Source organism: Mytilus trossulus, chromosome 8, assembly GCF_036588685.1.
Source record: "Mytilus trossulus isolate FHL-02 chromosome 8, PNRI_Mtr1.1.1.hap1, whole genome shotgun sequence".
Lineage (NCBI taxonomy): Eukaryota > Metazoa > Mollusca > Bivalvia > Mytilida > Mytilidae > Mytilus > Mytilus trossulus.
The window spans coordinates 32,955,818-33,027,906 of record NC_086380.1 but is presented as its reverse complement, the minus strand read 5'-3'; the positions used below and the strand labels follow the sequence as shown (position 1 = coordinate 33,027,906).

Here is a 72,089-nt window from a genome sequence, read left to right as displayed (position 1 = left end):
CTACCTATCATGCTTTTACCCGTCCAATCCTATATGTTGGTCTAGTGATACTTCTTTAACATGCACTTGCTTAAAAAAGAGAAGGTAGCTAACATTTTGAAATTTTTCTCAATAACTGTTTCTATTTCACAAAACATTCATGAAGAATTGCCATTTGATGGAGCTGCGTCATGTGCAGCGACAAATATATCAATCATAAAACAAAAAAATAGTACCATATATGTGTTGCAAAACGTTGTTTTATAGTCTATTTGTAGTTACAGTTAATAGATTCTACAAGGTAATGACATAGAGGTGTTATTTGATGAAGCTGATTCATTTCCAGTGACAAATATTTCAGTAACAATAAAATAAGATAGTAATAATCATGAGTTGCAAAATATTTCTCCAGTCAAATGAAAATTCGAGTTAATAGATTTTTGTTTACCAAACCAAAAATCGATGTAGGGAACGTCGAAAATACACAATGCTTCATTTATTGCTATCTTGGTGTTGAATGCCACTTTCATCACTATTGGCGTTTTCATTGCGGACAGTTTTTATAGGTGGAAAATAAAATAAAATCCATACAAAAACTTATACAAATGGTAGCATCTGCCAAGTGAAAAGTTCGTTCGTGTTTTGGATGTTTTGGTCGCTGGGATGTTGTATCATTGAGGAAAACGTGTATATCCTTTTCAAGTTTAAGCGTGAACATGTCTTTTGGTTATTTTGATTTCTAGGTTGCTGTCCCTTTGACGTTTACCCCGCATTCTGAATTGTTTAGCTGCACACTAAAAAATTTCAAACATGCAGTAAATGTGTTATTCTATGTTTTATAAAGTGAGAAAAAGAGAAGAGAAGAGCAAAGGAATAAGTAGAAAAATTAAGAGATGTATATTTTTTTTGCTGTTAAAAAACCGACCTGTTTTGGCCGCTCGTAAATCGGTTGTCTACAAATATAGTTCCTGTCATTTTTATGAATGTAAACTATAAGTAATGTGTCTTTTAGGGGAACATTGTTGGCTTAAAATTGTAAGTTATGCTATTTTTTTTTAGTGATTTGCATCATCATCATTTTACATTTAAACTTATGCAGATTACATTGTGGGACTAATCGTCAGAATTGTATGGATGGCAACTCTGTCTATTTTAAACAATCGTAACTTTAAAAGCGTAACTTGTAACATGTTTCTAATAACTTTATTTCTTGTCACTTAACAGATCATAATAAGTAAGCACACAAGTACATGTCAAGATGTGCTACAGATTTAATGTTTTCACTGTAAATCTTAAAATGTGTGTTTGCAGAAAAGAAATGTCTTCACTGGGGACTCTAGAGCTGAATCATGTAGTCTTCAGTTTAGCAGGGACTTAACTCTTTAGGTTCTTTTGTCATTTTTGCACATAGGATCTAAAAGACACAGCCAGTGCAGGAATGCTATGCTGCTAAAACGACATGTTTACTAAGCTACAAAATAATGCATCAAAATTAGGACTTTGCGATATATTCCTAGAAGTTTTAGCAAGTCTTGCACATAAAACACACCCTTTCTTATAAAGACAAAAAATTGTACATGTAAAAGTTTCTACCGAAAGTTTGTAAACGGACTTATTATCCATTTAAAAAGTTTAAGTAAGTTAAAAGTTAATGCAAAAGGTCACCAACCTTAAATTGTGTTGGACTAAATGACCTTAAAAGTTAGGCCCTACCATTCATGCTTTTACCCGTCCAATCCTATATGTTGGTCTAGTAATACTTCTTTAACATGCACTTGCTTAAAAAAAAGAAAGTAGCTAACATTTTGAAATTTTTCTCAATAAATGTTTCTATTTCACAAAACATTCATGAAGAATTGCCATTTGATGTAGCTGCGTCATGTGCAGTGACAAATATATCAATCATAAAACAAAAAGATAGTACCATATATGTGTTGCAAAACGTTGTTTTATAGTCTATTTGTAGTTACAGTTAATAGATTCTACAAGGTAATGACAGAGAGGTGTTATTTGATGAAGCTGATTCATTTCCAGTGACAAATATTTCAGTAACAATACAATAAGATAGTTATAATTATGAGTTGCAAAATATTTCTTCAGTCAAATGAAAATTCGAGTTAATAGATTTTTGTTTACCAAACCAAAAAAATCGATGAAGGAAACGTCGAAAATACACAATGCTTCATTTATTGCTATCTTGGTGTTGAATGCCACTTTTATCACTATTGGCGTTTTCATTGTGGAAGTTTTTATAGGTGGAATATGAAATAAAATCCATACAAAAACTTATACAAATGGTAGCATCTGCCAAGTGAAAAGTTCGTTAGTATTTTGGATGTTTTGGTCGCTGGGATGTTGTATCATTGAGGAAAACGTGCATATCCTTTTCAAATTTAAGCGTGAACATGTCTTTTGGTTATTTTGATTTCTAGGTTGCTGTCCCTTTGACGTTTACCCCACATTCTGAATTGTTTAGCTGCACACTAAAAAATTTCAACCATGCAGTAAATGTGTTATTTTATGTTTTATAAAGTGAGAAAAAGAGAAGAGAAGAGCAAAGGAATAAGTAGAAAAAAGAAGACATGTATATTTTTTTTGCTGTAAAAAACCGACCTGTTTTGGCCGCTCGTAAATCGGTTGCCTACAAATATAGTTCCTGTCATTTTTATGAATGTAAACTATAAGTAATGTGTCTTTTAGGGGAACATTGTTGGCTTAAAATTGTAAGTTATGCTATTTTTTTTTAGTGATTTGCATCATCATCATTTTACATTTAAACTTATGCAGATTACATTGTGGGACTAATCGTCAGAATTGTATGGATGGCAACTCTGTCTATTTTAAACAATCGTAACTTTAAAAGCGTAACTTGTAACATGTTTCTAATAACTTTATTTCTTGTCACTTAACAGATCATAATAAGTAAGCACACAAGTACATGTCAAGATGTGCTACAGATTTAATGTTTTCACTGTAAATCTTAAAATGTGTGTTTGCAGAAAAGAAATGTCTTCACTGGGGACTCTAGAGCTGAATCATGTAGTCTTCAGTTTAGCAGGGACTTAACTCTTTAGGTTCTTTTGTCATTTTTGCACATAGGATCTAAAAGACACAGCCAGTGCAGGAATGCTATGCTGCTAAAACGACATGTTTACTAAGCTACAAAATAATGCATCAAAATTAGGACTTTGCGATATATTCCTAGAAGTTTTAGCAAGTCTTGCACATAAAACACACCCTTTCTTATAAAGACAAAAAATTGTACATGTAAAAGTTTCTACCGAAAGTTTGTAAACGGACTTATTATCCATTTAAAAAGTTTAAGTAAGTTAAAAGTTAATGCAAAAGGTCACCAACCTTAAATTGTGTTGGACTAAATGACCTTAAAAGTTAGGCCCTACCATTCATGCTTTTACCCGTCCAATCCTATATGTTGGTCTAGTAATACTTCTTTAACATGCACTTGCTTAAAAAAAAGAAAGTAGCTAACATTTTGAAATTTTTCTCAATAAATGTTTCTATTTCACAAAACATTCATGAAGAATTGCCATTTGATGTAGCTGCGTCATGTGCAGTGACAAATATATCAATCATAAAACAAAAAGATAGTACCATATATGTGTTGCAAAACGTTGTTTTATAGTCTATTTGTAGTTACAGTTAATAGATTCTACAAGGTAATGACAGAGAGGTGTTATTTGATGAAGCTGATTCATTTCCAGTGACAAATATTTCAGTAACAATACAATAAGATAGTTATAATTATGAGTTGCAAAATATTTCTTCAGTCAAATGAAAATTCGAGTTAATAGATTTTTGTTTACCAAACCAAAAAAATCGATGAAGGAAACGTCGAAAATACACAATGCTTCATTTATTGCTATCTTGGTGTTGAATGCCACTTTTATCACTATTGGCGTTTTCATTGTGGAAGTTTTTATAGGTGGAATATGAAATAAAATCCATACAAAAACTTATACAAATGGTAGCATCTGCCAAGTGAAAAGTTCGTTAGTATTTTGGATGTTTTGGTCGCTGGGATGTTGTATCATTGAGGAAAACGTGCATATCCTTTTCAAATTTAAGCGTGAACATGTCTTTTGGTTATTTTGATTTCTAGGTTGCTGTCCCTTTGACGTTTACCCCACATTCTGAATTGTTTAGCTGCACACTAAAAAATTTCAACCATGCAGTAAATGTGTTATTTTATGTTTTATAAAGTGAGAAAAAGAGAAGAGAAGAGCAAAGGAATAAGTAGAAAAAAGAAGACATGTATATTTTTTTTGCTGTAAAAAACCGACCTGTTTTGGCCGCTCGTAAATCGGTTGCCTACAAATATAGTTCCTGTCATTTTTATGAATGTAAACTATAAGTAATGTGTCTTTTAGGGGAACATTGTTGGCTTAAAATTGTAAGTTATGCTATTTTTTTTTAGTGATTTGTATCATCATCATTTTACATTAAACTTATACAGATTACATTGTGGAACTAATTGTCAGAATTGTATGGATGGCAACTCTGTCTATTTTAAACAATCGTAACTTTAAAAGCGTAACTTGCAACATGTTTCTAATAACTTTATTTCTTGTCACTTAACAGATCATAATAAGTAAGCACACAAGTACATGTCAAGATGTGCTACAGATTTAATGTTTTCACTGTAAATCTTAAAATGTGTGTTTGCAGAAAAGAAATGTCTTCACTGGGGACTCTAGAGCTACAACATGTAGTCTTCAGTTTAGCAGGGACTTAACTCTTTAGGTCCTTTTGTCATTTTTGCACATAGGATCTAAAAGACACAGCCAGTGCAGGAATGATATGCTGCTAAAACGACATGTTTACTTACCTACAAAATAATGCATCAAAATTATGACTTTGCGATATATTCCTAGAAATTTTAGCAACTCTTGCACATAAAACACACCCTTTCTTATAAAGACAAAAAATTGTACATGTAAAAGTTTCTACCGAAAGTTTGTAAACGGACTTATTATCCATTTAAAAAGTTTAAGTAAGTTAAAAGTTAATGCAAAAGGTCACCAACCTTAAATTGTGATGGACTAAATGACCTTAAAAGTTAGGCCCTACCAATCATGCTTTTACCCGTCCAATCCTATATGTTGGTCTAGTAATACTTCTTTAACATGCACTTGCTTAAAAAAAAGAAGGTAGCTAAAATTTTGAAATTTTTCTCAATAAATGTTTCTATTTCACAAAACATTCATGAAGAATTGCCATTTGATGGAGCTGCGTCATGTGCAGCGACAAATATATCAATCATAAAACAAAAAGATAGTACCATATATGTGTTGCAAAACGTTGTTTTATAGTCTATTTGTAGTTACAGTTAATAGATTCTACAAGGTAATGACATAGAGGTGTTATTTGATGAAGCTGATTCATTTCCAGTGACAAATATTTCAGTAACAATAAAATAAGATAGTAATATAATTATGAGTTGCAAAATATTTCTTCAGTCAAATGAAAATTCGAGTTAATAGATTTTTGTTTACCAAACCAAAAATCGATGTAGGGAACGTCGAAAATACACAATGCTTCATTTATTGCTATCTTGGTGTTGAATGCCACTTTCATCACTATTGGCGTTTTCATTGCAGACAGTTTTTATAGGTGGAAAATAAAATCAAATCCATACAAAAACTTATACAAATGGTAGCATCTGCCAAGTGAAAAGTTCGTTCGTGTTTTGGATGTTTTGGTCGCTGAGATGTTGTATCATTGAGGAAAACGTGCATATCGTTTTCAAAATTAAGCGTAAACATGTCTTTTGGTTATTTTGATTTCTAGGTTGCTGTCCCTTTGACGTTTACCCCGCATTATGAATTGTTTAGCTGCACACTAAAAAATTTCAAACATGCAGTAAATGTGTTATTTTATGTTTTATAAAGTGAGAAAAAGAGAAGAGAAGAGCAAAGGAATAAGTAGAAAAATTAAGACATGTATATTTTTTTGGCTATTAAAAAAACGACCTGTTTTGGCCGCTCGTAAATCGGTTGCCTACAAATATAGTTCCTGTCATTTTTATGAATGTAAACTATAAGTAATGTGTCTTTTAGGGGAACATTGTTGGCTTAAAATTGTAAGTTATGCTATTTTTTTTTAGTGATTTGCATCATCATCATTTTACATTTAAACTTATACAGATTACATTGTGGGACTAATCGTCAGAATTGTATGGATGGCAACTCTGTCTATTTTAAACAATCGTAACTTTAAAAGCGTAACTTGTAACATGTTTCTAATAACTTTATTTCTTGTCACTTAACAGATCATAATAAGTAAGCACACAAGTACATGTCAAGATGTGCTACAGATTTAATGTTTTCACTGTAAATCTTAAAATGTGTGTTTGCAGAAAAGAAATGTCTTCACTGGGGACTCTAGAGCTGAATCATGTAGTCTTCAGTTTAGCAGGGACTTAACTCTTTAGGTTCTTTTGTCATTTTTGCACATAGGATCTAAAAGACACAGCCAGTGCAGGAATGCTATGCTGCTAAAACGACATGTTTACTAAGCTACAAAATAATGCATCAAAATTAGGACTTTGCGATATATTCCTAGAAGTTTTAGCAAGTCTTGCACATAAAACACACCCTTTCTTATAAAGACAAAAAATTGTACATGTAAAAGTTTCTACCGAAAGTTTGTAAACGGACTTATTATCCATTTAAAAAGTTTAAGTAAGTTAAAAGTTAATGCAAAAGGTCACCAACCTTAAATTGTGTTGGACTAAATGACCTTAAAAGTTAGGCCCTACCATTCATGCTTTTACCCGTCCAATCCTATATGTTGGTCTAGTAATACTTCTTTAACATGCACTTGCTTAAAAAAAAGAAAGTAGCTAACATTTTGAAATTTTTCTCAATAAATGTTTCTATTTCACAAAACATTCATGAAGAATTGCCATTTGATGTAGCTGCGTCATGTGCAGTGACAAATATATCAATCATAAAACAAAAAGATAGTACCATATATGTGTTGCAAAACGTTGTTTTATAGTCTATTTGTAGTTACAGTTAATAGATTCTACAAGGTAATGACAGAGAGGTGTTATTTGATGAAGCTGATTCATTTCCAGTGACAAATATTTCAGTAACAATACAATAAGATAGTTATAATTATGAGTTGCAAAATATTTCTTCAGTCAAATGAAAATTCGAGTTAATAGATTTTTGTTTACCAAACCAAAAAAATCGATGAAGGAAACGTCGAAAATACACAATGCTTCATTTATTGCTATCTTGGTGTTGAATGCCACTTTTATCACTATTGGCGTTTTCATTGTGGAAGTTTTTATAGGTGGAATATGAAATAAAATCCATACAAAAACTTATACAAATGGTAGCATCTGCCAAGTGAAAAGTTCGTTAGTATTTTGGATGTTTTGGTCGCTGGGATGTTGTATCATTGAGGAAAACGTGCATATCCTTTTCAAATTTAAGCGTGAACATGTCTTTTGGTTATTTTGATTTCTAGGTTGCTGTCCCTTTGACGTTTACCCCACATTCTGAATTGTTTAGCTGCACACTAAAAAATTTCAACCATGCAGTAAATGTGTTATTTTATGTTTTATAAAGTGAGAAAAAGAGAAGAGAAGAGCAAAGGAATAAGTAGAAAAAAGAAGACATGTATATTTTTTTTGCTGTAAAAAACCGACCTGTTTTGGCCGCTCGTAAATCGGTTGCCTACAAATATAGTTCCTGTCATTTTTATGAATGTAAACTATAAGTAATGTGTCTTTTAGGGGAACATTGTTGGCTTAAAATTGTAAGTTATGCTATTTTTTTTTAGTGATTTGTATCATCATCATTTTACATTAAACTTATACAGATTACATTGTGGAACTAATTGTCAGAATTGTATGGATGGCAACTCTGTCTATTTTAAACAATCGTAACTTTAAAAGCGTAACTTGCAACATGTTTCTAATAACTTTATTTCTTGTCACTTAACAGATCATAATAAGTAAGCACACAAGTACATGTCAAGATGTGCTACAGATTTAATGTTTTCACTGTAAATCTTAAAATGTGTGTTTGCAGAAAAGAAATGTCTTCACTGGGGACTCTAGAGCTACAACATGTAGTCTTCAGTTTAGCAGGGACTTAACTCTTTAGGTCCTTTTGTCATTTTTGCACATAGGATCTAAAAGACACAGCCAGTGCAGGAATGATATGCTGCTAAAACGACATGTTTACTTACCTACAAAATAATGCATCAAAATTATGACTTTGCGATATATTCCTAGAAATTTTAGCAACTCTTGCACATAAAACACACCCTTTCTTATAAAGACAAAAAATTGTACATGTAAAAGTTTCTACCGAAAGTTTGTAAACGGACTTATTATCCATTTAAAAAGTTTAAGTAAGTTAAAAGTTAATGCAAAAGGTCACCAACCTTAAATTGTGATGGACTAAATGACCTTAAAAGTTAGGCCCTACCAATCATGCTTTTACCCGTCCAATCCTATATGTTGGTCTAGTAATACTTCTTTAACATGCACTTGCTTAAAAAAAAGAAGGTAGCTAAAATTTTGAAATTTTTCTCAATAAATGTTTCTATTTCACAAAACATTCATGAAGAATTGCCATTTGATGGAGCTGCGTCATGTGCAGCGACAAATATATCAATCATAAAACAAAAAGATAGTACCATATATGTGTTGCAAAACGTTGTTTTATAGTCTATTTGTAGTTACAGTTAATAGATTCTACAAGGTAATGACATAGAGGTGTTATTTGATGAAGCTGATTCATTTCCAGTGACAAATATTTCAGTAACAATAAAATAAGATAGTAATATAATTATGAGTTGCAAAATATTTCTTCAGTCAAATGAAAATTCGAGTTAATAGATTTTTGTTTACCAAACCAAAAATCGATGTAGGGAACGTCGAAAATACACAATGCTTCATTTATTGCTATCTTGGTGTTGAATGCCACTTTCATCACTATTGGCGTTTTCATTGCAGACAGTTTTTATAGGTGGAAAATAAAATCAAATCCATACAAAAACTTATACAAATGGTAGCATCTGCCAAGTGAAAAGTTCGTTCGTGTTTTGGATGTTTTGGTCGCTGGGATGTTGTATCATTGAGGAAAACGTGCATATCGTTTTCAAAATTAAGCGTAAACATGTCTTTTGGTTATTTTGATTTCTAGGTTGCTGTCCCTTTGACGTTTACCCCGCATTATGAATTGTTTAGCTGCACACTAAAAAATTTCAAACATGCAGTAAATGTGTTATTTTATGTTTTATAAAGTGAGAAAAAGAGAAGAGAAGAGCAAAGGAATAAGTAGAAAAATTAAGACATGTATATTTTTTTGGCTATTAAAAAAACGACCTGTTTTGGCCGCTCGTAAATCGGTTGCCTACAAATATAGTTCCTGTCATTTTTATGAATGTAAACTATAAGTAATGTGTCTTTTAGGGGAACATTGTTGGCTTAAAATTGTAAGTTATGCTATTTTTCTTTAGTGATTTGCATCATCATCATTTTACATTTAAACTTATACAGATTACATTGTGGGACTAATCGTCAGAATTGTATGGATGGCAACTCTGTCTATTTTAAACAACCGTAACTTTAAAAGCGTAACTTGTAACATGATTCTAATAACTTTATTTCTTGTCACTTAACAGATCATAATAAGTAAGCACACAAGTACATGTCAAGATGTGCTACAGATTTAATGTTTTCACTGTAAATCTTAAAATGTGTGTTTGCAGAAAAAAAATGTCTTCACTGGGGACTCTAGAGCTGAATCATGTAGTCTTCAGTTTAGCAGGGACTTAACTCTTTAGGTCCTTTTGTCATTTTTGCACATAGGATCTAAAAGACACAGCCAGTGCAGGAATGCTATGCTGCTAAAACGACATGTTTACTAAGCTACAAAATAATGCATCAAAATTATGACTTTGCGATATATTCCTAGAAATTTTAGCAAGTCTTGCACATAAAACACACCCTTTCTTATATAGACAAAAAATTGTACATGTAAAAGTTTCTACCGAAAGTTTGTAAACGGACTTATTATCCATTTAAAAAGTTTAAGTAAGTTAAAAGTTAATGCAAAAGGTCACCAACCTTAAATTGTGTTGGACTAAATGACCTTAAAAGTTAGGCCCTACCATTCATGCTTTTACCCGTCCAATCCTATATGTTGGTCTAGTAATACTTCTTTAACATGCACTTGCTTAAAAAAAAGAAAGTAGCTAACATTTTGAAATTTTTCTCAATAAATGTTTCTATTTCACAAAACATTCATGAAGAATTGCCATTTGATGTAGCTGCGTCATGTGCAGTGACAAATATATCAATCATAAAACAAAAAGATAGTACCATATATGTGTTGCAAAACGTTGTTTTATAGTCTATTTGTAGTTACAGTTAATAGATTCTACAAGGTAATGACAGAGAGGTGTTATTTGATGAAGCTGATTCATTTCCAGTGACAAATATTTCAGTAACAATACAATAAGATAGTTATAATTATGAGTTGCAAAATATTTCTTCAGTCAAATGAAAATTCGAGTTAATAGATTTTTGTTTACCAAACCAAAAAAATCGATGAAGGAAACGTCGAAAATACACAATGCTTCATTTATTGCTATCTTGGTGTTGAATGCCACTTTTATCACTATTGGCGTTTTCATTGTGGAAGTTTTTATAGGTGGAATATGAAATAAAATCCATACAAAAACTTATACAAATGGTAGCATCTGCCAAGTGAAAAGTTCGTTAGTATTTTGGATGTTTTGGTCGCTGGGATGTTGTATCATTGAGGAAAACGTGCATATCCTTTTCAAATTTAAGCGTGAACATGTCTTTTGGTTATTTTGATTTCTAGGTTGCTGTCCCTTTGACGTTTACCCCACATTCTGAATTGTTTAGCTGCACACTAAAAAATTTCAACCATGCAGTAAATGTGTTATTTTATGTTTTATAAAGTGAGAAAAAGAGAAGAGAAGAGCAAAGGAATAAGTAGAAAAAAGAAGACATGTATATTTTTTTTGCTGTAAAAAACCGACCTGTTTTGGCCGCTCGTAAATCGGTTGCCTACAAATATAGTTCCTGTCATTTTTATGAATGTAAACTATAAGTAATGTGTCTTTTAGGGGAACATTGTTGGCTTAAAATTGTAAGTTATGCTATTTTTTTTTAGTGATTTGTATCATCATCATTTTACATTAAACTTATACAGATTACATTGTGGAACTAATTGTCAGAATTGTATGGATGGCAACTCTGTCTATTTTAAACAATCGTAACTTTAAAAGCGTAACTTGCAACATGTTTCTAATAACTTTATTTCTTGTCACTTAACAGATCATAATAAGTAAGCACACAAGTACATGTCAAGATGTGCTACAGATTTAATGTTTTCACTGTAAATCTTAAAATGTGTGTTTGCAGAAAAGAAATGTCTTCACTGGGGACTCTAGAGCTGAAACATGTAGTCTTCAGTTTAGCAGGGACTTAACTCTTTAGGTCCTTTTGTCATTTTTGCACATAGGATCTAAAAGACACAGCCAGTGCAGGAATGATATGCTGCTAAAACGACATGTTTACTTACCTACAAAATAATGCATCAAAATTATGACTTTGCGATATATTCCTAGAAATTTTAGCAACTCTTGCACATAAAACACACCCTTTCTTATAAAGACAAAAAATTGTACATGTAAAAGTTTCTACCGAAAGTTTGTAAACGGACTTATTATCCATTTAAAAAGTTTAAGTAAGTTAAAAGTTAATGCAAAAGGTCACCAACCTTAAATTGTGATGGACTAAATGACCTTAAAAGTTAGGCCCTACCAATCATGCTTTTACCCGTCCAATCCTATATGTTGGTCTAGTAATACTTCTTTAACATGCACTTGCTTAAAAAAAAGAAGGTAGCTAACATTTTGAAATTTTTCTCAATAAATGTTTCTATTTCACAAAACATTCATGAAGAATTGCCATTTGATGGAGCTGCGTCATGTGCAGCGACAAATATATCAATCATAAAACAAAAAGATAGTACCATATATGTGTTGCAAAACGTTGTTTTATAGTCTATTTGTAGTTACAGTTAATAGATTCTACAAGGTAATGACATAGAGGTGTTATTTGATGAAGCTGATTCATTTCCAGTGACAAATATTTCAGTAACAATAAAATAAGATAGTAATATAATTATGAGTTGCAAAATATTTCTTCAATCAAATGAAAATTCGAGTTAATAGATTTTTGTTTACCAAACCAAAAATCGATGTAGGGAACGTCGAAAATACACAATGCTTCATTTATTGCTATCTTGGTGTTGAATGCCACTTTCATCACTATTGGCGTTTTCATTGCAGACAGTTTTTATAGGTGGAAAATAAAATCAAATCCATACAAAAACTTATACAAATGGTAGCATCTGCCAAGTGAAAAGTTCGTTCGTGTTTTGGATGTTTTGGTCGCTGGGATGTTGTATCATTGAGGAAAACGTGCATATCGTTTTCAAAATTAAGCGTAAACATGTCTTTTGGTTATTTTGATTTCTAGGTTGCTGTCCCTTTGACGTTTACCCCGCATTATGAATTGTTTAGCTGCACACTTAAAAATTTCAAACATGCAGTAAATGTGTTATTTTATGTTTTATAAAGTGAGAAAAAGAGAAGAGAAGAGCAAAGGAATAAGTAGAAAAATTAAGACATGTATATTTTTTTGGCTATTAAAAAAACGACCTGTTTTGGCCGCTCGTAAATCGGTTGCCTACAAATATAGTTCCTGTCATTTTTATGAATGTAAACTATAAGTAATGTGTCTTTTAGGGGAACATTGTTGGCTTAAAATTGTAAGTTATGCTATTTTTTTTTAGTGATTTGCATCATCATCATTTTACATTTAAACTTATACAGATTACATTGTGGGACTAATCGTCAGAATTGTATGGATGGCAACTCTGTCTATTTTAAACAACCGTAACTTTAAAAGCGTAACTTGTAACATGATTCTAATAACTTTATTTCTTGTCACTTAACAGATCATAATAAGTAAGCACACAAGTACATGTCAAGATGTGCTACAGATTTAATGTTTTCACTGTAAATCTTAAAATGTGTGTTTGCAGAAAAAAAATGTCTTCACTGGGGACTCTAGAGCTGAATCATGTAGTCTTCAGTTTAGCAGGGACTTAACTCTTTAGGTCCTTTTGTCATTTTTGCACATAGGATCTAAAAGACACAGCCAGTGCAGGAATGCTATGCTGCTAAAACGACATGTTTACTAAGCTACAAAATAATGCATCAAAATTATGACTTTGCGATATATTCCTAGAAATTTTAGCAAGTCTTGCACATAAAACACACCCTTTCTTATATAGACAAAAAATTGTACATGTAAAAGTTTCTACCGAAAGTTTGTAAACGGACTTATTATCCATTTAAAAAGTTTAAGTAAGTTAAAGGTTAATGCAAAAGGTCACCAACCTTAAATTGTGATGGACTAAATGACCTTAAAAGTTAGGCCCTACCAATCATGCTTTTACCCGTCCAATCCTATATGTTGGTCTAGTAATACTTCTTTAACATGCACTTGCTGAAAAAAAAGAAGGTAGCTAACATTTTGAAATTTTTCTCAATAAATGTTTCTATTTCACAAAACATTCATGAAGAATTGCCATTTGATGTAGCTGCGTCATGTGCAGCGACAAATATATCAATCATAAAACAAAAAGATAGTACCATATATGTGTTGCAAAACGTTGTTTTATAGTCTATTTGTAGTTACAGTTAATAGATTCTACAAGGTAATGACAGAGAGGTGTTATTTGATGAAGCTGATTCATTTCCAGTGACAAATATTTCAGTAACAATACAATAAGATAGTAATAATTATGAGTTGCAAAATATTTCTTCAGTCAAATGAAAATTCGAGTTAATAGATTTTTGTTTACCAAACCAAAAAAATCGATGTAGGAAACGTCGAAAATACACAATGCTTCAATTATTGCTATCTTGGTGTTGAATGCCACTTTTATCACTATTGGCGTTTTCATTGTGGCAGTTTTTATAGGTGGAAAATGAAATAAAATCCATACAAAAACTTATACAAATGGTAGCATCTGCCAAGTGAAAAATTCGTTCGTATTTTGGATGTTTTGGTCGCTGGGATGTTGTATCATTGAGGAAAACGTGCATATCCTTTTCAAATTTAAGCGTGAACATGTCTTTTGGTTATTTTGATTTCTAGGTTGCTGTCCCTTTGACGTTTACCCCACATTCTGAATTGTTTAGCTGCACACTAAAAAAATTCAACCATGCAGTAAATGTGTTATTTTATGTTTTATAAAGTGAGAAAAAGAGAAGAGAAGAGCAAAGGAATAAGTAGAAAAAAGAAGACATGTATATTTTTTTTGCTGTAAAAAAACGACCTGTTTTGGCCGCTCATAAATCGGTTGCCTACAAATATAGTTCCTGTCATTTTTATGAATGTAAACTTTAAGTAATATGTCTTTTAGGGGAACATTGTTGGCTTAAAATTGTAAGTTATGCTAATTATTTTTACTGATTTGCATCATCATCATTTTACATTAAACTTATACAGATTAAATTGTGGGACTAATTGTCAGAATTGTATGGATGGCAACTCTGTCTATTTTAAACAATCGTAACTTTAAAAGCGTAACTTGTAACATGTTTCTAATAACTTTATTTCTTGTCACTTAACAGATCATAATAAGTAAGCACCCAAGTACATGTCAAGATGTGCTACAGATTTAATGTTTTCACTGTAAATCTTAAAATGTGTGTTTGCAGAAAAGAAATGTCTTCACTGCGGACTCTAGAGCTGAAACATGTAGTCTTCAGTTTAGCAGGGACTTAACTCTTTATGTCCTTTTGTCATTTTTGCACATAGGATCTAAAAGACACAGCCAGTGCAGGAATGCTATGCTGCTAAAACGACATGTTTACTTAGCTACAAAATAATGCATCAAAATTATGACTTTGCGATATATTCCTAGAAATTTTAGCAACTCTTGCACATCCCTTTCTTATAAAGACAAAAAATTGTACATGTAAAAGTTTCTACCGAAAGTTTGAAAACGGACTTATTATTCATTTAAAATGTTTAACTAAGTTAAAAGTTGAAGCTAAAGGTCACCAACCTTAAATTGTGTTGGACTAAATGACCTTAAAAGTTAGGCCCTACCAATCATGCTTTTACCCGTCCAATCCTATATGTTGGTCTAGTAATACTTCTTGAACATGCACTTGCTTAAAAAAAAGAAGGTAGCTAACATTTTGAAATTTTTCTCAATAAATATTTCTATTTCACAAAACATTCATGAAGAATTGCCATTTGATGTAGCTGCGTCATGTGCAGCGACAAATATATCAATCATAAAACAAAAAGATAGTACCATATATGTGTTGCAAAACGTTGTTTTATAGTCTATTTGTAGTTACAGTTAATAGATTCTACAAGGTAATGACAGAGAGGTGTTATTTGATGAAGCTGATTCATTTCCAGTGACAAATATTTCAGTAACAATACAATAAGATAGTAATAATTATGAGTTGCAAAATATTTCTTCAGTCAAATGAAAATTCGAGTTAATAGATTTTTGTTTACCAAACCAAAAAAATCGATGTAGGAAACGTCGAAAATACACAATGCTTCATTTATTGCTATCTTGGTGTTGAATGCCACTTTTATCACTATTGGCGTTTTCATTGTGGAAGTTTTTATAGGTGGAAAATGAAATAAAATCCATACAAAAACTTATACAAATGGTAGCATCTGCCAAGTGAAAAGTTCGTTCGTATTTTGGATGTTTTGGTCGCTGGGATGTTGTATCATTGAGGAAAACGTGCATATCCTTTTCAAATTTAAGCGTGAACATGTCTTTTGGTTATTTTGATTTCTAGGTTGCTGTCCCTTTGACGTTTACCCCACATTCTGAATTGTTTAGCTGCACACTAAAAAATTTCAACCATGCAGTAAATGTGTTATTTTATATTTTATAAAGTGAGAAAAAGAGAAGAGAAGAGCAAAGGAATAAGTAGAAAAAAGAAGACATGTATATTTTTTTTGCTGTAAAAAAACGACCTGTTTTGGCCGCTCATAAATCGGTTGCCTACAAATATAGTTCCTGTCATTTTTATGAATGTAAACTTTAAGTAATATGTCTTTTAGGGGAACATTGTTGGCTAAAAATTGTAAGTTATGCTATTTTTTTTACTGATTTGCATCATCATCATTTTACATTAAACTTATACAGATTACATTGTGGGACTAATTGTCAGAATTGTATGGATGGCAGCTCTGTCTATTTTAAACAATCGTAACTTTAAAAGCGTAACTTGTAACATGTTTCTAATAACTTTATTTCTTGTCACTTAACAGATCATAATAAGTAAGCACCCAAGTACATGTCAAGATGTGCTACAGATTTAATGTTTTCACTGTAAATCTTAAAATGTGTGTTTGCAGAAAAGAAATTTCTTTACTGCGGACTCTTGAGCTGAATCATGTAGTCTCCAGTTTAGCAGGGACTTAACTCTTTATGTCCTTTTGTCATTTTTGCACATAGGATCTAAAAGACACAGCCAGTGCAGGAATGCTATGCTGCTAAAACGACATGTTTACTAAGCTACAAAATAATGCATCAAAATTATGACTTTGCGATATCTTCCTAGAAATGTTAGCAACTCTTGCACATAAAACACACCCTTTCTTATAAAGACAAAAAATTGTACAAGTAAAAGTTTCTACCGAAAGTTTGAAAACGGACTTATTATCCATTTAAAAAGTTTAACTAAGTTAAAAGTTGAAGCAAAAGGTCACCAACCTTAAATTGTGTTGGACTAAATGACCTTAAAAGTTAGGCCCTACCTATCATGCTTTTACCCGTCCAATCCTATATGTTGGTCTAGTAATACTTCTTGAACATGCACTTGCTTAAAAAAATAAAAGGTAGCTAACATTTTGAAATTATTCTCAATAAATGTTTCTATTTCACAAAACATTAATGAAGAATTGCCATTTGATGTAGCTGCGTCATGTGCAGCTACAAATATATCAATCATAAAACAAAACGATAGTACCATATATGTGTTGCAAAACGTTGTTTTATAGTCTATTTGTAGTTACAGTTAATAGATTCTACAAGGTAATGACAGAGAGGTGTTATTTGATGAAGCTGATTCATTTCCAGTGACAAATATTTCAGTAACAATACAATAAGATAGTAATAATTATGAGTTGCAAAATATTTCTTCAGTCAAATGAAAATTCGAGTTAATAGATTTTTGTTTACCAAACCAAAAAAATCGATGTAGGAAACGTCGAAAATACACAATGCTTCAATTATTGCTATCTTGGTGTTGAATGCCACTTTCATCACTATTGGCGTTTTCATTGTGGACAGTTTTTATAGGTGGAAAATAAAATCAAATCCATACAAAAACTTATTCAAATGGTAGCATCTGCCAAGTGAAAAGTTCGTTCGTGTTTTGGATGTTTTGGTCGCTGGGATGTTGTATCATTGAGGAAAACGTGCATATCCTTTTCAAATTAGAGCGTGAACATGTCTTTTGGTTATTTTGATTTCTAGGTTGCTGTCCCTTTGACGTTTACCCCACATTCTGAATTGTTTAGCTGCACACTAAAAAATTTCAACCATGCAGTAAATGTGTTATTTTATGTTTTATAAAGTGAGAAAAAGAGAAGAGAAGAGCAAAGGAATAAATAGAAAAAAGAAGACATGTATATTTTTTTTGCTGTAAAAAAACGACCTGTTTTGGCCGCTCGTAAATCGGTTGCCTATTAATATAGTTCCTGTCATTTTTATGAATGTAAACTATAAGTAATGTGTCTTTTAGGGGAACATTGTTGGCTAAAAATTGTAAGTTATGCTATTTTTTTTTAGTGATTTGCATCATCATCATTTTACATTTAAACTTATACAGATTACATTGTGGGACTAATCGTCAGAATTGTATGGATGGCAACTCTGTCTATTTTAAACAATCGTAACTTTAAAAGCGTAACTTGTAACATGTTTCTAATTACTATATGTCTTGTCACTTAACAGATCATAATAAGTAAGCACACAAGTACATGTCAAGATGTGCTACAGATTTAATGTTTTCACTGTAAATCTTAAAATGTGTGTTTGCAGAAAAGAAATGTCTTCACTGGGGACTCTAGAGCTGAATCATGTAGTCTTCAGTTTAGCAGGGACTTAACTCTTTATGTCCTTTTGTCATTTTTGCACATAGGATCTAAAAGACACAGCCAGTGCAGGAATGCTATGCTGCTAAAACGACATGTTAACTTAGCTACAAAATAATGCATCAAAATTATGACTGCGATATATTCCTAGAAATTTTAGCAACTCTTGCACATAAAACACACCCTTTCTTATAAAGACAAAAAATTGTACAAGTAAAAGTTTCTACCGAAAGTTTGAAAACGGACTTATTATTCATTTAAAAAGTTTAACTAAGTTGAAAGTTGAAGCAAAAAGTCACCAACCTTAAATTGTGTTGGACTAAATGACCTTAAAAGTTAGGCCCTACCTATCATGCTATTACCCGTCCAATCTTATATGTTGGTCTAGTAATACTTCTTAAACATGCACTTGCTGAAAAAAAAAGAAGGTAGCTAACATTTTGAAATTTTTCTCAATAAATGTTTCTATTTCACAAAACATTCATGAAGAATTGCCATTTGATGTAGCTGCGTCAGGTGCAGCGACAAATATATCAATCATAAAACAAAACGATAGTACCATATATGTGTTGCAAAACGTTGTTTTATAGTCTATTTGTAGTTACAGTTAATAGATTCTACAAGGTAATGACAGAGAGGTGTTATTTGATGAAGCTGATTCATTTCCAGTGACAAATATTTCAGTAACAATACAATAAGATAGTAATAATTATGAGTTGCAAAATATTTCTTCAGTCAAATGAAAATTCGAGTTAATAGATTTTTGTTTACCAAACCAAAAAACGATGTAGGAAACGTCGAAAATACACAATGCTTCATTTATTGCTATCTTGGTGTTGAATGCCACTTTCATCACTATTGGCGTTTTTATTGTGGACAGTTTTTATAGGTGGAAAATAAAATCAAATCCATACAAAAACTTAAACAAATGGTAGCATCTGCCAAGTGAAAAGTTCGTTCGTGGTTTGGATGTTTTAGTCGCTGGGATGTTGTATCATTGAGGAAAACGTGCATATCCTTTTCAAATTTAAGCGTGAACATGTCTTTTGGTTATTTTGATTTCTAGGTTGCTGTCCCTTTGACGTTTACCCCACATTTTGAATTGTTTAGCTGCACACTAAAAAATTTAACCATGCAGTAAATGTGCTATTTTATGTTTTATGAAGTGAGAAAAAGAGAAGAGAAGAACAAAGGAATAAGTAGAAAAAAGAAGAAATGTATAATTTTTTTCGCTGTCAGAAACCGACCTGTTTTGGCCGCTCGTAAATCGGTTGTCGGCTAATATAGTTCCTGCCAATTTTATGAATGTAAATTATAAGTAATGTGTCTTTTAGGGGAACATTGTTGGCTTAAAATTGAAAGTTATGCTATTTTTTTTTTTAGTGATTTGTATCATCAACATTTACATTTAACTTATACAGATTACATTGTGGGACTAATCGAAAGAATTGTATGGATGGCAATTCTGTCTATTTTAAACAGCTTAACAATCGTAACTTTAAAAGCGCAACTTGTTACATGTTTCTAATAACTTTATTTCTTGTCACTTAACAGAGCATGATAAGTAAGCACACAAGTACATGTCAAGATGTGCTACAGATTTAATGTTTTCACTGTAAATCTTCAATTGTGTGTTTGCAGAAATGAAATGACTTCACTGGGAACTCTAGAGCTGAAACCTGTTGTCTTCAGTTTAGCAGGGACTTAACTCGTTAGGTCCTTTTTTGTCATTTTTGCACATAGGATCTAAATGACACAGCCAGTGCAGAAAAGCCTATTAAGCATGTGTTATTTTATGTATTGCAATTAAGGCTTACAAAAAGATTTTAAAACTTAGGCCCTACCTATCATGCCTTTACCCTTTCAATCCTGCATTTAAGTCTAGTAATACTTCTTCGTTTATACTTGCTTATAAAAAAAGGTAGCTTACAATTTGAAATATTTCTCAATAAATATTTCTATTCCACAAGACATTCATGAAGAATTGCCATTTGATGTAGCTGCTTCATGAGCAGCGACAAATATATCAATCATAATACAAAAAGATATTTACACTTATGTGTTGCAAAACATTGCTTTAGTCAATCTAAAATTTCAGTTGGGAATTAGCAAAAAAAAATACCTGATGAAGCTGATTCATGTTCAGCGACAAATATATCAGTCCTAATCATGACAATAAGATAGTAATATTTATGTGCTGCAAAATATTTCTTTGGTCAAATTTTAAATTCTAAATAATAGATTCTTGTTTACCCAACCAAAAATCGGTGTAGGAAACGTCTAAAATACACAATGCTTGATTTTAGTGATAGGAATATAGTAAAAAAAAATTAAAAGAACATGGTGTTTAAAGATCAATGATTTCATTGCACGCTTATGTATGTTTGTTTTTTTAAATATATGTATATATATTTATTTGAAATAAGTATCTATTGTAAGATTTTTTTTAATTTCTTGTCGCTAAATATTCTTCTTGACGCTTTTTGTCGCTTCTCGACGCTTTTTATCGCTTCTTGTCCCTAATTAGTGAGACCACCAACGAGAGACTGACCGAGTTATCTTTCTTCTTCCAGTTCTTCTGTGTTAAAAGTAAATAAATGACGGATATTTTCGGGAATGTATTTTACGCAAATTCCACAACGATTTGTCAGTGAATGATAAAGTAACCATATGGTAAGAAAAGGGACGATCCATATATCTCTTTCTAATGTTCAACCATTATTGTTTTGATCATATGTATTAGTTTTTTAGTGCATTACGTTTTACACGCAAAGTGTATGTCTGCGTTTGTTTACATATTTTGTCATTTATGGTCATCTGATCAAATAATGAAATATGTCATTTCGAAACAACGGTGATGCCAACGTAATCATTGTCAATTTGTCCTGCATAATATTTTGTATAACAGCAGTCGGTGGATGTAATAAAACAGTGAACTCCATATCAAACTTTAAAGATAGAAAATTTGATAAACACACAAATGGTGTATCACTACATGGCATACAAATATACAGAGCTCTGATTAAAGCAATCAATTTTCGTAATTACAAATAAAAGAATAGTTGTGCTTTGAAATACCCAAGACATATGCTTATGACACAGAAATCTTTTACTGCAATAAAATGTAGGATTAATTACTGAAGCTACAACTGTCAAATTCAAGGTAATATTTTTTTCAACCTATGTTCGTGATTTGGTGGTATTTACACTAAAAATGTTCAGACAAATGTCAGATATTGGTCTGATTTTACTTTTTATATGGCATATATATGCTTTTATTATGAACAAGCTAAACGACTTCATAGAACGATGACATACATGTAAGAATATAAGCATTCTACCAGAAAATACACCCTTGTGAAATCGAAAAATCAACACAACAAGGAAACATTACATGTACAATGTATTAAAAAATGCCAAAATGTGATATATGTGATCAATCAGACCCAAGTAAAAAAAACAAGTGTTATTTAGAAGCCTCCAGGGAGGGATCCAACCAGTTTAAAAGAGGGGGTTCCAGCTTTATATCCCCATTCCAATGCATTGTTCGGCCAAAAAAAAGGGGGTTTCAACCTTGTTGATTACGTAACTTTAATTAATCAGGATTTGATTGAACTAAGTGATTATAAGTGGCATTACCTAAGGATAATCATTAGACAATTGTTGATTAAGTAAATCAATTATTGCCTAATGATTTGGTTAAACAAGACATTATATGAAAGGCTGAGATTAAGTGTTGGGGTTATTGCTCCAATGGGTGTTTCAAAAAGTTTGGGGGAATTTCTTTGCCAATCTTTTTAAGGTATTCATATTTTTTTTCAAGAATAAATATTCAATTGCACAGTAATGCACAATAGTTTTGTAAGATCTTTGACCACATATATTTAGTGTCAGAAACCTATATCATGTCAAAAATTTGATCACAATCCAAAATCAGACAGTATCAAGCCTGAATATTTTGTCCAAGTTTGCCCCAACTCACTGGGTTCAGGGTTCCACCTCTGCAATGCTCTGCAGTTGTATCAGGCTGCACTCAGCAAGGCATTGTATTAACTCCTACATTTTTACCTTGCAAATAGTATGTATTGGTACAATGTACTTTTTGTAGTACATTTGTACAACTTTCTAAGGGGTACAACTGAATCTGTTCAAGTGAATTTGTTACAATGTACTTGTACATCTGCTACATCATGTACATGTAGATCAGATGTAAATTTGTATTTTCTTTTCTAACATTGCTAACTACATGTACATGTATTATTATACATGTTATATAAGTCAGTTTGTCAGATTTAGATTTTATTGATAATTACACCTTATGTAAGAATCTGGGGTTTTGATTGGTTGATAGCCAGTGTATTTTTAACCAATTTACTGTTATCAGATGAATATTGTTTATTTTTAACGTCGCCGGGGTATTTTCTAAAAGGATATGCCTTTTTTACCCTCTCTGCCGTGGTATTTGCCAAAAAATACTCTATCCGACTGGACGCTTGCAATGTCATGATCATCAATGCGTTTTTGTACATAAACAGTCGGTGTAATTATACAGATATATCATGTTTTTGAGGGATATTTGCGAAAAAATACCAGTCTTGAAAATGAATTTCCCTCGCCTTACGGCTCGTGAAATTTAACATTCTCTCGACTGGTATTTTTCGCAAATACCCCTCCTTAACATGATATATCTGTTCATAATTCACTTTTCCCAAAAATCCGTATACTACATGTACATGATGTACTTGCAATTTTTTTTACTCCTTTCACATGTTATATTCTCAAGTTCAAAAACATGATTTAAATTTGTTTTCTTGTATACATGTATACATATATTTGATTCACCGTTTACGTGACATGAAACCAAACAGGAAACCAATCTTTATTTTCTTTATTTTGCACAATATAATTCAAAAGGCATAAATAAACACCATTACTAGTGTTACTTGCTTCATGTTAATATTTAAAATCTATTTTCAATGTTATATTAAAGTTTTTTTTAAACCTGACAGGAAACCATAAGAAACCGAAAGCATTTTTTTAGTTTTTTTTTATTGCAAAATCTGCTTAAAATAATCTGAACAGTATACTTTTTCTTAAAATCCATCTTAAATGTAACAGTATTATAAAACTCCTAAATATGTGCTTGTTTTGAAAACAATTAGTACAATTTATTCAGAATTTTCCATATTTTCTCCATTGATACAGGATACCATAATCGTTGTATCTTGATGTTTAAGCAAAAAAAAATGTATTTATATTTGGTTTCGATATTCCAGTTATATACAATTTATTCCAAATCATTGGCAATGTAACATTCTTTAAATCCAGTAAAGAAAAAAACTTTTAACTTGGAATTAAAATCTTTAAAATAGGCACAATGTGATACTTGTGACCTGTACACCATCTACATGGTTTCCACATTTTAACCTACTTTAGTGGGCTAAAATCAATAAAGTACTTCCTTTCAAGTCATGCATGGTAAAAGTTTACTTCTCCTTTGACAAGTTTATTGCGTTTCTGGTAAGTGTTTGCAGAACATGAATAAAAAATATTAATAAAAAACTGTGACAGGATTCCAACTTTGTACATTCTAAGTGTAACGGTATATTAACATGTATTTGTTATTAAATTATATTTATTCACCTAAAATATCCAGTCATATTTACTGCTGAAGTTAAATCAATCCAACGAGTATTGGTACAATGATAAGAGACATAATTTCGACTGATTTTTCCAAGGACTCTTCACGTCATTATCGGGAAACGAAGTGTGTTCTAACGTCTGTCAAATATGAAATCGATTTTGTCAAGTCATTGGGCATTTATTTTCACACAGGATCGTATGTAACATTATGCACATAGGAAAAATAACAGACCACCGGCGCAATCTCTTTGACAATTGTATTTTCCTCTTTTAAACAAGACGAAACAAGTCTACAGATTATGTTTGCTAACATCCCGTTGGAAACAAAAACAATGTTTAGACCTAGTATTTCGTACATCCGGCCGTAATGGTGTTATCACATGTTAGTCACGTGTTTCACATATGACCGGAAATGGTTAGAACTAAAAGGACAAAAACAATTTTAATAAATAACTGGACTTCTGTTTCGTGTGAAATGTAACGCATAACGACAACGTAACTTTCTTACTTAATTATTACGAAGATCAAAACAAGAATGTAAATCATCTCGGACTTACCTGTTTGAACATCTCGCGAGAGTTCATATTTGCATATTGTTTTTAAGAATTCTATTACAACAAAGCAGATTACATCATCTAAAAATTGCGTTACGAAATCGGACACAAAAATCACGCCACTGTTCTTACATCTGCTACATAAATACTTATAGTTCTCGGCATTTTCTTCGGAAGCAATAAGTAACGCGAGAAACAACACAAAAATACGGTTGTAGAATCTTTGAAATTCGTATATTTTAATTTTTTTTCTAGGGAAGAGTAGCATACACTTGTATGTTGATAAAAATAATGGCATCTTTAGATGTAGTTGCTACTTGTCTTACAGTAATTCACATTTTATCACTTTTCTATAGTTATAGGAAACGGAGCCCAATAGCAAATTATGGTCCGATATACATTATATTTTTATTTATTTTTAGATAAGAGGCTGGCTAGGTCATTCTTTTAACCCTAGAACTTTACAACAATATGCTATGTTAACTGTGCAAGCTTTTCATGGTCTTTATTAATGGTTCCCTGTATGTTTGTTATTTTTCAGTTTAACAAAATTTAGAAAAACCCATACAAATGAGATTGTCATTTTCCATGAAATTGTACATTAAATTTTATAAATTTATGAATAGGAAAGACAACCATTAGTGACAGACAATTAAGTAGTAATGTAGTCAAGTAAAAAAAAGTCATTGTTACTTACTACTGTACATATATGTGCATACATTTATAAGAAAAATATCTGCAAGACTTGGTAAGGGAGATAACTTAATTTTACCAATATAAATATAGATTGATGATCAAAATTGACAGCAACACTTCAAATGGTCTGCAATTTTTTTTTGCTATTGTCTTCATGTTTCGCCTACAAGGCAGACGTCATCAGTTATATGGTATCTACATGTATGTCATGTATGTAAATTTGATACAGTATTATGTATGCAAATTTGATACAGTATTTAATATGAGTTACTCATACATGTATATCGTGTATATTGATGTAAGGAAAAGGTGGTAGATTGAAATACCATATGGCATGAATATTCTAAACCCTTATATATATAATTAACATAGATATATACATATGTAGGAAGATTTTGTATGAGTGCCAATGAGACAACACTCCATTCAAGACACAATTTATAAAAGTAAACCATTATCATGATTATAGGTCAAGGAATGGTCTTCAACATGTTCAACACAAAGCTTTAACTAGAAAGGATTATGCTGAAAACAGAAAGCTGCATATATAACATGTATAAAGGGCTCCAAAAATTTACTATTGCAAAACCATTCAAATGGGGAAAACCAATGGTCTATTATCTATATATAAAAAAAACGAGTAACGCGAAACACTTTTGAATCACATCAACAAACGACACCTACTGAACTCCAGATACCTGACTTAGGACATGTGTAAACAGTTGCATGGGATTAAATGTTTTAATGGTTCCAAACCTTCAACCTTATCTGAAACAATATTGTAACATCACAACATAGAAAGACACACTATAAAATATCAATTGAATACATATGTTAAATATAAAAAGGGAAAAAATTATGTATTAAACTTGTTATTGTTTTTCAGAATAATGGATAAGAAAGGGAAATTGAGATCATTGGATGATGATGATGATGACGATGATTTTGATTCCATGTTTAGTAGGACTGGCCCCTTGTTGGATAGGAAAGGTATCAGATCCATGAATAAATTTGATCCAGACAAAATGATCGACAAATCTGTATCAGAAAGTTCTTTGTTTAAAGAAGCAAGAGCTCAGAAATCCAACAAATCAGTATCGTACAAAGCAGCTGCACACAGTTCCTCAGATAATATAGATGATAACACAGGAATATTAGGGAATAAAAAAGTTTCGGAAAGTGCCAAAGTCTATTTTGATTTGTCCAAGTCTGAGGAAACGGAACAAGCAGCTATGAGTATGAAGATGTCCAGTAAGGATGAAAGAGGGAAGGGAAAAATGGTCCAAGCCGAAGCCAGTAAAAGTAGTCTTCAGATGGGTCAAAAGTCATCAGTAGAGGCGTACAAACAAGTAGAGAGCAAGAGTAAAGGTATTATGTCCTCACAAGCCTCTGAAGAATCTAGCTCTTTCTCAAAATCTAAAGAAGTCAAATTTCGTAGCTCAGAATGTTCATCTGTACAGTCATCTATGTCATGTTTATCTCAAGATTCTTTCTCACAAGACGCCATTATTGATGATTTGATGGAGAAAGAGGAAGCTGTACCTGCTCTGTGTTTAAAATATCCCCTTGAACTCCCCCCGTCATACTCCAGCGACTCTCATATTTCCTGGCAGTGCCTAACAAATCTAAAAGTCAGTTATCAAAAATCGTCAAGAAATTTAGAACAACATATAGAAGCCATCAAAAATGCAAATGGTAATGTTAACGAGGAAATAAAACATTTAAACAGCATTTTAAGAATCATAGAACATGCATGGAAAATGGAAATATATGGTCGAGACTTATCCTACGGTTTATGTGATGTCATCAGACAGGAGGGAATTCTGGACATGGTCATCCAAAATTGCTCATCATCAAATAAAGACCTTCTTAAAGCATCCGCTGGTCTACTAGAACAAATTCTATCAACGGAAAATAGAAAATATGTGGTAGAGAATGGACTTGAGACGGTTATCAACATGACGTTAAGTTTGAAAGATAATCATGAATTTGCAAAATATACAACCGGTATCTTAGAGGGATTGTTCAAGGTTTCTGCCGAGGCAGCATCTAAAATGGTGGCACTCGGAGGACTGGACATTATACTTCACTGGTGTCGAAGTGCCGATCTTGGAGTATTACGAAGATGTGCCAAAGCTATTTCTAATTTGTCTTTGTTTGGAGGAAGTGAAGTTCAAGAGGAAATGGCAACACATAATGTTCCTGAGTGGTTATTTCCCTTGGCGTTTATGGCAGACGATAATATTCGCTATTATGCCTGTTTAGCAATTTGCGTCCTTGTTGCCAATAAAGAACTTGAAGCAGCTGTGATGAAATCTGGGACATTGGACCTTGTAATGCCATTTATAAACAGTACAAAACCATCAGTGTTTGCTAAAAATGACCTTGCACATCGTCAAGGTCGTGACAGCATCTACTTGGAACACCTCATCCCTTTACTTTCTAGTCGAAGAGAAGAAGCCCAAGCCCTTGCTGCTTTTCACTTTGCCATGGAAGCTGGTATAAAAGCTGAACAAGGAAGAGTTGGGGTAAATTTTAAAAATAAAAAAATTTAAAAAAAAAAATTTCATCACATACATACTTGTACATCGCTGTATGCACACAGCATCAGTAGGAACTGATATTTTTAAGTTCTCTTAAATTATGTTTACTTTTTAGAAAAAAATATGGTAATTAGAAATCATCAAGAAATCTAGAACAACACATAGAAACATTCACAACCAAAAAAGGAAAACCATCATGAATCAAAAAACATGATAAAGATATAAAAAAAAGACGAAATGAGGCGTTTTTTCAAATTTTAAATTGTACCCTACAAACCATTTAAATGTTCATGATGTTATAGATAAATAATACACTATAGCTATATAGTTTTCTATTCACATGATCCCTGTATTCTTTTGATTTAGATATTTTATGATATTGGTGCTATTGAACCACTGAAAACTGTAGCTAGTAGTCCCAATGCCACAGCATCAAAGCTAGCAGCCCAGGCCTTAAAGATCATAGGAGAAGATGTGCCACATAAACTTACACCTCAAGTGCCTGTCTGGAATATAGAGGATGTAGCTCACTGGATTAAACAGGTATTATTTTAAGCACTTTTATGAGCAGCCTCTGATAGAATGCAAATTAAATTCAATACATCTGTTAACCTTTTTTTTGTTGAAATATCTCTACAGTAATTATATATAAGCACAATGTATGTAGCTATTTGAAAATTGACTTATTATAAGAACCCTACAAAATAGGGCAAATTCATCTTTAATTTTGTGACTGATTGTTGCGAAATTAATCAAGATCTTTAACGTGAATATGTACCTAAAATAACTTACAAAAGGTTGATTTCTATCTGAAGTGCCTCATATATTCATTAATTCACTCATAAGAGAAACAAAATGTATATGTATGGACTTATTAACTCACAAAAGAATAAAAAGATTTTTGTATGGACCAACTCACTCACAAAAGAAACTTAAGTCTCAATGACACACATACATAAAGTTAGGCTTATTTTTTCAGACTTGAAACAGAAATGGTTTGTAATTTATTTGTAAGTCAGTGGCATCTCTGTGCAATATTGCTTTCCTGAATCAATTTACTGTAACTGTCAAAACTGTACATCTATATAATAAATTATTATTACAAGATCTTCTTTTAATTAATTTTTCATCTTTTAATTCATTTTCATCTTTAATTTCAAAGAAAGTGTTCTTTCCTTGGTTGTGGGGTCTAGAATCAATATAACTTAAATATTCAATTCTTGCATGTATATATTTGGTTACAGTGACAAGGCTGTGTGTTATGATCTGCCATTCAAATGGGTTTATTTGCTTTCATGAGGAGGTACATGTAGTATAAGACAAGGGAGGGCAATTGTCATGGTCCTGAAATAGCAAAATTAGTAACATTTTCAAACAAATAAGATGAAATAAACGCTATAAAAGTGCAGAAGTGTCAGTTATGATGTCCTTGTGATCATGTGATGATAAAGTTGAGCCGTCATCCTTCTACTTTCACTAAAATAAATATTTTACCTTCATTAACATCTCTGTATAACACATCTTAAAGTTGAAAATCTTGGTATTTGACCTAGACACATATCTTAGTATTGATTATAAGGTCTCAAAATGAGGCAATTTTGGTAGATTTTGCAGTTTTTAATTTAATGAAAGAAATTTTAATGCTTTGAAATTCAAAAGCCTTTAAATGCAAAATTGAGAGATATCAAAACTTGAACTAATGTTCGACAGAATGACATTCATGAATAAAAAGAGAATTGAGAAAAATGTCCTTGAGAAACCAACCAAACCATGCAAAAAGACCTCTTCACATACCCGTAGCCAAGAGGGTTTAGGGGTTCGTCCGAACTCCCCCCTTGAAAACAAATAAGCACTGTAAAAGTCAACGCTTTGTTCGAATTGTGACTGTTAAAGTCAAGTTTGTGAGTCCAAATAATCCCCCCCTTGGAAATTCCTGGCTACATGCCTGCTTCATATTATATATAATTATCATCTAGACGAGTGTCTGAAAATATTAAATCTTGGATCAATGAATTACCTCAATGTCTCACTCATTATGAAGTCTTTAAATAATGTTTTAAAGAACACTAGGATTCTGATATCAGTTGATGTACTTCACAGAAAGTTTTAAACAGCAATATAAAAAAACGTAAAAAGATAAGATGACTAAAAGACTATGTATTGTTCATCATCATGACCTTATTATGACCTTGAAATCCTACACAAAGGTCACAATAATTGTTGTCTAATATGACTGTAGTCGTAGTTGTGTCTCTAAGGTATTTATAACATGCCTCTTGTTAGCAGGTTGGATTTAAAGACTATGTTGATGCCTTTGTGAGTTGTCGTGTAGATGGAGATATTCTATTACTGTTAACTGAAGATGAACTCCAGAATAGTATAGGAATGACATGTAAAATAGCAAGAAAAAGGTTAGTTGTCTTGAATAATGTACTATTAAGGTGGTACATAACACTACAGGGAGATAACTCTGTAAAAACAGTTAAACGTTTTAATTACACTGTGTTGTTAAGGTAATAATACAATGATAAGCTTCTCAATGATCAAAATAAGTATCTGTCAAACTGCTATATAACCAGTATAATTTTTCTGATTAATCAGTTGGTTCAAATTTTTTGAAATTTTTATATTTTTGTCAAAGGGTAAAAGAAAATACTTTGTCGAAATTTTAAGAAAATAAAACAAGCCAAATTAATTTTAGTCAAGGTGTTGGGTATCACCCTAAGTGTTTAAAGAATACAAACTCAGCTGTATATTAGACATTGCAATATTTTAAAAAATTATACAAACATAATGAAAAAAAAATATCAAATGCTTTATATTTCATTTGATTAAAAATGAAAAAAATATACTATGGATTTCATATAGCATCATTTATTCTTTAATCTGATAAACATTTATAGATAATAGGTTCATGATCATCTTGCTTAAAAATTAGCAAATATTATAATTCGAGAAATTTTATTAAACCCTTATTTCTAAAAAAAAAATATACTCATTAATAATTTAATGAAGCAAAATATTATTCAGGAAATGTTTGTTTTTATAGATTTTTGAGGGAGTTGAAAGGTCTAAAAGTAACTGCTGACTATTCATCATGTGATCGTAGCCAGATTGATAGCTGGATGATGAAGATATTACCTGATCTATCCCAATACACATACTGTATGCTGAAGAATGGAATGAGTAAAGAATTACTGTCCACTACAAGTCATGAAGAGCTGAAAGAATGTGGAGTCACTAACCCTATCCATCGTAGACTTATACTGGAACATATTGATGGTAACTTTATTAAATATGTGTATGAGTAAACCTAACAGAAGACATTGAGGCTGAGTTAATGAGACAGACAGCAGCCCAATAACACAAAATAAGAATTTAAGACTCATAAAGGTCTGGGCTCTCAGTTATAAAACTTGGTACTAGGATTTCAAAATTGGTATTTGAAACAACAAACATTAGACTTGTGTCTATGCCATACATCAATTTTATCAGCTACTATTAACACAAGATTGTCTTATAGAACAAGCTCACAAAGATATAACTACTGTAATTATTATAAATAATGGCATGCATTTATTACATTTGTATTGCAATTTTTAAAAGAAGGGACATGAATGCGAGATTAATTATTTCAAATTATATATGGAAAAGAAAAAACAAAAAATAACAGAAAAAAAGCAAAAGATACAAGAAGGACTTCCAAACACATAAGTCTAAAATAATATTACCAAGTCGTGGCTAAAAAAGTAAAAGACCAACAGATACTTGTTTATAACAGAACACAAGACACAACATAGAAAACTAATGATTGAGCAACACCAACCCCACTAAAAACTTGGGGTGATCTCAGACCTTTGGGAAAGGTAAGCAGATCCTGCTCCATATGTTGCACCTGTCGTGTTACTTTTGTTAATACAAACCTGGAAAAGCTACATACAGATATATGCATCAGGTATCAGAATGCGAGTTATTTTTTCAATACTCACCCAGTTGCATTATTTGCAATAATTAGAAACTGGCAATAATATCTGATTTTACAGTAAAACATATAGACATATTAATGTATTTTGTAGATTTATACTGTTCTTTACCTAAGTATGGTAGTTTTAGCAGTTTACAGCGACAGAAGAGTGTTGATGTCTCCAGTATTTCTACCCTTCCCAAGGCTGTGGATGTGTTTATAAGTTACAGAAGATCGACAGGATCACAGCTAGCCAGGTACAACAGACCTACCATAGTGAGGTTGAGGGATCTTAGTAGACACATTTTAGCTAAACCTTATTGAATTTGAATGAATGTCTCTCAAGCAAAGTTGATTATTTTTTCACCTATATCTTTTGAGCTTTTTCTAAACTTAGTAGGTTTGCAATTTTTTTTTAATAATCCAGTTTAAGGACAGATTGATTTATTGCAAGTATATTGAAATTTTAGAGAGGGTCAATTGACTAAATATGTACTTATTTAATGTTGTGTATTGCTTCATTGGTACAATATTCATTCATTGATTTGCATAGCCAAATGACAGGATCCCACACCTTATCCTATAGAAGTCTCCGGGTTTGATTTGTTTTTTTTAATTGAGAAATGCATTCATTCGAAGTCCCAATAATTTTACCAAAGAAGCATTGAAATGTATGAGTCCCCACTATTTTCAAATCACATGGCCACAAGGCTAAAAAAAAACACTTTTCCTATTGCCCTACAAAAATTGGTCCGACAAGTAAATTGCCATCATACACTTGTCTGCTGGTGCAAATGAGAGCTCTCAAATATGTTTGACCTGGCCACATTCTTTTGTGGCTGTTTAAAGTCAGGAATCTGTAATTCTATGTTTCTTTTGCTCATGTCCATCCTATTTCTGACAAGCTACAATTCAAATTCCATTGTAATATTTGTTCACTACTTGTCTAATGGGACAAGTGTACAAAAAAGTTTTTGTAGAGACATGATGTCACCAAACAGCAACTATATACAATTTTAAATCAAGTAAAATATAGTATTAGTGAAGTTGTCTCCCTTTGACCAGATGTTTTCTCTGTTTATTCACCTCATGGCAGTTTTATGTGCAGTTGGAATTTCAATGTATTGTTAAAGAAGAAAGACATTGCTTCCTTTTAAACTTTATTCATGATATGATATTCCCCTTTGTTCCAATGACAAAAAAAATTAAAGGTTTATTGTTAAAGTGAGATAATTGATTCAGGGAAGTTAAAAATAAAATTTTGCACTTGAAAAAAACCTATTTCAAAATGTTATTTGAATGTAAAAATAAAGATCACAAAATATATAATCAACTTTCCTTGATCTTAGCTTATCTTCTTTGTAATTTAGATGTGCTAGTATACTGTTTTTGAAATGTTTTATTGAATAGGAATGTTCTGAAAACCTAATGTTTCTTTTCTTTGGCCAATCGGTTTTGAAGTTGGCCACTATCAATCATGTCCATATTTAATCTTAATCTTGAATATCTATTCTTGTACCTTGATTTCTAAATGCTAACACTGTTCACGTAGGAAAACTTGAGTATTTAGTAAAATTTTGATGAACGAGAGCCCTAGCTTCTTTCACTTCTATTCTTTTACTCGGCTTCATGGTAGATTAGTGACCTAGGTGGAGGTTTTAATTAATTTGTAATTACAAAAGTATAATAGATTACTAAACTGTTATGTATATATGCTGCTTTGTCTGTATTGATGGGTTTCTGTCTCACTAACATGACAATTTTTTTTAACTAGTCATCTCCTTTATTTGATGTATATCTTCTTCTTTTGTTAAGTCAGATATGTAAACATGATCTATGAGAAGTTTAGTATGAACATACCAGTAGTATGCTAAGCAAGCCATAGAGTTATCTTTCTTTGCATGATAAATTGGGTTTGTGTCTCGTTTATATAATTTCCTTGAATCCATTTGTGCATCATGTTCATATCTATGCTATTCTGAAGGAAAAAAATCAGTACCAAGTTCAATCAAGGAAAAAAAACACCTTGGAAAAAAAAATTAAACAGAAGACAGCATTCCTGAATTGAGTCAGAAAATGTTGACAGATTTATAATGAAAGCTAGAGCAAAGACTGGTTAGTAGACTAATGTGTCTAAAAGGGTGGATTGTTTTTTACTCATTCTAATACTTTATGAACTAGGACATCAAAAACCCAGCTAAGCATGTTGGTTTAGAACAAAGAAGGGTACAATTTTTACATTGCATTAACTTGTTCTCTTACTGAATATGTATTTAGTTTTGCCACTGGACATTAAACATCCATTCATTCATCTAACGGTAGCTAACTGCTCTTATGATAAACAGGAATATTATTTTAGAAAAGAAAATGTTCTTAAATCTGTTATGAAAACAAATTAAAAACAGCAGTATTAGAAGTATCAAAACACATGTTAGGTGAGAAAATAAAAATTATCATATTACATATATTAGATAGTGCCTTCTGGTACTGCAAGTTCTGTTTTGTACATTTTTGTAAAATCTGTGAAGTGTTTTGTTTGGTATTATTTTTGGATAAAAAATCCATAAAATGCAATCAAAGTCCTATGGTACTGATTTGATATCCAAATCTCCCAAGTTTTGTGACTACTTTTGAAATATAATATAGATAATTGATTATAACATTGAAAAAAATCACTGTGTTTTGGAGAAAAATAAAAATGAAATACAGCAACATCAAAAGATGACATCACCTTTAGTAGTGAACTTGATGTCATGAACCCCATATGAAATTCACTAACATCTTATGGATTAGTAGGGGTCACCATTTGATTGTTTTAAACCATTCACATTATTGCTATTTTGGAATTTTTCCTTTGATCTTTTTTTGTGATAATTTTCATATCATGCTTCTCGCTTGAGATGGAAAAAATATCGCTAGAAACTAAGGATACCACGTGGCGTTGCTAACGAAATTGACATGAAATTGACAACGTTGTCATAGATAAAATAGCGATAAACAGATTATCATTGGTCATCTCAACTCGATTGCTTATAGTTGTCTAACTTATTGTCTACCAATTAAGGGAGGCAATGTTGTCACTCTTGTCATCATACTGTTATGATTCTCACAAAACATACCTTGGCTAGATATCCACTCTGACCACTGTGGGTTTTTTTTGTTGGGTAACAAACATAACAGGATTGCATAAATCTCATCAGAATATCACATAGTCTTCTCCAGTCACAAGTCAGGGCTCGAATTTCCCAAGGTCAACAGTTATGTCTGGCCAAAATTTACAACTAATGGGAAGCAATCCTATCACAATACAGGAGAATACAAAATCATAGAAGAGTGACCTTGTCCCTTTGTCTGGCTCACAGTGTCCTTTGTTTGATTTTACTTTGTCTTTGCACAACATTTATATACATTTCTGCTATCTTGTGGCTGTTAGATTTAACAAAAAGTACCCAAATGCCCTATCAACCAGCGAAATACCTTTAAAAATTGCAAATCTGGTCTGTTTTCTATAAAGGTTGTTTGTCTGCTTGTCTTTTTCATTTTTAGCCATGGCGTTGTCAGTTTATTTTAGATTTATGAGTTTGACTGTCCCTTTGGTATCTTTGGTCCGTTTTTGAAGTATAAAACTCAAGGACCTGTTTCTAATACAGTTAGGAAGAAAAATTAAAAACCTTTAGTCACATATAACTGTAAAAAGCCTGAAATGTAATACAAATGTACACATATAATACACATGTACACATATTTTACACATGTACACATATAATACACATGTACTCATATTTTACACATGTACACATTTAATACACTTGTCACATAGTATACACATACACATGTAAAACAAATGTACACATGCTATACACATGTACACATATTGTACACACAGTCAAATATAATACACATGAACATATAATTAACATGTAGATCAACATATCAAATGGTCAAAATAATAAAGCAATTTAAGAAAACAAAACAAGCAATAATTATTAAACATGCAAAGTTAAAAATGAAAGAAGACAGCAAAATTTTCATTATAAAATCTACATAGAAATAGTGCTTACTTTGTTTACAGTTTATTGAAAGTACATCTACAGTTACGAGGATTCACCGTGTTTCTGGATATAGACAGATTGAGAGCAGGAAAGTTTGATGAAAACTTGTTAATTAACATTAAAATGGCTCGCCATTTTCTACTGGTACTTACACCTAATTCCTTAGACAGATGTTTTGGTGACCATGAATTATCAGACTGGGTTCATAAGGTAAGAAATCCAAGATTACAATATCAACCCTTCCATAAATTAGCCAAAGAATATATTATATATACATTGTATATCATAGAAGCTTAATGTTCATAAAAAATCACATATATATAATTTTTTCCTTATCTGCATAGTATCGCCTATTCTAGACGATCCGGTACATAGTAAATTTGCTGGTTGGTCCTTTTTATAGACTTTTATATATATATATATATATATCAGTCTAAAGATTTGCACAACGGTACTGATATAAGGTGTTATTAAACAAAAATGTTGTTATAAAATCGTGTTGACAAATATTTCGGCTCAACAAATGGCCTTCTTCTTGTGTCACAAGTTTTAACAATACTGTGACAAGTTTTAACAATACTGAGTATTGTTAAAACTTGTGACACAAGAAGAAGGCCATTTGTTGAGCCGAAATATTTGTCAACACGATTTTATAACAACATTTTCGTTTAATAACACCTTATAGCAGTACCGTTGTGCAAATCTTTAGACTGATATAATTTTTTCCTTATCTGCATAGTATCGCCTATTTTAGACGATCCGGTACATAGTAAATTTGCTGGTTGGTCCTTTTTATAGACTTATATATATATAATGTAATGAGTATGAATGCACATATTACTAGTATACATGCATCAATGAGGCAGTAATCTAACAAAATCTAAACAAGCCAAGAATGAATTAAACAGAAACTATGATAAATCTACCATATCTAACGACATTCCCTAAACAGAAAAGCATTAAAGTATAACTTGAATCAACCACTGACTATCATTAAATATGAAAATAAGAAGATGTGGTATGATTGATAATCAGTAATTCAATATATTATATTTAGGATCAGGATAACAAGCCAATTATCTAGTGTATCATAGATTATAAAGGTTTTGTGCTATTTGAGTTTAAACTAATACATCAATAAGGCTTAACATAATTAAAATAAATCTTACTGTTTAGTTTAATCACTCTAATATAGATAGTACATATAGTGTTGTTCCGATGATCGGAATAAGTTGGAAATCAGTTGGTTGGGACTGGCGATGTCGATAATCGATTTGGATTTTGTTCAATCTATTGTTGTTAAAGTTGACGGACTTTGAGTTTGTCAACTTCCGGTCCGTTTACTGTTTGCATTTCATATGCGCAGTCAAACAATATTAACAAAAAATATCAGTCGATGACAGTAACAATGTCAAACATCCTATAATTAAAGAAATAACTAATTTCCTTCTTTATAAACGTGACAAAAAGCATTTGCAGATTGATGGAATTGTATTTAAGATTAATAACTTTGTATGAAATACTTTCTTTCAATACCGGTACTTGTTACTTGAGAGCGTACAAATAATTCGGATTTTAGACAAAATAATTCCGTTGCTTCATTAAAACGTGTTGCAAGTTGCCTTTTATTAATGTGTTATCCATTTGTAGCATCAAAAACGTCATATTCCTTTCCAGATTGCTTGCCAAACATCGTTTATTTTTGTAAATTTTCTGAAATTTTTCCACCATTTATAAAAATATAAGAATCACGAATCGGATACGGTTCAACTATGTATAAATTCCGCATTCTTGCAATTATAAGTTCAGACGCACAAATGACACAATTGAAAGAAATTAATGATTACAACAGTAATAAAAGCGTTCTACACGAATTAACAGACATTGGCTTAATACCTATGTTTACTGTAAAATGCAAATGCACTGTTTTATTTTTTTCTGTTAATTTTAAATTTCTCAAAGTTAAAAAAAACTTAGAAATGTTAGTGTCACTGTTGGTAATTAATGTTGTAATTATGAGATAAAATATGTTCAATATGAATCTTGATTCTTATTAATTCATTGTTTAAACTGCTAAATAGATAATTATCAAAGGTACCAGAATTATAATTTGGTAGTAAGTACGCCAGAATATGAAATGGAAACAAAAGATCAAATATGAATATATAAACTCTGCAATGATTATGGATATACACATTAGATAAGTACAATGAGACTAAATGCATGATTACTTTAAAAAGAAGGCAAGGTGTTATGATCCGATTATAACCAATAGTCGGTTGGTTGCTGTCAACCGATTGTAATAGATAATCGGTTGGTAATTTCAACCGATTATCCAACACTAAGTACATATCTCTCTGAGCAAATCAGACAGTTCAGTCATCTCACAAAAAATGTGTTTTAAACCATATACTGCAATCAACCTTTTTTTGCCATAACTTAATTTCGCATTTAACCCTTTCCTGCCCAATTTGCCGCAATTTGCTGTTCTTAGTTTTTACCTGTCATAATCATTTTTTTATATTCGATCTTTTGCTAAAACAATTACCAACATATGGACAAGATGAAAAAAATAATTTCTATTTCATTTGCATTATTTCTATTAATAGGAAGTTGTAACAGCTCTAGATAGTGATTGTAATATTATACCTGTGTTAGACAGTTTTGATTGGCCATTACCAGAAGCTCTTCCCGAAGACATGCAGCAAGTTGTTTACTTCAATGGAGTCCGGTAAGATTTATAGATATCTATAAACTAGCTACACTATATTGATGAGAAACAGGTATATAGTTACATAATGTAAATTCAGAAGCTTTATTACAAATGTTATTACATCTGACCAGGCGGAGCTTACATTTTAATTTGCATAAGGACAGTCTACTTTAAGATGTGTGTGATAAGGATGATTGCGGTTATACTTATTACTGATTTCTAATCACGTATCAGTGTTATCAAAGGAATTTATAAAACAATGACTGGACACTTCATTCATGAGTTTATCCTAAAACACCTATCTATAGATTGACTGGTTTATTATGAGCGAGCCAGTTAAACTCCTCCCAGTCAAGTGAAATAAATCGAGTAATAACATGTATTTATTATTATGAGTGTTGTACAATGGTTGCAAATGCAAGATTAATTACAGAGGGTCCGGAGCCCCCCTTTTTGGGAAAAAATTTGGTTGCTTATATAGGTAATCACTGAAGCGTGACAGGAGTGAGCCCCCTCTTAGGTCAGTCAGTGGGCCCCAACTTATGAAAATTCCTGGATCCGCCACTGAATTACCACATGTCAGAAAATCCTGCACATAAATTATGTGATCAGATATCTTTTGGCAAAACTTATCCCTTGGCAATTTTTGGATTAATAAAACATAACAAACTTTTCTGAATTTACAGTAAACTATTTTTATAATCATCAACTACTTATAAAGTGCCTTCCTTAGCGAAAAAAAATAAAAAGATTAATTTATCAGAAAGTATGTGATTGAATCAAAGATCATGAGGCAAATTACAAGATAGTATAAGCTTGTTCTCCCTGAAATTTGTAAATTGGTAAGTTTTGGAAGTGATCATGGTACTAAGCTTCCTGTGTAACATGTGCTTGATTGACTATATCCATGTTATTACTGACAAATGAAGAACTTTAGATTTAAAAATATGACATTGAATTTATGTATATCAACATGCATAACCTCAGTTGTCATTTTTGAGAAACCATTTTTACATTTGTGCTATATGATCTTCTATGGTTTCAAGAAAACTGGACTATACTTCTTTGTATGACTAGCCCATATGCTTTTCTTACCATAGTTGCCAGGGCCACAGCATAACAATCTCCGATTTTTAATATTTTGATTAGTTGAGTTAGAAAATTGCGATTTAAAAGCGATGAAAATTACTCACTCAAGCATAACAAGAAAATTCCCTCACGATTTTTACTGCTGAACCAATTGTTCTGCGTGTGTAGATTACCAGCCGTGGTAGCACTCATTATATTTTCTGGTCTATGCTATGGTCCATCTGTTGAATAGTTCATCCTGTCATAGGTTGAAGTTTGGTTCAAAATTGTTTACAATGACATTGATTTAAAGCCACATATAATTCATACGTAGTACTTATTGTTTGCTTCTATCTACAAAATTTACTTCTTCTATTGGGTTGTTTAAGGATGTACTTATCTGAGGTTAAGTGAAAATTGATAAATCAAGAATTTAGAATTGATAATATGAACTGGTAGAGCATCAATTAATGATAAAGATAAGCTAAAAATATTGATAGGTCATGAACCTTCTTTTCGAGATATTTTGGATTTAAAATATGGCGGGAAAAGGCTGACTCTGACTTTTACCTTATATTTGCATTGATATAATTTGGGTCTCAAAACAAAAGAGAGAAAATCAAGAATCTACTAAAATTTTGGTAAATGACCTTTCATGGGCTATTAAGTCTTATATGACAAAATAAATGGCTGTTATAGGGCAAAATATTTTACCTAGTATTGTATGGAAAAACACCAAGGAGTCCGAACATTTGACACCAAATTCCAAAACCTCACCTTAGTACATTCTTAACAACATTGACTACTTTAACAAACTTGACTACTCATGAGGGCCAGTGAACACACAAAATATTAATGAATCAACATTACTTGCATATATTATTTAACCAATTTTCTGTTAGCTTTTGCAAATCTCTTTTGTTCACTTAAGCTTATTGCATGTTTTAGGTTGTGCATGTTATGTTTTGTTTTTTGTCTATAAGCAAGAATGCTTTATTGAAATATTATAATTAGATCGAATATCCAATTTGCTGACAAATATGACTCCCAATGGATTACGATTTTCAGATTTCAGATTTTTTTCTCCTTTGAGTTGACTAGGTCAAGTGTTTTAAATGACATAATCAGGACACTTATTTTGCCCAACAAATTATAAATCAGATAGAGATTGTTTGAAGCATTTTACTGTTAGAAGAAGAATTAGTGACAGTTTTTGTTTGATTCACTGCTACATTTTTACATTGAGAGAAGAAAACCTAATGTATTTTTGTAAATGCTCCATAAACTTTATTCACTGTCCAGAAATCAACACCCCCTTTAGGTAGTACAACATTAAAAGAGATTTGTGTATCTTGAAGAGCTGAAAATCTATGGAAAAATGTTGCTGACCTTAAAATGAGTTTTCTATGTTAAAATATGGCTGAAAATGATGGGGTGAAAGTTATATAAAAAATATGGAAATGGTTAACCATTCTCTTGGTAATTTTGTATTTGATTACACTTAATGTCTGATATCCCTAGGTTTGTAAAATATATACATTGGACTACTATCATTTTATAAACTTTTTAGTAATCTTTCGTTATTTCTGTCACTTCTTGCTTTGCACTTTGCTTTGGTCATGTTACCCAGATCTACAGGTACTCATGCATGCAATTGTTGTTGTAAAATCATTCTAAAGAATCTGCCTTTTTTTCTCTATTTGACCTAATTTTAAGGATTTCAAAAGATGAAAAATTGAGGGGAAACAGGCCTATCAAATTTGCCTCATAAATTGCTATGAAGACCTCAATTTTTACTCAGGACTCTTTTTCATTATGAATTTCAATAATTTTTTTGGATTTTCTTTTCTAAATTAGCTTATACATTGTTTGATATTGTATTGCATTTCTCATATTTTTCTAATAATATGAGAAAAGTAACATATTTATCAACATACTGAATTATCAGATTTTTCTTGAGTCAAGATCACAAGACATTGCATTCCTTAAAATAACAAAAATATTGAAATTCTTAAGATAAGTGCTGACACAAGCTATCATAAGATTTTCATATATAATTTGAATGGTGTAGGACTAATATTTTTCTAAGGTTTTAATTATCTGCATTTGTAATAAGTTTGGAGTTAATTGAATATTATTTTTCATTATTTTCCCAATTAACAACTGTCCACTTTTTGCCTGTAGATGGGTACATGACTATCAGGATGCCTGCATGCAAAAGCTTGAGAACTTTCTAAAAGTTGGAAAGAGAACCACACAAATAGAATATGTGTATGGCAAAACACCATGTCTGCTTGATAAGTTTGACCCAGATATTGTTGCTAGCCTTGATAACATCAGTGAAACTTCCACCAAGAAAAGCTTCAAGGAGAGATCTACTGGATTATTTAATTCAATATGGGAGAATATAGTTGAAACATATTGATGGAATTTGTTTATGTGATTCTTTCTGAAACAGCATTTATGGGAATTCCCTAACTGTTTGCATACAATGTATGTGTAAAAAATATCTACAGTGACAATCACAGTAGGAGAAAATATTGTAGAAACATATTGATGATATTTTTATGTTATTCTCTCTGAATGAGCAATTTTGAAAATTGGCTAATGTTTTGCATACGTGTAAAAATATCTAAAAAAGACATATATATGTATATGCCATAAAAAACATGTTTGCAATCACTTTTAATGCTGTAGGAGAAAAGTTGTTTTAATCCTACCACATGAGTTCTTCATATACACAAAGCACTAGAAGATATGAATATGACTGTAAACATTTTTAATTTATAGTCTCCCATCGTGAAATATAGTACAGTATTATAGATATTTTTTCATTTAAAAATGCTGTTTGAAATATAACATTATGATATATACTTCATATATGTGTGTTTAGTTGCATGTTTAAAACATGTTGGTTGTATATTTTATTATAAGTAATGCTTCTGTCTAAGTTCACACAACAAATAATTTTACTTTGTTATGAATGAATGACTCTAAATAAGTGCCTGTGTTTTATACAATGATGGCTGTTTGTGAATTGTGATTTTGTTGAATCAGATTTATCATGTTTTGAATGTTTCATAGTTTGAATCAGATTTATCATGTTTTGAATGTTTTATAGTTTGAATCAGATTTATCATGTTTTGAATGTTTCATAGTTTGAATCAGATTTATCATGTTTTGAATGTTTCATAGACTGAATCAGATTTATCATGTTTTGAATGTTTCATAGTTTGAATCAGATTGATCATGTTTTGAATGATTTATAGTTTTAATCAGATTTATCATGTTTTGAATGTTTCATAGTTTGAATCAGATTTACTATGTTTTGAATGTTTCATAGTTTGAAGTAGGGCTGTGTGCAATTGTAGAATTTTGTAAGAGATTTATTTATGCTTTCTTAGCTTTGCTCAATTAATTCATTAGTCATATTTATATAAGTTTTAGATATACAGTTGTATATATGTAGACTTTTATACTACACTTTACTGTATAATATATCATTGTACTTAGGGTAAATTCAGTACCATGTTTCAATATAAATTGGATGAATTTTAATGAAGTAAATACAGGGAATGAAATGGGGGAAGTAGAGAATTTTATATTTACTGAGACTGTTTGCTAAACACAAGTTTAAAGAATAATGTTTGCATTGATTGTGCTGTGTTGTAATTGTTTAATATTACATTCCCAGTTAACATGGTTAAGTACATTGTTAATGGCCAATAGCATTAATTAGAACCTCAAATTGACAACTTTGGACAAAAACATAATTTCAAGCTTCAGGATATTTTTCTTTGGAAACAAAGTACTGTTTTAATTCCTTGCAATCAATCCAGTTTGATTCAGTTATTAATTAAGGTCTTTCATCATTTGGACTCTTCTTATATTTTATGTATATAAAAGTAGGCAACAGTTGGGTACTGAAGTTCAATTTACATAAATCTATTATGATTATTACAAATCAAAGTAACAAACTAAAAACTGAGAGAATCAAATGAACTTCAAAATTATCAACAGGGTAAATAAACAATGATATTAGTAAAAAAAAGTCCTATAGTTTTAAGACAAATTCTATAAAGATGTGAATGGTATTTTACATGAAAACATAATATTTTCTTTTCTTCTTGCTTTTATTAAACACAAGTAGAGGTATAATTGTCAATGAGACAACTTTACACCATAGACCAAAGGACAGACAAGTTGATAAATGATGGAGAGGAGTCAGAGGGCACAAAAGAGGCAAACAAAATCATAAGCATAAGACAACAGATAAATAATATGATATATTAGAACAAAATAAGCTACGTCTATGAAAATTTTGGTAAATTTATTTAGAGCAAAATCTTTGCCAAAAAAAGATATATTTTCTCATTGTCCATTCCTTTGATGTTTACAATGCTTGTGTATATAAGGATCATATGTAAGGATCATATGTAAGGATCATATTCGGACTCTTATCTTGACAACAACTTCCAATAATTGTGTTGCTTAATTACCTGTATCTAGTCCACACTGCACTCTATGACAGTCCCTGGCCTGGGACTGGGAAATATTTAAGTACCTACCTAGGTTTTTTTTTAATTGTGTCACTTTTTATTGGTTTAACCATTTCCTCCATTGATTTTTTTTGGCATTAACTTGATTCGCATAAGGATTTTTCAATAAAATGCGAAAAATATGCTTTAAAGTATTAATGCATTGCAAAAAACAAATATTTCATCAAATAAATAATAGTCCGATATTCCTGCGATATTCCTTTTCATATTAGATACAAATTGTATAAAGTCTACTGCAGACACTTTGTAGTCAAAGCGTTGTAACTGAGGTACTACACAAGCATCAAAAGGCGTCATTATGGGGTAAAGGGAGTGGCATCAAAAGGGGTCACTATGGAGGAAAGGGTTAACCATTTCCATTGAAATTTAGTATTATGTAACTTTTCTTGATTTGTTGACATCTTTAAAATTACTTTATTTTGATCTAAGGTTGAAATATATAACATTATAGATGAGGCCCCAGGTTAATTTTAAAATTAATGGCCAGAGAACACAGGAATGGTATAGTGCATTTCTATAACATGATAAATTCAAATTGAAAAAATCACACCTGCTCTATCTCAAAAAGATTTTTACAGTCTAGTGTACTACTATTTAGACAAATAATATCAAAAAAAGAAAGTATATCAGCTCTAATAAAGATATTGACTACTGTGGATTCATTTATTTTTGTGGGTATAAATTTTCGTTGATTAAGGAACATTTATATGTTCATGGATATCTTATTTTGTAATTTCACTGAAGTCTTCATACAAGCCTATAGGAAATTTATTATTTTTTGAATATTTTATTTCGTGGTTCACCTATACCCACGAAATCCACGAAAATTGGTATCCCACGAATAATAATGAATTCACAGTATTCTATGTTAATGTGATCTAAAATTCAGTTTGACAGCTTCAGACATTCTATGACCATATTAACTAAACCCAATCACTTTAACCTTAAGATTTATCACAAAAAAAGTATGTAATTATCTGTTTACCTTATATTCCATGCATAAAATAAAAATAGATAAATTTGGAACATGTATGATAAAAATTTGCTAGTTATACACTGTCTAAACTAGGGACTTATATTTGTAGATAAATGTTTCAGAAATATAACAACACAAACCAAATTAAAAGATAACCTATGCAGACTTTGTTTAATTTATCAGCATTAATGAAGGTTCAGGTATAGGTCACAAACATATAAATTGAATTGTTGATTATCATGGTATTAAATAAAATTAAAATTATCCTTCAAACGATTCTGTCACAAAGTAAGGATTCAAACAAATGTTTATAAAAAATCTTTTTTAACATTTAACAATTAATACCTTTAATGTCACAAATGTATATATATTGAATATTCAATAAACAAACATGATAGTTACCCTAGCCTTCAATACATCAAATTCGTTTTATAATAGAGGATAAGTAATAGTATTTGTAAAATACTTTTATGAAATAAGGAAACCAAACCTATAACATGTATAAATAAAAATACTTCAAATATTCGTCTCATTTTTTATCATAAATCTTTGTGTTTTATGTCACAAATGTTTCTATTGATGTTATGATAAATAAAATTCTAGTAAAACTTAATAAATTTGATCTTATTAGATAGAATATTATTAATTGTGTGATTTTTCAATAGAGAAAGCAAGCAAATGAATACTAATATTTCAGGTATTTATTTATTTTTCATCTTTTACCATTTATTTCATTCATAGGCTAAACATTTTCCTAATTATTCCCTAATGATACATGTAATCAGGGTTGTTTGACAATTATCTAATGCATAATATACCTCAAATCAATCCATCTTTATGACTTAATTATTTTTATAAATTTGACAATTACATACTATATGTAAGCAGCTAATCATGTTTTTAAATAACATACAAGGTATGTGAATCATTTTACATATTATTTCTTTCTTTACAAAGATCATTCCTCATTGAATATCTTTTCTTCATTCTAATGGTAAAGTTGTCAGTTTGATAAAACAGAGCAATCTGCAGTTTTGTTATGAATTTACCTAGTTTATGAATGTATAAGATTTATTTGATATTTGATATACATGTATACAGTATACCCAATGATTTTTTTTCATTGCTTGTTGTTGTTGTTCAGATATTTGTAAATATTTTAAATGTTAATGAGTGTGAACATTTGTAAATAGTATATTAGGAAAATTATTTGAGAGTATGGATTAGAAAATGTATTATTAGTGTTTAATGTTTTGTGTGATTAATAACGACACAAGCAGTTACAAAAATCATAGTAAAGTTCAGTAAGTTTACATACATGTACATACTGTGAGTTCACAATATTTTTTTGGATACCAATTTTCGTGGATTTCGTGGGTAATGCTTAACATGTACATTTAAACCTGTATATGGCCTAAAAATGTTCAACAAAGTACCTATTTCTGTTGGCTTTTATGCAGATATTGGCAAAGCCACGAACAAAAATTAGCATCTGTACTTAAAAATTATTTTTCCTCAAACCAGGAAGATCAGTATCATCAAATAAACGAATCCACAGCATTATGTAAAGTGGTTGAAACACAGTGAAATTAGATGAAAAGTGCCTCATGATAAATAGAAAATACAAATTGTAAATAAAGTTGGCTAAAAGAATTTTAGAAATGATCTGTTCATGCAAGATATATATTCAATACAAATATCCTCATATACCCTATACAGATGATCGCAAAACAGAAATGTGATAAAGCTTTCAAAACTTTTGCAGTGTTTATAATTTATCTTTATGTGTGGTGATTAGATGCTATTGTACAATACTGACACTTAAAGGGTCTGTGACATTAAATACTGGTTCTATTCTATATAGACATTGGTTATTACATGGTAAACTGTATTAGGTGTGGTTTTAGGAGTGATTTATTTGTATATAGTTACCACAACAGTTTTGGGGTCATTTTGCAAAAAAAGTACCAAGAAATACCATTCAAAGCAGGATATCAATATCTACCATCACTTTAATAGTAGTGATATTGATATCAGCTTAAAAGAATAATTTAAACCAGTTGTTCATTGCTTTTTAATGAAAATTTACGTTCAAATTGTTTGACTTTTGATTAATAATTTAATGCACCGCTCATACCTGCCTTAATTATATTAAAATTTAATATTTTGATTTAACCATACATATATTCAGAAAAATATCAAAATAGTTTACTTACCTTTTTAAAAATTGTATGTATGTGGTTGGTGACACTCCGGTGTATATGTTTGTTATTGTTGATGTTTTACATATAGCATGTTATAGATACGTTTCATAATAAAAAAAATCGTGAATCTCTTATTTACATATGTATACCTGAAACATACATGTCTTTTTTTAATATTCATAGTTTCTAACAATGAGGAAAACAAGTATAAGAATGAGCTACTAAACAAAATAGTTTTACGAATCAGTTTCAATACTATTAACATGATTAGTCTACACTATGTACAGATGGGTTCACTGTCATATATAACATATAGCAAAAACGTTAGGTATACATGAGTTGAACGTAATACAAGTTCTGCTTTAAATAACTATAATCGTATATCTGAGTAAATTGATGTTTACTGAAAAATGACAGAAAACACTAAAGGGACAACCAATTATCATAAGTTGAATAAAATATGACAATCACATAGCAAAAATCTTTAAGGCTGAACATATGCACTCCGCCAAAAGTTAAGCACCACCTATTTTTATTTTATCGATTTTTTATCGAAGTTATAGAAAATATTCATACAGCAATATTGATTAGGTATCCCATAAACAAACCATGAACTTAAGGAATTTATGTTTCACTGTCAATGACTTCTTGCTCTTAGTACTCCGTTGCAATCCTTGCCCTATGTGGTCTAACATGGTCGTACATGTACAAGGGTCTTGACGCAAGTGAAGGATTATCAAAATCAGGGAATGCAATGTTTGTAAGCACCAAATCCCTGTACGTCTGTCCGTTCATGCTATCCTGTAGATTTTGAATACCCATCTTACAACAGTATGAGAAGAAACCCAATACTGTAACACCACCAGAAACGTATGCAGTCGTTGGGCAAATGTTGTTTTGGTTATAAGAAGTTTTATTTTCCCGCCAAACTCGTATTCTGCCGTCTCTTGGTCGTTACTGAAACTGACTCTCATTTGCGAATGAATATTTTGCTAGCTTCTCATGTTTCAGCGTAGATGGTCGTTAGCCCTTTGAAATCTGATCATACGGTGCCTGGCTGTTAGGGGAGGTACCTTGACAACACGAAGTGCTCTTAGATAGTCTCTATGAAGTCGTCAGAACAATTGAGGTCAATCGTGTCTAAGCTGTGGGGGCAGAAGTAAATGGGTTGGCTTTAGCACGAACAATCATCAGTCTGTCATCACGATCGGTAAATAAACGGAGTCTTCCGAACATTGGTCTACCATTTACAGTTTCTGTGTCAACATAACGTTGTGAAAATCTGACAATGAAGGTGGCATAAACATTGAAATGGTTACCTATGCACCTCGTGCTCCTATCGGTCTTTTACATGTCAATTGCTTGTCAACATTCAGACACAGATAACTTACACCTTGCCATATTTTACATTGACTTGGTGAAGGTAAAATCTCACTTGTACGCGCGACAGTAGGAATATGCATTTCAAGGCATCGAAACAGTGTATTCGAAAAAGTACAGATGACTTTTAATAATAAGTTGATTGGCTTGTTTATCTGAATTTAATTTTTTTGGTCGTCATGAATTTTCGAAGTGTATGTTATAGGCAATTCTTAAAACCAAACATAAATATTCTTTTGCAATAGTTAAACAAATATGGCGATTTATATTTATGTGATGCTTAACTTTTGGCGTACTGTATACAACAACAGAGTGTTTATTATAAAGAAGAGCGTTTTCAATATATGTTCAGCAGAGATTATTGATTGCTTCTAGTCGTGTAGGTGGGAAAACCACTCGGATTATGGCAAAGCCGGTATCTTATGGCAAAGCCGGTATCTACACATTTGCACATTAAAAGCTCATTAATTCGCTATTATGTAATTTTAAAAATGGATTAGTGAATTACATGTATTCCTGTTTATTAAAATTGAATAAAAGTCGAATAAAAACAGAAATCGTAAATATACATTTACCTTAGGTTATTAGTAATTTGAACACGAAGTTAAAGATATGAGGTATTACAATCACGTGAAAAAAGGAGGGTAATGAAAACTTGTCCAATTTTGTTTTTGTTGGCGATTTGCGAGATATATTTGTATGTGAATTTGAAAATTTTGTCAGTTGGGATGTGTGTCTGCACAATTTTGACTGTTGGATCGGAATTATTGTCACATTAACCTATTATTTTTGTTTGAAGTGCCAAACCAAATAACGGAACTATAAACAACTGTCATCCGACTTTGGGGTAAAAAATAGCATAAAAAAAACCAGGTTTAACCCATCCAACCATTTTCTTCAGAAAATACATATATCATGTCAGGAAATGGAAGTTTTTTGTTAACTTTTTCCGTTCATTGATATCGTCTAATTTTGTTAGTTTTGAGGATTAACCTTTTACCTCTTCTCCTTTGAGTTCGGTGGTTTTGTTAAACACCTTCTACGGACTATTTACACATGTTACATTATCTGTGTATTCGTTAGGCTTAGTCTATACATAAATCTGTTTTGGTATCATCTTGTATACTTGTCTCATGTAGAAGTGCCAACTTATAATGGTACTTGATTAAGTGTGTTGCATTCAACTTTACGTTGTGGTTAATGGTTAATATTTCTAACGTTACTTTTTCGAATTAACCAATTAACAAATGGAAAAACTCAAACAAACAATTTGTTGGTCGGTTTGAACAGGTTAGAATATGTATGTTTTTAATACTTGAGCGCCATCCATCGACTTGTTAGACAAAAAATTGTGTCAGGCGTTCAAAATCTCAAGCCTGTTAACTTTTTGTAGTTTATAATCTTGATCATAAACATGAGTTGTATTGTGTTATAAATTTTCATGTCTAACATGTAGTCGTACCGATTACGATATTTTGAATTTATATTTTATCTACTGCGTATGGGTTATTTCATCAATATCTATGCACTTGAGAAGGCCTCTTGCAACTCCTTGTTAGATTTATGTTTGCATAAGCATAGGTCAGAGATGTAAACACCACATATTTTACTTTCTATTTTAGTCTTTTGTATACGAAACGCGGTTCTGTGCGTACAAAGTCTTTTATTTTTATGTTTACCTATCTCTATCGTTCGTCAAACGACTAGCAATACCATGACCGATAGAAAAAACTAAAAAGACTACAAACACAAATGAAAATTGGATTTATATAGTACATGATTCCAAAATTAGTTTTATTAGCAAACAGACCCAACCAATAGTCGAGTTAGATTCTGGTGCTCATGAACTGAAAATCAAAGAAGTATTCTGAAGTCAAAAACGAAAAGGAGATGAGATGTAACATATATTAACAAAAATACATCGTCAAGCAAGTGTGCCTTTTATAGAATATATGATTTAATTAATTGTTAAGAACTACTATTCGTATAGAATCTATCTTGTATCGAATCATGAATGAAATGATTCATAATGAAAACTACGACGATATTCATTTCAAGGTTTGAAAATAGAAGCAAATAAGTTATATCCAACTCATCATGTCTTTATGGGAACAGTAAAGAAAATCGTTAGAACAAAAATAATATAATGTTAAAAGATTATAATTAAGATCGAATATAAAATTTGCCTGTACAGAATACACGGTTGAATAGAAAACAAAAATAATCATCAAATTATTTTTGTTCGTTTCAGAACATTATACATGTTATATGCACAATTTTTTTTGTTGTTGTTAATAATGGACATTTGATTGAAGACAGTGTAGCAATGTGGACTTCAACTTATGATTATTGAAGACAATTTTAAGAAATTACTATACTAGTATATCAAATTTTAGCAGATTTTCAATCAACTAGAATAAAAATTATAAATATTTCATAAATATACCGTCTGTTCACTCATGTAAAATAATAATCTTAATGCAAACATTTTATATACTACAGGTGGGTCCATGACTACCAAGATGCATGTGTTGACAAGGTTGAAAAATTTCTACTAGGAGAGAAGATTCCACATATGGATAAAATACCGTCACAAGGATCTATCCAGGGGTCCATCCAAGGAGACAGTCGAAATTCCCCAGGAAGAAGTAGTCACCGGAGCTCCTTAGACGGAAGCATGCAGTAGGGGTGCAGTTTTTGGAAAAGCCATGTTAATTTTATGAGGGATATATGATATATTTAAACTAGTCTTTTTTATTATATTGAAATAGTGAGTTATGACTTTGTTAAAGTTTTTACATATTTTAGTAATTGCCAGTTGAAATTAAAATACAGTATAGAATTGCATTTTTGATAATGAACTTGATAATTTTTTGTATGCAAATCTAATTAGAAATATGTTCTGTTTTGTCATTATTGAATACAATTAAATATGAGTTAGACGAGTAGAGTCAAACACGGAAAATAGGAAAATCCTGAAGTAGTTTGTAATCAGTATTAGGTGTTCATGATATGCTAAATTACAATGTGTTAAATTTGTATACATTGTCGAAATATTGCTCTGGTTGTAGTTAAAATAGTCTGCCTAGTGTGTGCATTAGGGACACTAGTTTTTACATGTATATATAATATAAAACTCCCAATCAGTAAATTAATTTAAAAAGTGTAAATCCATTGATTTGCTTTAATCAACAGCTTATTTCAAACAGGCAGTTTGAATGCTATATTTTCTTAATATGATAGTTACACTTATGTGGTTTTAAGACATGTTTTTTTTTAAATTTAAGTCAGTAAATAAGTGCAATTTGATACGGATTTGCATACAAATGTATATTTTATATGCAATTGGTTTTTTTTATGTAAACATATTGCAAATGTTTACCATTATTGCAGGTTAATATGATTTTTGAATTGGTGCTAATATGATACCTCATGAATTGTTAATTTTTTTAATTTCTGTTCCATACAAAGTTGCCAAATACTCATAAGAATAGCCTTTGTTGCTCAGTGAGAATGATTATTTTTCAATTGTGAGAATAGTAAATGCTAAGCCGTATGTAACAAATTGAACAATAAAAGCTTTAAAATCTGGATTAAGAAAGAATCATAATTGTATGTCGTTTGTCTTCTGTTAAGTTTTGTATTATTAATTTGAAACCAATTGTCACAATATAATGTTCAATTAGTTATCGGATTTAGTAAGTAAGATTAATGTTGATTTTATAAAAATGATGATTTACATTTCATTTTTTAATAATTTATACTTTTGATTATTGTTAGTTTATTTCTTTGCCATGTATTATTTAAAAGAATTTCTTGTTTTAGAAAAGTAGATAACATTTGTTCAAATGACTGGAATTACAACCTAAGAAACAGATGTTAAATATGTTATGTAGTAGTTTTTTGTTTTCTTAACATTAATTCGTTATTCTTTGAAATGTTTAAAACATTTTTTAAACCATTGTGACATTTCAAACATTTTTTTTAACCATTGTGTAGCTTTTACATGACATTCATGATTGTTTAACTGACATACAATGTATGCATTTTGGCAAGTAGTTTTTTGCATTTTTTTTTTAGTATTTCACCTTTTGGATTTCGAAAGAGGGCATTTGCAAGTCTTTTAAGATGGCTAACATAATTTTAAACACAAATAATACATCATGGAGCATCACAGGTGAACAAAAACAGACTCCCAAATTAGTATCTGATTAAGACTAAAGTCTTGTATTCACTTATTGATACTGGTCAGGCAGACAGTAGCTCAATTATATCAGTATATAATACGGTAGACAAATTATATCACTTGAAAGGCATAATTTTAGATTTATATATTTTATAATATAAAGATTTTATTCTATTTTCTTTTATAACTGAAATATTTTACAAAATATCAATATACTCGTACTTGTAAATTAAGACTGTGATTATAAAATAGATATAGGACAGAAACTCACAGGGCATGAGGTCATGGACAGGAAGTCATGGCTCACTTTCATATGAATAGCAAAATGATTACTTATGTTTAAAAACTGTTTTGTTTCCTTCTTGAAGTTTTATCATAAAGTATCTTTATAAACAAAATTTTAAATGATAAACATATTCTTTCAAAGTAGCATGGTACCCAAAACGATCTGTGGTGCCAAGAAATATATCCCATACATTGTAAACATTTGATATATTTCCGAATATCAAGACTAAGAAGCAGTGTCTTGTACTATAAAATAAATCAAACTTATAAAAGGAAATAATTTGAAGGACATGCTCATTTACATTTAAACAATAGTACCCAGTAGTTAGTTGTGACTTTTTGTTGGAGTGCAAGTCTATCTGTTTTCCTATATCTGGAAATGATTTTAACTTTTGCTTATTCAAATTTTATACATTATTTATACATGCAAGTTTATATTTTAGTTCTATATCTACATATACCATATTATCAAATGAATGCAGCATTTAAGGTAAAAATGGATTACTTCATAGACACAGATTTAGTTTGAATAAGATCATTCATATTAAGCTCCTATTTTTTTAGGTTAAAGGTAAAATCAAATATTGTGATCATTTTTATTTGGAATGTAATTTCTAATTTAAGGAGAATTAAGGATTGTACGAAAACAAATTTTTGATCTATCTCTCTACCAAAAATCAGTAAAGTCAGTTTTGTTAATAGAATAAAATTGGTATGTTTGTTTGGCTAGTGATGAATAGCATAGGTCATGATACATAAGTATTCATAATCTAACACAAATGTCATCGTATTAACCCATTATGAATGATGTTTTATGAGGTAACTTTCCGAAGGAGTATTTACAGTTGGTGCATATTTTTAATTCTTTTACCTTTTTTTTCTTTTTTAAAAAACGTAGTTTGTTTTGTGTGTACAAATATCATAAAATTATATGTTCTTATTATGGATAAAAAAAATTGGAGAAACCCTATTACAGTATATCAAAGAAACCGTTTTCTAACTGTATTTTCTTTATCTTAACCTTAACCTAATAACACAAATATTTAGTCAAGTCCCCAGCGTCAACTTATATTGAACTCTATGATTTTCACTCAGAAACCCTGCAAATGTTTTTTTGGAAAGAGTTGGTAGGTTTTTCGTTTTAGGCACATGTTTCTTGTACTACCTTCATAGAGTACAATCGGAATAAAAGTTGAGAAAGCCAACATGATAAAACGTTTGATAGCATTAATAACCAAATGTCTGTAAACAGAACAGTGGAAACCCTATTAGGTCAACTTTGTCTCAACCCTAATTTAAAACAGTCCCATAGTTGTGTGGGCCTGTAATTAACATACATAGTGTTTCATTCAAATCATAATAATTCTTAAGTAGTTTAATAATGTCATTAAATTGACCATTAATGAAGAATTGTAAAGATTTAAGATTACATTTTTTTCGAAACAAAAACGAAAAACCGTAAAAAAAAAACACAAATATAAAGGTTGTATTTTATAGGGAAAAGTGCCATATTATTATTATAAATTTTTTTTTTTTTTTCTTTTCAGTTTGTACCTTTGCGTTTTTGTTTTATATATATATTTATTTCAGGTGCTTAAATTTATTACATGGTTGGGAACATTATGAAAGTTGTTGGTTTGTCACATTTTTTAATATATTAATTTAAAAAAATTGTTGAAATTTCATAAACTTTTCTTTAGGGGTGTTATGTATGAAAAGTATTTTAGGCATTTAATAAAAATTTAGATTGTTGCTTTCTTTTCTTTTTTTTTTTGTATGTAGCCACCATTACTTTTAACTTTTATGAATTTGTTTGTACAATTTATGTATTACATACCTTACTATTGTTATGCCCCACTTACATTCATTATGGTTTTCGTTCTGAGGGTCCATTTTTTTTTCGGTCGTCCGTGTATGCGGCTTCATGTTAAAGGTTTTAGTTCAATGTTGTTTTTCCAATCAACATGAAACTTAGTACACATGTTCCCAATGATGTGATCTTTCCAAATTTTACGGTCCACTGAACATAGAAAATAATAGTGCAAGTAGGGCATCCGTGTAATAATGACACATTTTTGTTCCCATCAAGTAAGCATATGTTTTGAAAAAAAGCTATCATGGTGTAAAAAGGGTAATCTTGATTCAAATACAAATACTTGCTAATTTCGAATCTGAAAAATAGTAGATAAAGATTAATTAGGTATTGTCGTCTTACTATATAGGATATTTCTTATTAAGTAGGTTGAGTCAAAAATTGATTGTTTGGTAGTGGTTTACATGACTTCATGTGACAGATAAATCAGGCACATAGATAGATAAGAGATGCGGCAAGGAAAAGGAATATATTTTGCAACAGTACGGTCTTGATCAATGAGCAAAGTACATACTGCATTCTCAGCTATAAAAGGCCCCCAAATCACAAATGTAAAACCAATCATTCAAGAAACCCACGGCCTAATCAATGTACAAAACATTAACGAAAAACAAATATGTATCCCAGAAACAGACAACAACCACTGAAAAACATACTTGGGAAAGCCACATACATATACCAAAGTGGCAGGGTTAAACATTTAGCGGGATACCAGCTTCAATCATCTCATCACACCTACAGTAACTATATCTAGCATAATTACCTTTATCATTAGAAAAGAAAGCTTTAAATAGTTGCAGCAAAAATGTTGCAGTCAAATTTCCCAAACGACCATTTAATTTTAAGTAGGAAAACTTGTTTTGATAAGATTTGTGGAAGTGTAGTGTAAAGAGTTGAAAAGTCAAAACTGTCAACAGAATCAAAAGGACAAAAAAAAAATCCAAATACTTTTTGCACACCAACAATAGTTAATTCCACTATTTTCATATATGTTATTACAAAAGTTATGATAAGTTCTTTGACAGTAATTAAGGAACTAGTTAAAGGCACTGAAAGATTAGTTATAGAACACTTACTAGAGGCTGATATGAAACAATCTGTAATTGGAGTTTTGATTGTTTGGATAAACAACACTTACAAGGAACTTCAAATGTTCAAAATAGACCTTAAGCTGTTATGTGGTTATGGAAAAAAAAGTAAAATCACAAGAAACTAAACTCCGAGGATGATTCAAAAAGGGAAGTCCCTAATCAAATGGCAAAATCAAAAGCTCAAACACATCATACGATTGGATAACGACTGTCATATTCCAGTCTTCGTACCGGCATTTTCTAGATGATGTTTACTGTATGCATCTTGGACTTGAATGATCATAAATAAAGAACGACACTGTAGTATTAACGGCATACCATCACTATTTTGTTGGCTGCTTTGTCGGCCAGTTTAAAAACAAACCGCTTCGAAAGTTATTTCAGTTAATTTCTTATTCTGAAAATAGGAGTTTTGTTTACACTTTTATTTATTTCTGAATTATTTACAAATATGATATTCGAATATCAACAACATTTTTATTTTATCAGATTTTTCCCGTTTACACCAATTTTCACTAAACGAAAAAAGATCATCTTTCGTGAACAGACGACACTGTTTCCAATCTATTTTAGATATAGGACGCTGGTTTGGTCCTTTTTATAACATCTCTGTCTTGGACGATAGTCAGGTTTCCCACAAAAGCATGGTCTTAAACTCCGACGATTCACAGTTTCAAGTTAAAGGATTATTCTTTTCTACATTGGCGTCTGATGTAACTGACGTACTGTATACTAGTATGTACAAAATATTAGGTGGTTCTGCATTATCGAAATAGGGAGGAATACAGTTTTGAATGGTAAAGTCATAAAATAAACTCGATAAGTTGATTAAATCAATACCTTTGTAAGTATATATTCAATTTTCGGGAAGTGCCGTTTGTGATTTTCAGGTTTGTCGATACGTCGTAACAGCCTATGGTGGCAAGAAGCTGTAATTATACGCTAATATTCACAGAGTGAGTTGAAGAAGGATATTGTGTCATACTGCTTGTAAATATCATGTAATTTACTAATAAGTACATATATCTGAACCAGTTTACATAATAATTGATGCCTACCATTTTTTTTTAATATAGATAGGATATCATCATTTGTTTAATTCATCCGTCGATGATTTTTTAAATTCGTTGATTTCGATTGATATATTTACCATGAGACCTTTTCGTTGTCTTTTATCAACAAGCTTGATATCAATAGAAGAAGTTTTAGATATGTTTCTTTGTCCAAGTATATTGTCATTTAGACCTTGGAGATAGGCTGTTTGAAGTCGTTTAATCCAAGAGTTTGATATTTTTACGTGAATCTTCAACTTGTTAATGCGATTGACCGTGTTGTTTCTGGATCGTTTCGAGTGTTTGGAATCTCATAAATTTTATATTTTGGTTTTTGGAAGCGGCATGGATGTTCCTGTATTTGTTTAAAAAATTTCCGTCCCAATTGTCGTACATATTGTATATCATACTTAAGCTCTGTTCATTCTATGAGATAAATAAAGTTTTTTTAAATTCAAATAATATTAAAAAAATGATCATGATTATCAATCTCAGAAAGCTTGACTTTAAAATTCAATAAATCCTACACGGCATATTTAATGATTATTTATAGATATTGACATCTTCACAGAATGTATGTAATGGTGTAAATTATAAAATGTCAAATAATATAAAAAAATTAATAATTCATTGTTACATGAGATACCAACTTAAGTTTTTTTAATAAAACGCATTAACCTATAAAATCAACGACCTCAACGGATAGTATTATTGCACAATATCATCATACTAATAATGTTTTATTCAAACCATTTTTACATTCAATTGTGTTAAAATATAAAGCAAATGTTAATCCATGAAAGAGTGTCATTCTATGAATTTCTTGAATTTGAAATAAATATAGTAAAATGGAGTTTTTACAGCGATATTGGATTAGATAAACCAAAATGACTCAAAGTTTTCAAATCTGTTAGACAGCCCTATTCCCAAAACCAATTAAATATCAAAACCACAAACAAAAAGACAAAGCAATGAAATACAAAACAATATAAACATGTATTTAGAGCAAAAAGCCAAATGTAAAACACGTCTTTAGGCCTGAATAAGGTACATGTATATGTTTTGTCTAGTTTGGCTGAATATTCGTGTAGCAAAGCAAACTTTGTGAACTACAACTACAACGAGACTGCTCTTTTGACGCCTCTTGTTTTTGGTAGTGTATGAGTATGCGCAAACAACAACTTTTAAAATTAAAATCTTCTATGTAGTAACGACAAGAGATTTCTCATTCTCTGATAAGCGACGGTTACCAATTCCGCCAGACACAAGGAACAAACCGGTTTGGTTTTAGTATCTTGGCTGAAACAGCAGTTTTTTGTATAAATGCATACCTGTTTCCCAATATTACTTGAATGGTAAGTCTTCCTACCCTTTCCTATAGGACAAGTATACTATAATGCCAATACCATAGATATATCTATAGCATTCATGATGCTATATATATATTACTGAATCGAAAATAAACATATTCATGAGTAATATTTGGCACAAAGGAAATACAATGGAAGGCAATTGATGCTTTACAATTCACAACATAGAAGCTTAAGACTGAGCAAAACCAATCCCATCAATAACCGAGGGCGATCTCAATATGCTCCGAAAGGGTACACAGATATTACCAATGTTATTTCAACTGATTGGGCGGAGCTTACGTTTTAATTTGCATAAGGACATTTGAAAATGTATGTGATTACGATGATTGTCTTTATACAATTGTTATTGATTCAAATCACCGACAGTACCAGTGTCACCAAAATGAATATACAAAAGAATTGAATGTGGGATATAGGACGAATAACTGGACACTTCGTTGATGATTTTATCCCGCAATACCTGTCTATAAATGAAGTTATGATAAGCGAACCGGCTAAATCCCGTCCAGTCAAGTGAAATAAATCAAGTAATACTACTCTAAATCTGGATATACATTGGTGTTTAGTCCAATGAAGTTTCATTCTAGATATTGACATTGTAATATGTAGACAGATATTGCGTTTTAAAAATGTATATATATATATAAGAAGTGACGGATCATTCTTCCTAAAAACAAATATGCTGGATGGATATTTACATCAACGTTTAGTTAAAAAAAATTACTGATCTCCTGATAAAAGAAAACTCTAGCAATGTCAACACATATATAGTCAAGTTCAAAAGCTTGATTAGTCCGGTTAATTCATTCGTTTCCTAAACATGACATCAAAAGAACTTTAATGACTAATGGGACATACAAAATTATCCTATAAGGTTCATGATATGGCATTTTTACATAAACTGTATCAGTGGAATAATATATAATGGATAGTCCGTGACATTGCTTTATATCGTTAGACCTTTGTTATTAGCACCAGAGACAATAAACGTTTATGTTGATATTTAAAGTCAAATTAGCAATATAAGGCTACTAGACGAATACTATTCCATTGATTTATAAACTAATATGTATTTGATGTTTGATGCTCACTTTGAACTGCTAACAGCCTCATAGGCTTCAGATATCTCCAATATGTTATATAAATATTTTGAGGCATTTTGATACACCGGTTAATTGGATTCCGAACACTCCTAAACTTCATCAAAATTATATTACATTTTATAATTCTCAAATGTCAACTTTAAAATTTCAATTAAAGTAATAAAATTGTCTCCCTAATGATGAAGTACGTGTACTCTCATCAAACTGCAAAGATAACAGTATTAAATCTCGTTCTTTATAAAGAGTTCGTTAAATTTAAATTAAACGCTCGAGAGCTGTTTAGAATTTTTGATGATTTGGCAAGAACGTAAACTATTCAGATTTTTAAGAAAAACATGTTATGAAAAATGTCATGGTCATTGGTGTCACGGATATTCAATATCATCATGATAGCCAATTCAAGATAGCGACTGTGTACTCACTAACTGTTAAAGAATACTTCAATATCAATATGAAGAACACTTTGTCCAATGACTTTCTTGTAAGCAGCAACCCTTTTCCAGTGAAATACTCGTTAAAAACATAGAATAAATAAATGGAGAATGTACTTCATATGCAGAGATGCTGTCGTGACGTTGTTACATTGTACATAATGGGAAAGTTCAAAATGGGAAAATAGGTCTTTTGTCGTTTAACATTGTTCTGAATCCACAGACCTTCACTGTCAATTTAGAGATAAAAGTTAAAATATCTTCTATAAAAGCGCACCTTCTTATTCAATAGCGTAATTTATTTAATCTTGTTTTAACGATCTGACAATGGAATACGACGATAGCGTGCCCTGTCTTTTAATGATTGGTTTAATCTGTTGTCTGTTTATTCACCCAGCGGCAAGTATTTCATATACAAAAGAAGATTGGTATGATTGCCAATGAAACAACTGACCACAAGAGACCAAAATGACACAGACATTAACAAATATATGTCGCCGTACGACCTTCAACAATGAGCAAAGCCCATACCGCCTAGTCAACTATAAAAGGCCCCGATAAGACAATTAGGCGAGTGACATTTTCCGAAAAGACGCTAAGTTAGTGACTTTAATGCACCCACCTAACACACAGCTGAATTTTTTATATGGTATAGTATAATATCCGAACTTCCATTTTTGGTCGGTCGTAAAAAAATCGTACGGTGCAATTTTTATTAAAATTGATTTAAAATCTAGAAATAATTCCAAATTGAAAAATGACCAATAGTGTTGAAGCGTGAAAAATTAACATGTAGCTTTATTTTCTGTTGTCACAATGCAAAAATTATGTACGTTTAACATGTCAATGTATAAAAAAATACTTTTCAAAAATGAAAGAAGTAATTTTTTCGAAAAATAAAAGATTTTTGTAACATTTTTGGATTTTTTTTATAAAAATGGTGTCAATTTTCATGTTTTTCTTCATTTCTTAGATATTTTCGGCTTGAAACCCAAAATAATGATGTTCGTAGTCTTCAAAAGTGCTTAACTCGTTTAATACATATCGTTATCACTGTATAATTCTGGATTTTATACATTTTTACACACTCCCCCTTTTCAATCAAATTTCCGAAATCGCTTTCTCTGCTAATTTTCCACAAGTTAACTAACCTAAATGCTTCGAAAAAGAGTATGAATAACCACGAAGGCATTTTTTGTGGTACACATATTACGCAAAGTATTAAAAAAAAAATTCAAAGGACGATAGAAGCTGAGATGTCAACGTTTTTTCAGGCTTGGTAAAAAACCAATATCTTATTAATCTTGGTCAATTTGCACTAACAAAAGGCAGAGATTATGAATAAGTATTGATAAATACTTCTTTCTTAATTGGATCAATGCATGTTTTAGTTTTGCAACTAAAAGTATGCAAAAATGTGTCAAATCTGATATTTTACCCATGAACTTGAACGTGAGATATGAACACCTTCTAAAGTTCTTACCGTTTTAACCATCGCATACAGTAGACTTATTGATGATGCCAATTTTGTCAGTATTTTAGAGGAAGCATGGTGTATGTGCTAGGACCACGTCAAGAGCCTTTGTGTTGACATGCTACAAATACTTTAATACATGGAGAAATCTATTCATTCAGTTGACAGATTTTGAAATCTTCGTAGATATTTGAAATGCAATAAATTTTCTACCTAAGGTAAGCCATATTTGAAAAAGGATTACGTGTTTTTAAATATTCTTCGAAACTTTACTTGGTTCGAGCGTCACCGACGAGTCTTATGTAGACGAAACGCGTGTCTAACGTAAACAATCGATCATCTGCCTGGTATCTTTCAAATTGATTTGGTATTCCTTATGGTTGTCGTTAGTTGCTTTTCAAGATTTTTGCTTTTGTTTGTAGTTTAGAGCATGAATCAAGCGCTTGGGTATCTAATAAAATTTGTTTTAGAACCTTTATAGCTTATTATACAGTGGTGGCTATTGCTTTAAGGCCATACGATAAACTAAAGTTGTTTACCTCAAATCATTTAGCCTCTGGTATACAAAGCTCTTAAGCATCATACTTATCAAAGGTACCGGGCGTATAATATGATATCTTCAGGCTTCTAATTCAAAATACGGATTAACAATTCAAGAGGACTAATACCAGAGGGCCAAAGATGGCCTGACACTTCGTTGTATTCTAGACATGGAACAACTGTGTACTTTTTACGAGTTCTATAACCAGTGGGAATTATGGTTGGCGATGCACCATGTTTATTGTGCATGTATAGTTTTTATTATTAAATATATGTTCCTCTATCATCAGTTCATGCCCTTACAGGTTCTACCAGCTCATCATCTATCTTTGTTCATAAGGAAACACTCTTTTAACGCTTTGTAAATCATCAATAGAATCACAAATTAAACAAAATTCATATTGACACGTCTACAAATCGGTGCTGCAAGAAAACTCTAACGTGTCCGAAACCAAAAATAAGTATGTATACGTCTAATCAAGAGCAAGCTACATATCAGACTTCCAACCAAAACGATTGCCATCGTGTCATGCCGACAAACATTTGCATCATCATTCAAACTACATGTTGTGAAAGCAAGCAAACAAAGACACGGCGTTATATAACAAACAAAATTCAATGCAGCAGTAGGTTTACCCATGTATGAGTACGGATGACAAAAAGTGGTCTTAATACGTCATACTTTCTTCAGGATTTGATAAATTTGATCTTTTGAAGGAAAAATATATGCATTAGGGAGCGTGTACATGTACTGAAATCATTGTAAGCCTCTGTTACACAGAATTATGTCAGTAACAGCGAAGTATCAGGAATTGTTCCAGTAAAGCAAAAGCTTTACAGGCTTAGTTTTAAAATATGAATTTTGACTGTCTAATATTGTTAAAAATCACAAAATTGAAAATTGTATTATTTGTAATAAATAACATATAGATTATTCACAGAAATTCCCCCAGAATGACAAAACAAACTATATATACGTTTAGCAGAATTAAATCCCGCAAATTCCACCTTCATATTTAGTTGATAAATATCTATATACATCTTAAGTTTTCAATACTGGTAGGAAATCAATGCTTGCATATTTAACTGCAAACCTTTTGACTGCACAAATGAGAGTGTAAATAAATGCTGTCGTAAAAAAAACCCGTTAAGGAATTAAAGTGTTTGTAAATTATATAATTATTCCAAATGTCAAAATAAAAGTCACCGTGGGATCTAACTTTAGTTTGTAAATCACCGCATTCAAATTTTGCATCTGGGGTCAGTCAACAAATCTTACGATTAAAGCTGGTCGTAAAAGAGGGACGAAAGATACCAAAGAGACAGTCCAACTCATAAATCTAAAACAAACTGACAACGCCATGGCTAAAAATGAAAAAGACAAACAGAAAAACAATAGTACACATGACACAACATAGAAAACTAAAGAATAAACAGCAAGTAAGTCATGAATAGTTCAGTTTACTTACGATTAAACTTGTCTTATATTTTTTTGTGAAACCGACTTCTGTATTTGAAGTTTGGTAAATCTTAGTTTTGTAGCAATATATGTCGCGGGCAGGATTTCATTATGATTGGATCAATATCACAGTGACCTGATTTTAGTTTATGACCATCCCCTATCATATGATGTATATTCATACTTAGTTTGGAAAACCCAGGTTCAACGGTTCAAAAAATATTGACTGGACACAAACCAGACAAGCACGAATCAAACAATGTTTTAAAACTTGACGACTCAAATGTCAATGTCAATGTCAAAATGAACTGATTTAATTTATGAAGGACCACGTGCCATCCCATAATATATCTCTGAACTGAGTGTGTTTAACATCAGTTCTATAGTTTAAAGCAATGTATTTTATATTTGAAATCATTGGTTTTTGGATGAACTGTATATCTGTATACATGTATAAGTTACCTGATTTAACTCGACACAAGCCACAAACAAGTGAGGACTGACGGACGCACAGACTTCAAATTTTATTCATGTATCCTCTTTAACTTTGCTTGTGGTTGTATTAAAAATGTAACATAGTGATTTCCGATCTTGACACGGTGTGTAGGCTGTTAACAAACAGGAAACTATTGTCACTGTTGATGTGACAAAGACGTCTTCTTTTTACTCTCTTTATTGCGTTGTTTTTTCTCCCTTTTACTCGTCCAACTTACAAATATTTCATAATATTTTTTCATTTTGCATGGTACACCATCAATGACAGTAAATATTAACACATTTAATGTCAAATATTTGTTATTATACGTCGTTTTTGTAGAAAGTACCGTTTTACCTATAGCAGAGTGAAAATGTCAAAATGACGTCAATTATCGCCAAACCATGAACGATATGCAACTAAGAACCAGAGAGACGTTATCGTAGTATCGTGTTAAGTAAAATTTAAATAACTATATTACCAGCTGCTCCAAATAAGACAATAATATTACAAAACGGTTATTCTTTCAGTTTTTTATGAATGACCTTTGACCCCAATTAAAAAAAAAAAGCACCATATTTCACTTTTACGACCGAGAAAAATGGAATCTACACATGTTTTCCTTTCGAATGATATATAAAATAGCTGTGTGTTAGATAGGTGCATTAAAAATATTTTTTAGGTCTGAATGTCACTCGCCTAAATGTAAAACAATTAAAACGAGAAAACTAACGGCCTTATTAATATAAAAAAAAATGAACGAAAAACAAATATGTAACACATAAACAAACGGCAACCACTAATACTTTTAAAATACTTAAATAATGTGGCGGGGTTAAACATGTTAGCGGGATCCGAACCCTCCCTCTAACCTGGGACAGTGGTATAACAATACAACATAAGAACGAACTATACAATTCATGCAAGGACGAGAACTAAAATCAATGTTAGCCTCTTTTTAGTTTGGTTCCAACTGCAATTTGAAGAGGTAAAGGAATTACCAGATTACAAAACCAAACAAATCATTTAGGTTCCGTCCTTTGTAAAACCAAACAAATTATTGAGATGAATAGATTTTTTTTAAAGCACCATGGGCTTTATTCTTTGTTGAAGGCCGTACGGTGACCTTTAGTTGTTCATTTCTGTATCATTCTGTCTCTTGTGGAGAATTGTCTCATTGGCAATCATACCACCTCTTCTTTTTATATGTTCCTAGATATAAATAAGGAGATGTAGTATGATTGCCAGTGAGAGAACAATCCAACACATTTGAAATAACGTTGATTTAAGCAATAGTAAGTCATTGTATGGCCTTCAACAAGGAACACACCTAATAAATGTTCCTTAATCCTGAAGTGAATGCATAAAAGATGCATGTAAATATGCCAAGAACTAAAATGTCAAATACAACATCAGTAATTAATATGCTATAAATTTGTTATGTCGTTCTCGGCTCTTCCTTGTAATATCAATATTACCCTCAATGGAACGAACTATATATTTAGAACCTATAGTCGCACACGATTCCAAGACTTAATTATTCCAGTGAGCTTCGTATGCTTTTACTGTAATTTTAATTATGTCTATTATCTGACATTTATTACTTACTTTATGTAGACTTAAGAATCGGACGACGGTCGTAAATCTTTGTAGTCATATAGCAATGCATAAAAAAGATCCCCTTAAAGAATTGCGATAGTTTTTTTACTGTGAAAAGCTTGCGTGCACACACAAAAATTCATTGTTGTTTTTATTTCGGCCGCTTCCATACATGTATATATTGTAGTGTTTTCAATTTAATCTCACTTACGGGTAGTTGTCGATTTTAATACAAATTAAAACAAAATTAAAATGGCGAAATTAGCATAAATAATTTTCTTTAATTATACTTGGACGCCAAAAATGATTTAAGGGAATAATGATGAAAATTTCACCTATGTCAGTATTTAACCGTATGTTTATATTTATTTCATAAAAATATAACTTAATGTTATCAGAGCTTCAAGATACATACATTTTTGTACATGTACATGAAGTTGTGATACGGGTGAGACTTCAACTTCGGAACTGTTGAATGCGCGAAAAAAAGGAGACGGCAACTAACAAAAAAAAAATATCAAAACAAAAACCCATTTAGAATGCGACTTATCAATGATATAAACACTTACTTCTTTCACGGGTTTTAAATTTGTATAAATATTCGAGTGACATTTTACTCGAATAACGCCCTCTACTCCTTTATGGAAAACCAAGATCAGTGTTTGGTTAGAGTATAACCACATTGCCTAGACCTTTAATGGGATGTAAAAACAATCAAAACAATTGTACATTTCATATGTCTTGATATTGATTCACTTTCAAACTCGACGAAACACAATAAAGGGGAATTTCCCCTCGGATATCACTGGTCATTCCGGTCAAGTTTTCATCACTTCATTCTATACTTTGTTTACAGTGCCAAATACGTCTTTCTAAAGGCTAAACAATCCGTGTAATCTGGCGTACAATTATTTCAGAAAACCACTGGGACTTCTGATATTCAATTATATATCATGATTGAAGATAGAATAAACTTTATTTGAAGCCAACTTGAGACCAATAAATGACTAGCTGATAAATTTATAGAAACGCTGGGTCAATAAGCACTGAATCATAGCCTTATCAAATATTGTAATATAACATTTATTTGACGGTCGTTACTGAAGAGGAAATGCAAAATGTTTTTGCCGACATTTTGAATTATGACTATTAAATGATAAAGTCTCAAATGAATAGGAAATATACTTTGCAGCAGTTGTAAGTTTCTGACAAATGCTATCACGGTTTTCTATCCACAAGGCAGTTGTTTATTTAATAATTTTGACTAGCTGCCTTTTGTTGATTCGTTATACCTAACAACTAATTATTACAATTAAAATACGAAGCTATAAATTATATAAACATGGAAGTTATTTTACTATAATAAATTGGAGAATGGAAATGGGGAATGTGTCAAAAAGACAACAACCCGACCATAGAACAGACAACGAAAGATGGTCACCAATAGGTCTTCGATGCAGCGAGAAATTCCCGCACCCGGTGGCGTTCTTCAGCTGGCTCCAAAACAAACACATAAGGTGCAAATACAACTGCTCCGAAGGTTTTTGAAAATAAACATGTTTGCGTAAACAACAATGTACAGAACTGATTGGCTTTCACGACAGATATCGCATTTTCCCCTTAAATACGACCGCTTATATTAAAACTGTATGACAAAACTTTAAGACCATCACAGGGTATGGTCAAAGTTAGTTAAAGAATGAGATTTTACCAGATCAAGAAAAACAAGAATGTGTCCATAGTACACGGATGTCCCCCTCACACTAGCATTCCTATGTTTAGTGGACCATGAAATTGGGGTAACAACTCTAATTTGGCATTAACATTAAAAAGATCAAATCATAGGGAACATGACTTTGTGTATTAAGTTTCATGTTGATTGGATTTCAACTTCATCAAAAACTACCTTGACCAAAAACTTGAACCTGAAGTGGGACGACCGGACGGACGGATGCACAGACCAGGAACCATAATGCCCCTCTACTAGCGTATGTGGGGCATAAAAAAAAGAGAGAGAGAGAGAGAGAGAGAGAGAGAGAGAGAGAGAGAGAGAGAGAGAGAGAAATTACGTTTGTTTTTCTTATTGCAAGTATTCTCGTTATTAACTACGTTTAAAGGTCAAATTTTCTTTTATTATAATGTCATTTATCTTTAACAAGTGAAAATCGATGATTTGAACGACTAATAGAGCTATGATTGAAATTTAACATGTTGCTGCATCTTTTACTTAGAGAAACAAATCTCTTCTAAAAAAAATATCATTATTTAAAACGCCTTCGTGATTTTGCTTTCAGAATTTTAATTTTTAGATAATTTCTATCATTGGAAGGACGTGCTTGGAAAATCATTATTTCTAATAAGGAATTCAAACATTATACAAAATAACTTGTTTTGATGCGTTTAATTTATTCCTTGTTTGATAATATACAACAGAGTATCTGTTCTAGTTCTTTTATTATGCAGATTCAAACGCATTCAAACAATGCCGATGGTATGACAGTCGCCATATTTGTAAAATTCAATAAGAAAATGAATAAACTATAAATGTTTTCAATACAAATTTGAATTTCTACTTTCCTAAAGATGGAAACAAATAAAGCGAAATCATCAAAATTTGACACTTGTAAATGAATACTTTATTGAGTTGTCGTCTGCAATGGCTAGCAAGCTTTGTTGTCTTCAATTGGTAATTTGACGCTCGTTAGGTGGGTTGTCTTCTGAATTTCATGAGTAAACAACATTTTCTTTCTTAAATGTCAGCTTTAATCCAGTAATTGACAAATTTTTCGATTATAGTTCTTAGAAATCAATTAGAAATTGGAACGAGGACACTTCAAGCTTTTGAAGAAATTGTTATTTTTTTCACAGTTATTGAAAATCCTTTTCTGCTCGGTATTTAGACAATTAAGTGGAAATTAATTATTTATGACTCGACGGGAGCAATACAAAAGGCAATGACAGGAAGTGTATTGAAGGATGTACGAAGAGAAATAAAAAGAGTCAAACAAACCAATAACACGATAAGATAGCACATAGTTACATAGTTTATAGGGTATAGGGGAGGGTTGGGATCTCATAAACATGTTTAACCCCGCCGCATTTTAGTTTCTTGTGTACAATTTGGAAATTAGTATGGCGTTCATTATCACTGAACTAGTATATATTTGTTTAGGGGCCAGCTGCAGGAGGCCTCCGGGTGCGGGAATTTCTCGCTACATTGAAGACCTGTTGGTGACCTTCTGCTGTTGTTTTTTATATGGTCGGGTGGTTGTCTCAAGAATATGCCTGTACCAAGTCCAGAAAATGACAGTTGACTTGTTATCCATTCGTTGGATGTATTTGAACTTTAAAATTAATTTGATTTCGCCATTTAATTACGGACATTCCGTTTTGAATTTTCCTCAGAGTTCGGTAGTTTTATTATTTTACTTTTTTATAACACATAGTTACAAAACAATCTAAAACGTGGGCAAAATAATACAAACTTTTGTGTGCACATATAAATAAAAACTAAACTAAAGCTAAATGATTCATATTGCTAAATAGGTTTACCAAACAGTGTAAGATATGTTTTCGTATCTGTACTTAAAATGTCTATAAACATAAGTTTTGCGCATATAATATAAATAAAACGCATGTAAAACATGTTATACATGTGTTTTCCGTGTGTTTTCATTATATAAATAAAATGGGTTGTGGTAAGGTTGCTCATGAGACAACTCTCCAAAAGAGACCAAAATGACGTAGAGGAATCGTGAAAGTCGAATAAAGCTGGCAATGTCATGACCAAGACCAAAAGACAGACAACAGTATAACGAAACATAGACAACTAAAGTCGGTAATATCAGTTAGAGGTATAAAGGCTCTACTTTGCTTATTTGAATATTATACTAAAGAAATCGGATAAGGGTCACGGAAATTAGATTGAAATGATAGGAAATTTTGAAAAAAAATGTCTGTTTTATCTTTAATTTAAGTGATAGACATATTGCCGGGGCAGAAAATAAATATACACAACAATATTCACCATTTAAACGATACATAATGACTGTTGATGCAAAAATCAAGATTCATGTGCTATTTTAAGTCGAAGCGAGAGGCTTTTAACATTGCAGCATAAAATGCAGGCTAAAATGGCTGAAACGTTGAATTTGCAAACTATGTGTTGAAAACTGCATAAGTAGTACCATTTTTATAGAAAGACATATATATTTTATCGTTACAGGTATGCAAAAAATATTTATAGGTATAGAAAGGCAAGTATAAGTTATAAACATAGGTAGGCAAATCTATTTGTATCTTCTCATATATTTTTAAAGCTTTTTCTGAATTCAAATTAGTGCGGTGACGTTCAGGATTTCCATGAAAGTTATCTGTATATCAACAAAAAACAACAACATCAATAACTTGATTGCCTATTAAAGTTAATAAACTATAGTTGTTAATTTCTGTGTTATTTTGGTCTATTGTGGGGAATTGTCTCATTGGCAATCTTACCACATCTTCTTTTTTTTATAATTAATACAAACCGTAAACATTTCATTTTATTTTTTTTATCAATTAGTCTAAATATGATAGTTATTCTGACTAAGAAGTTGCTTAAAAAATTACCAACTAAGTCACCGTAGTTTGCATAAGTTGTTCCCACGAAATAGAACGAAAGAAACAATTCCATATATAATTGACCACGTGATCACCAAAAGACAAGCACGCAAGAGCAAACTGTGTCAAGTTATAACGATCAGTAGTTCATTTTATATAGCAAAAGTTTTATCTCGTGCTACACGAGACTTCAGATTAAATGTTCCTCTTCCGGCTGGACTCATTTTTTTTAATAAAAAATTTAAAGTTGTTGTAGAAAAGAATTGCAAAATGAACTGTTTGTTAGCGATTTCCGTTTTCGGGGGTGTTTGGTTTGGGTTTTTTTGCTCATTAAGAACGCGGTTTAAGAGACTTTTTAAACTTTATATACTGGGTTTCATCCTTTTTGCATATTTTTATAATACTATAATTATGCTTTTATTTACATATTTGTAGTAATAGAAAATAATGATAAAAAAAATAAAATGACAATAATATTACCGTAGCAAAAATTTGGAGGCCCGTCATACAATGTACCAATATTATGTGAAAGAACTTTTTAGGTAATTTTTTGTTTAATATTGAAAAAAAAAGAAATATGTAGACTTTGTATTTCTTATTTATCATATGCATTTATTGTCATTATCCGCCATACGTGTACATTGTATATTTATTGTTTTTTTTTTTATATTACACCGATGCATTTAAACATTATTATAAAAATGTTTAATCTATTAGCTGTATTGCTTCTGCATAAAGTATTATTATATAACAGTTACCCATGAAACGGAGTTGAGAAAAAAGTAAGGGACATAATTTCCCACGCAGGAAGTATTATACGTATGAGTATTTTGCAAGTTCATATTTTACTATGTCACATAATGTGTCAACAAATTAAATATGTAAATAATTCAGGAATATCTTGCTGTTATATGTATGAATACATGAGAGCAATGTTGCTATTTGAACCAAACATTTCCTGGTATCTGTACTAGTTAAATCAGATATTGAAAGATGCATTTTAATATTTCATATTGATGATTATCGGTGGTAAATAGTGTTTCTGGGATACGGATGCTCGTCGCCAGGTTTTATTTTTACATATCTTTATAGAAACTCTTTTTGTACATATTGTTGTCTACTCGCTGGATTGAAATAGTTAAAGAACGCAAAGGCAAATTATAACCAAACATATTTTAGAATGACTCTAAACAAAGTGTACAATAATTTTAAATATTCACGAATTTCGAATCAATTAAATCGAATATCAAAATTGGAAACAGAGACATAACCATTTTATTTACATATCTAATGAGACAAGTCTCCATCCAATTCACAATTTGGAAGTATGGTCTTCAACACGGAGCTTTAATTGGCTGACATCGAACAGCAAACTATAAAAGGGCCGCACACATTACTAGTGTGAAACCGTTTAAACGAGAAACTAACGGTATAATCTATATAAAAAACAAAAAACGAGCTACACTTATGAACCACATTAACAATCTACTGAACATTTGAATTCTGTCTTTGGATAAGTGAAAAAAAATGCAGCGGTTTTTAAACGTTTTAATGGTACCAAACCTTCACCCTTATCTGAAACAAAAGTGTAACATCTCAACATATATAGAAATACAAATACCATGTATATAACACCCAACAACTTCCCTTGAAACTGAATATAGAATCTAATGACAAGCACATGCCATTAAATGCATATGAATAATGGATATAGTAGATACACGTCAATAATGGAATGAAGGATGGATGGTCGTTTAACGTCCAGTGGAGACTTGAATCATGGATATTTAGGACAAGAACAAGATACTAGTAATGTATTTCAAAATATTAACGCTGATGTGTACTAGGCCGGCATCTGTGCAATTTTTTTAACGTACTTCAGCTTGCTCACAGAAAGACAGGTGACCCTATCGAGGCACATTATTCTGACTGCGAGACGACCAGTCATCGCTCTTACTCCTAAATGCCGCATGCTCA

General features: G+C 31.2%; 1 protein-coding gene across 4 annotated transcripts; it reads left to right on the top strand.

Annotated features, from left to right (window-relative positions):
- The first annotated feature begins 20,792 nt into the window (after nt 1–20,792).
- Nucleotides 20,793–54,791, top strand: LOC134680843 (NAD(+) hydrolase SARM1-like). Of its 4 annotated transcripts, none has more exons than XM_063540098.1 (9): nt 20,793–20,890; nt 25,997–27,638; nt 28,020–28,196; nt 29,940–30,064; nt 30,703–30,935; nt 31,730–31,874; nt 35,690–35,879; nt 38,279–38,400; nt 51,072–54,791. In XM_063540098.1, the coding sequence occupies exons 2-9, from the start codon at nt 26,001–26,003 to the stop codon at nt 51,253–51,255; spliced, it is 2,814 nt and encodes a 937-aa protein (XP_063396168.1). In that variant the 5' UTR covers nt 20,793–20,890; nt 25,997–26,000; the 3' UTR covers nt 51,256–54,791. The 4 variants fall into 4 exon arrangements, with proteins under 4 accessions (XP_063396168.1, XP_063396167.1, XP_063396166.1 ...); XM_063540097.1 differs by having other exon boundaries at nt 29,937–30,064; XM_063540096.1 differs by lacking the exon at nt 51,072–54,791 and adding an exon at nt 41,635–42,645.
- Nucleotides 54,792–72,089: the final 17,298 nt, after the last annotated feature.

Coding starts and splice junctions, on each gene's coding strand:
- LOC134680843 (XM_063540095.1), top strand. CDS start 26,001: ATGGATAAGAAAGGGAAATTGAGATCATTGGATGATGATGATGATGAC. Junction 28,197..29,936: donor TAGCTCACTGGATTAAACAG/GTATTATTTTAA, acceptor GCCTCTTGTTAG/CAGGTTGGATTTAAAGACTA. Junction 31,875..35,689: donor ACAGGATCACAGCTAGCCAG/GTACAACAGACC, acceptor CTTTGTTTACAG/TTTATTGAAAGTACATCTAC.